Raw genomic sequence first — 71,329 nt, 5'->3', positions numbered from 1 at the left:
TGGGCCTAGCAGGCGTAGTTAAGAAAGGGAAGGGCGTTCTAATTGATGATTCTGAAGATGATAGCGACTACAACATAGACGCTGACATTGGAGGCAATGGATCGGACTCAGAAGACAACCCGGCAGAAGAGGTTTGTGATAAAATATTAGAATTCAAAATATTATTGCAATTTTCTCATAGTTGGTATTCAAAATATTAACATTCTTTATTAACAACCAGGCAGAAGAGGTTCGTGATGGTGTGAAGGGCAAGCAGAAGGCACACATCAAGAAGAAGCTGCCACGATTTCAGGAGTTCAGAGAAGAAATTGATATGTGTCACGTGATACTAAAACTGGGAATGTCATTTCCTAGTTCTCATGTCTTCAAGCAGGCAATCAGGCAACAAGCTATCAAAGAGGGCAAAGACGTCTATTTCAAGAAAAACGAGGCCCAAAGGGTTAGAGCAGCGTGTAAGAACTCACATTGCAAATGGGTGTGTTATGCATCAAGTCTGGGAACAGGTGGTGCATTCCTTATCAAGACGTATGAACCAAAGCATACATGTCCTAGAGTGAACGTTAACAGATTTGCTACAGCTAGTTGGCTCGCGAAAGAGTATATGCAGAGCTTCAAAACTAACGACTCGTGGTCCGCACCAGAGTTCATGAACCGTGTCCAGAAGGACCATATCCTTAAGTGTAACGTGATGAAGGCATATAGGGCAAAAAGGCATGCAACGAAGGCTATTGAAGGGTCATATAATGAGCAGTACGCTGCATTATGGAGCTACGCCGCCGAAATCAAGCGGTCAAACCCAGGGTCAACTGTGAAGATTGAATCCGAACTCGACAGTGAAGGACAAGCAGTGTTTCAAAGGATTTATATATGTTTGGAAGCATGTAAACTTGGATTTAAACAATGCCGCCCTTTGATTGGTGTTGACGGATGCCATATCAAAGGCCAACATACCGGTCAGTTACTTTCAGCGATAGGAATCGATGCCAACAACTCGATGTTTCCTATCGCGTATGCTGTTGTGGAAGCTGAATGCAAGTCCTCTTGGACTTGGTTTTTTGACCTACTCAGGGACGATTTGAGTCTCAACAACGACCACCATTGGACGTTCATTTCTGATAAACAGAAAGGCCTTCAAGAGGCGTTGAATGATTTGTGGGGCGAGGGCTCAGTGCAAGGTGAACACAGGCACTGTGCACGTCATCTCCAAGGCAATTTTACGAAGGTCAAGTAAATGACATTTATTATTTTCAATATATTCTGTTCTCATGTACTTCATTTGGCACTTTACTGACTTGAATGATAATTGACCAGGTTCATAAGGGAGCATTTTTGAATGCGAAAATGATGGCCGCGGCAATGGCTTATTCTCATGCTCGGTTTGAGGCAGAGATGGACCTAATCAAAGCTGAAGATCAAGACGCGTACGATTGGCTAATTGCAAAGGGTCCTCAATACTGGGCAAGATGCAATTTCAGGTCAGCTCCTAAGTGTGAAATAGTGTTAAATAACCTATGCGAAAGTTTCAACGGAACTAGGGCCATGCTTATGGCAAGGCAAAAACCAATATTGTCACTGTTGGAGCGCATTCGGATGTACCTACTGCAAAGGTTCTCCAAACAGAGAACAGCCGTTGAGAAGTGGCATGGTGAGCTTGGACCTAGAATTTTCAAGATCCTCGAAGCAAACAAAATTCTATCATCTGAGAATATTCCATACTGGGCTGGTGATTCTGATTACCAAGTCTCAAACATGTATGGAACCATGTACGCCATGAATCTGTCTACACACTCGTGCTCATGCAATAGATGGAATTTGTCAGGTATTCCTCTGCTCTTTGCAATGTTCAGTGTAAACACTCTTACTCTTTGCAATGTTAATTAAGTTTGTCTCTAATTCTATGCAGGCATTCCTTGTTCGCATGCAATCAGTTGCATCTGGCACCGACAGGAAGATCCTTTGACATATGTCTCCCATTGGTACAAGAAACCTTGTTACGAGAGCACATATGTTCATCATATTAAGCCAATCAACCCTCTAGAGCAGTGGCCACGTACTGGACAACCACCACTGGCAATGCCTCCAAACAGAGTCAAACCAGGAAGGCCAAAGAAGCTTCGTCGACTTCAACATGACGAAGTAGTCCCTAGGCATGGAACAAAGATGACGAGGAAATATGTTCAGCCAAAGTGCACTGAATGTGGTCAACCGGGACACAATGTGAAAACCTGTTATAGAAGACAGAAAGAAAATGAGGTAACGTAATTGAAGGTTTCTTGTTATATCTCTTGTTATAATCCGACATTTTTGGTTTTTTCAGCGACATCGAAATGGACAGCGAGGACGCCCATCACGTCAAGGACGAAGGTCACAACCACCCAGTCAATCCAACCGGCTACCTATGGCTTCTCAACCATCCCAACCGCCCAGTCAATCAAACCAGCCACCTATGGCTTCTCAACCATCTCAACCATCCCAACCATCCAGTCAATCCAACCAGCCACCTATGGCTTCTCAACCATCCCAAGCAACTCGAGGATCACAACCAATCCAGCCAACAAGGGTATGTTTATAATTTGAAACGTAGTTGTGATGTTTGAGATAAGGACTGACATGGCTCATTTTGAATGTAAACAAAGAAGTCCGCGGTTCAGGAGTCAGAACACAAAGACCAACGTCATGCAACCGCGGGGTTTATTCAGAGCCGAGTAGATGCTGTTTTTAGGACTTAGATTAAGCCTGTCTGAAGTCCTTATTTTGAACAATTTTTTTGGTTTAATGCTTTGATTATAATCAAGCATGTATATGTTGTAAAAAAGGCTAAAAACTTGTGGCAACCTAGAAGTACATGACATAACTTATCTCATTTTGGAACTTTAAAACAGATGTATGACTATCATGATTTGTCTCATATTATATGATGATGCAGAGTAAATATGAGATTTTAATAGAAAATCTTAATCTTTTATTTTTTAAATATATTGTAATCAGAATTAGTTTTATTAGTAGTAGTTAAGTATTAGTATTCTCTATATAGAAATAGATACTATAGTTATATAGCATATTCTCTACGTGATAATATATATCATTAATATATCATAGTATTAGTTATATCCTATATATAGTATTACATACGTAAGTTTTAATATCCTTTCTATATATAATTTAGAAATAATATATAATATTAGTTATAATATATATGTATTCGAATTCTTACATTCTATATATATATATATATATATATATATATATATATATATATAATTAAATAGGTTTATTTAGTATCATATACGTATTAAAGTATTGAATATTTTATTTTATTTAGTTTTTGAATTCAGGATCGTAGTAGAGATTAAGGTTTTATTATAAATAGGCTTTTAGACCTCATTGTAATGCAGTTTTAGAATGAACGAAAAATCGATCTTTTGATCAAGAGTGTTTTTCCGTCTTTCCTATAATCCGAGTCTACATCAGTTGGTATCAGAGCCATTCGATCTTGCGCGATGACGCTGAAGAGACGAACCGTTCATGATGCTTCCCGAGACGACGTGCATAGATGTGACGAAAACGCTGGATTGCGCGCTCAGGTGGAGATGCTGACCCGACAGGTGGCTGCGCTGTTGCAGAACCAGCCGGCACAACGACACCAAGACGAATCCAACACCGAAGACGGCCACGACAACTTTTTCACCTGTAATTTTGGTAGACACGTCCACGCGATGCGCTCGCGCGACGAAGCTCTGGAAAATTGGCATGAGGAGTCGGCATTCAAGGTGGTTATCCCGGAGTACGACGAAACGGAACACGGTGAGCCCGTGTACGACGAGTCGGAGTACGGAGAGACGGAGTACGACGAGCGCATGTACGACGAAGCGGAGTACGGCGAGGCCGTGTACAACGAGTCGGAGTACGGCGAGGCAGATTACGACGAGACTGTGTACGATGAGGCGGGTTACGACGAGGTCGTGTACGACGAGTCGGACTACGGTGTGGTGGCGTATGACGACGTCATGGACAACGAGCTCGTGCTCGACAACGTTGTGTATGAAGAAGAAGATGAAGAAGACCTTCCCAAAGCTCTTAATCCGGAGATCGATCACACTTATGAATTCCCAAAGGATTTCGTGATTGTGTGTATTTTATTACATGTTGAGTTTCGATGCCATGAATTCACTGAGAAGATTATCATCCATCCACACCATTTGAAGATGCTTCGAATTCGAGGACGAATTCTTTCAAAGACGGGGAGAATGATGCAGAGTAAATATGAGATTTTAATAGAAAATCTTAATCTTTTATTTTTTAAATATATTGTAATCAGAATTAGTTTTATTAGTAGTAGTTAAGTATTAGTATTCTCTATATAGAAATAGATACTATAGTTATATAGCATATTCTCTACGTGATAATATATATCACTAATATATCATAGTATTAGTTATATCCTATATATAGTATTACATACGTAAGTTTTAATATCCTTTCTATATATAATTTAGAAATAATATATAATATTAGTTATAATATATATGTATTCGAATTCTTACATTCTATATATATATATATATATATATATATAATTAAATAGGTTTATTTAGTATCATATACGTATTAAAGTATTGAATATTTTATTTTATTTAGTTTTTGAATTCAGGATCGTAGTAGAGATTAAGGTTTTATTATAAATAGGCTTTTAGACCTCATTGTAATGCAGTTTTAGAATGAACGAAAAATCGATCTTTTGATCAAGAGTGTTTTTCCGTCTTTCCTATAATCCGAGTCTACATCATATGACATAACTTACTATATATTGAATGTTACAATTTTGTCACACATAGTTGAATCAATACATTGGAAGAATTTACATTGTTCATCAACTGCTCAACGTACAAAATAAGACTTTCTCATAGATAAGTTACATAACCAAAATAAGTTACAACATAAGACCTGCTCAAAGATAAGTTACATAACCAAAGATTTACCATTGATAAGTTGCATAACCAAGCTAAGTTACCACAGTCACTTCATCAACAACACAAACACAATCAATAAAATCAACAGAATCATTCGCTTCAGGAGTTTCAGTTCATTCTTTTCTTCGATTGATAGTAAATGTTCTTGAATTGCTCCTAATTGTGCTTCTATTGCTCTTAATTGTTCTTCCACTGCTCCTACTTGATCTTCTTGTAGTACATCGGCAACCTCCGGGAAGCTATTTTCTTGCGAATTTATCCTCTTCAAAAGCCCGGGAATAATCATTTTTGATCTAGCACAAATAGGAGGGTCGACCCACTCAATAAATCCACATCCATTTTTCTCCTGGTATAAAGTTCACCAATTCAAACATTGAAAAATCTCAAACTCGAAACAAAATCCAGAATAAATCCATACCTTATAATAAGGACACCCATAAAACTTTCGCCCAGGATTTTCCGATGTCCATGAAGTATACTCGACTCCGATATGACCGCATTTACACGCCGGAACTCGTCCACGACGCTCACTTGTCACCTTGCCGGCGTTGTTGCCTTGCTTGCGCAAATTCCTCCACGACGATGAACTTTGACTCGACTCCATCGATCTTCCACGCTTGCCAATTCCTCCGATCCGCTGAGTCACGAATCGCACTTCTCTCTCGAATGGTTTTCTAGGTCGGGACTTTCGATTTGGGGTTATTTGATTTGGGGTTATTTTCTTGTTCTATTAATTTAGAATTCATTAATTTATATATTCATTTAGTATACCATTTTACTCTATTCTTTTTCATATACAAACAAGGGCAAAACGATAATTACCCTCCTTGTATCGCAGGCGTGACTTGCACGTGACCATTATCCGGCAATTTGGACAGAAAAATTAACAGAAGTACCAAATATGAAAATTGTCTGGTCATAATGGGCCAAGACTGCAGACTTTTTTCATCAGGGACCAAGGTGTTAAAGAGGTCAAAGACGATCGGCCAAAAATGTCATTAATTCTAAAAAAAAAATGATAAAATGACCACTCCCAGTGCGAAAGTGACTAATATATATATACTCAATAAAGTTTCTATTTATTTGTTTACTTATTGATTATTTTTGGGTTTAACTAATCAAGTAGATTGTGATTCGACTTGATGGATGAATCAAAATACCCCTTTTATTGGCCAAGACAAGTGGTCCTCTAAAGACACACTGACCAGCTTGGATAACACAACAAAAAAGGAAATTCAATAAATAGAGGACAAGGTGTGAAGAAGAATAAATATATTTATTACGCAGGGTTAAGTGTAAATACTCAACCGACCCTTTTGTTACTTTTTTTAAAAATAATAATATTAATAAGAATATTAAAAAATCTGTAGAGAAAGGACATACATGAATAACAACGTGAGTAAGATCATGAAGTGTTATGCCTTAAAAAGTAGTTGTTTCTTCAACCACCATTGAACCCCATCCTAATTCCTCTTCTCCAATCATAAAATTTAATAAAGTGGATCTGAATTTTTATTCCTCATGATTCCCCCCCAAAAAAAAAAATTTTTAATATATATATATATATATATATATATATATATATATATGTATATAAAAAAGGAACCAATAAATATGCCTGCCTTGAGGTTGAGGCTTGAGATATTTTACCCAGCTACTCTATGTATATTCCTCTGCTAATGAAAATGAGATCTAATCAATCAAAAATGGTGTGATCTTCTCTTCTTTTTCAGTGAGAAAAGAACTAACCCACCTTCCTAAACAAGCCCCATGAAGCATCTTTTTGTCTGATTAACACACATTTTAGTTAGTGCATGTGATAAAAAAAAATGTACCAAAAAAGGTTGGTCTTTTCTGTTAGACTATTGTCGAGAATATTATGAAGAAAAAAAAAATTGTATATAATGATATAATATGGTTGTGGACTAACAGCGTAATTGGGCATGTAACTTCAAAAGGAAACTTCCCTCCCAACCTTTTTAGAGGATCACTTTTTTTTTCAGAATTTCCTTGTAAAGCAATTTTGGTGGTCCTTGATTCTAATGGAGATAACACTTGAATAGTGGAAAAATAGTCCTTCCTTACTTAGTTTATCACCATCTCAATAGTAACAAACAAAAAGAACCCAAGTAAAAGGTCGTGGTTTTTCTTTTTTATTATTCAATGAATTCATTTAAAACCAAAAACGTTTAATTCCATACATGAATTGATTTTTTTTTTTTTTTTTTTAACAAAGTTTTTGTAAGCACATTCTTGGAGAGGAGCAAAAGAACTAATCTATACATTCCCTAAAAAAAACATAAAAAAAAAAAAATAAAATAAAAATTGATCACAATGAAGAACTTTGTCCTTATTACCATTCCATGTAACCAACATTCCCATCTTCTCCTTCTTCCTCCTCAGCCGGAGCCGGGAGATTGAGATCGAAAAGCACTGCGATCTCGGGCTCTGGCTCGGGCCCGGTATCGTGGGTCGGTTCGCACCGGATCATAGCCGCGCTGCTCGCCTCACGACCCCCGACGAAATGAGACCTCTTGTGACCCCCCAAAGCTTGGCCAGACTTGAACATCCTAAAGCATATCGGACACTCGTGTCCCTTCTTCGTCGGGCCCGGGCCCGTTTCCCTCGTGGGCCCCGCGGCGGGCTCGTCGGTCTCGATGCTGTTCTCCCCGAGAGAGCCCGCCGAGCCGCCGCGATTATTGGCCGCCGCGGCGGCGTTGGTCTTGGCGTGGCTCGCTCTGTGTCCCCCGAGAGCCGTGTGGGACGAGAACGTCTTTTTGCAGGTCGAGCACTCGTACTTGGTCCTCTTCTGGGCCTCGGGCCCGTCCGAGGTTCTTTTTCGGGACCTCTTTCGCAGCTCGTACTTCGCGTCGCCGACCAAACTCTTCCCCAACAACTCGGATCGAGATTCCACTTCGAGAAGGGCGTCGGACGATTCGCCCTTCTTCGGGCCGTTCCTGAAGTACCCGGAATCGGAATTCTCCGAACCGCCTTCGTCTCCTCCGACGATGATCTTGGGATCGGATTTCGCTTCCAAGACGACGGACCCGTTGTTGCTCGAAGACTCGACCACCGAGTCGTGGCTCGGAGCTCCTTTTTGAAACCCGCCACCGGAGTCCCTAGAGAGCAACATCAAGCTTATAGCGACCTCTTGTTGCTCTCTCTCGGCGCCGAAGAAACTCCCGACCTTTCGCTCCGATCCCCTTCTTCTCCGCCGCTTCTTCTTCTTCTTCTTCGGGCCCGAGCTCTCGGTGTCGGAGGCTTTCTCTTCCTTGGAACGGCTTCGAAGCCGGTCCTTCTCGGAGTGACAAGCCATGTGGCCACACAGAGCCTTCAGGGACTGAAACCCTTTCCCACATTCTTTGCAAACATTATTATTATTATTATTATTATCATTCAGCTCCTTATTACGATCAGACGAGCCCATAACCACAAACCTCTTGCTCTTCTTTGGGTTCTCTCTCAGCAAGTAATTCACGCCATGTTCTTCGGATTCCGAATCCCTCTCTCTCACCGTGTTAATCTCATCACCATCATCATCAGCGAAAGTTCGAAACTTTAGTACCTTGACTTGTTGCTGAGCTCTGGGTTTCTCTTCTTCGTCTTCTACTTCTTCTTCTTCTTTCTCGTCCGAGTGGGTTCTGATAAACGCCCAAAAAGAGTAAACAGCGAAATATGTCATCTTTACATTCCTATTTTATTGTTATTAATTTATTTATTTATTATTGATTGATCGCCCATTCCCAAAAAAAAAAAAAAAAAAAAAAAAAAAAGTCAAAACGGCTTACCTTAAAATTCCCGAAGAGATAATGCCGTATTCCATGATCGTGTTTGGGAGGCAGAGGAGAATTCAGAGAGCGGGTCTGGATCGAGACGAGAGAGAGATCATAAAGCTCTGACCTTTTTTTTCTTTTCTCTGTTCTTTGTTCTTGTTCTAGAGAGAGAGAGATGGGTGATAGTAAAATCTGATCAGAATCCAAGTGCGGTTTGTTTGGGATGTGACAGTTTTAGAGAAGTACGAGATCCGACCCTCAAAAGGGACCCTCTAAATTCCATTTACTCCTCTCTTTTATCTTCTTCAGAACAAGAAAAATACGAAAATTGGTTCCTTTTTTTTTATCTCTTCTTGTTTTTGTTTTGGAGGATATAAAAAATGAACGAGAATTCGAAGCTATCTTTTGGAGAGTTCGATAATGTTTGAAGGCCGTGAAATGGACAATATGACCATTAAGCTAAAAGAGATGGGAGAGAGAGACAGAGAGAGCCAAGGATTGAGAGAAAGCAAAAACAACCGAAGCTCAACCGTGACTCATTCTTCTCTCTCTCTCTCTCTCTCTCTCTCTCTCTATTGTTTGTGTTGTTGTAGTTGGAGGAGAATTCCATGCATGGAAGCAAAAAAAAAAAGCATTAAAAAAAAGGGGTTAGAAAAGATAGGCACCACGTGGAATCAATAGAGGACCTTTCGGCTGATCAAATCGACGGTCGCGATTTAGTCTTATGTTGTTTTTGTATTTGTTCATTATTATTATTTTTTTTTTTTTTGGCTTCGTTTGAGATCCCAATGTGCGAACAAGTACTTGTTTCTTGAGATATTGTAGCCTATTATTTATAAGATATATTATTATTCTTATTATTATTATTATTTACCATATGACAAGGCCAAGCAACAAACTCTCAAATCGCAATATACTAAAACCGTTAACAAATCTCAAGTTTTTTTTTTGGATTATTGATCATTCTTATCATTCGATAGACTAAAACCACGAGAAAAGTGATAATTAGTGTTTTTTTTTTCTTCACTTTAAAATGGCCGATAAATAGGTGTTTTTAATGCGGCTTTGAAAATTTAAGTAAAGAGTTATTGAATACCTAACAAATTTGAGAGTGGTACAACTAAAGAATATGTCTTGATTATAAAAATAAAAAAAGAAAAAGAAAAACTAAAGAATATGTGCAATCCAGCTTTGGAAATCATCAACCTCACAACACAACATCACTATATTTATTTGGCTCATCTAATTTTTCTTTACTTTTCCTTTTATGTATATTATTATAGTTTGTTTATTTATTTCTTTAATATATGCCCGTGATCGTGAACTAACTAAGTAGTCAATTTTTATCCAAGAAAATGTTACATACTTGTGGCTCTAAATTTCAACATCCTTTGCTGAGAAAGATTTCTAGAAATTCATTCAGCTTTATTTATTTTTTGGCAATTAGAAACAGATCGGACTCATTTTGCTTAGTAAAGACCAGCAAAAGTATGCTCTGATTTAGTCATATCACTCATCACAAACCCCACAATTGTAGTGATCTGATTGTCATTACTCAATGTTTTGCTGACGTGTCGCTCTAATATTTTTCTCACTTGGCTTCTTCTATTCTCCCACGGTGCGTAACCTTCTTTTGTGGGGTGCTACAAATAATATTTTTTATTTATTTATTTTTATTTACTCGTGAAAAAAGTTTAGATCTCATCTAGAATTGGTCGAGCTTTAACAAAACATGGAAATTCTACATTAAAATTTATGCCACTTGTCTTCTATATCGTCTACTTGAGATGAAACTGAACCGCAAAAAGGTTCTCTGCTCTTTACTTTTTTTTTTAATATATTTTTCATTTGTGACCAACAAAAATACCAAGACTTTATCTTCTTCTTCTTCTTTTTTTTTTCTTTTTTTTTTTTGGCTCGGCTATTATTTGCTTTTACCCAACTAAGCATTTAATATTTTTTATCATCTATTCTTATTTGTTGATGGTTTGATGATCAATAAACTTCTTGCTTGACCAAAACGAGCCAAACCGAATGAAGCACAATTTTGTACAAGATTGACTTGGAAACCAAAGTGAGAGTCATGCGTGTATCATTGTGACAAGAGAATAATAAAACCTTCCCAACTATACCCGTTTTGAGTCTCTGAACTTTGGAAAAAACGTCAAACATTTCTTGGTTAACATCGGAATTTGAACAAGCATAACTTGAGAGATTTATCTACATAAAGCATGACAAGTCAAACTTAGAGACATCATGTTTTAGGAGAGCGAAAGAAAAATAAAGAAAGAGATAAACTTTGCACAAAGGAACGACTAGCTTTGAGTTCATGTGACTAAGTCTAAAAATAAGTTCAACAAATTGAAAATTAATCAAACATTTGGTTTATTTGATTTTACATAGATTTTAGTGGTAGAAGAATAGTCTCAAGTCTAAGTGTTACACTTACTCAAGCAGAAAGGAGAGATTAAGGGAATGAATGATCTCTTAAGTCTTAACCCATAAGTTACTCCAAAGTCTTTTGCTCTACTAATTCATGGCTCACTTTTTCCTATGATTTTAAATTTATTTGCTCACACAAATAGCTTGAAATTGGGATTTTGTCAACTTGCCCATGAATGTACTAGGAAATGCCAAAATTAAGGTCTTGTTACTTCAATAAGACTTTGGACTCGGAATTCAAATCTTTGACACACTCACATTCCAGATTTTCTTTGATTTGATCGTATCACACAAGCAAAATTAGAGCACTAACTATTCCAAAAACGAAAACAATAATATTAATACACTTAAAATCTAAAAAAAAAGATAGAAAAAAAAAATTCATTTTCTTCCATTCATTCTTTTGAACCGAGACAGAGAACAAATACAGGACTGTAAACTGTGGGCAAAAAATTATTTACTTTTATTAGAGTGAGAGAATATACAAAATGAAAAATCTAATAAAAAAATTCTCCAGTATGCTCGAGAGTTTGAGATGTTCCCTCTTCGCATAGAAAACCTTTTTTTTTAATGTACATATGTTTTTCTTCTCGCCCACAAAACTGAAAACTCGAGATTATTGAGATTTGGTGTTTTCTTAATTGTCCTTGGTTTTTCCATCATCTTTGCCATCACCAAAAATGTCTTCGATCATATCCCACGGCAAAAGATCGAAACTTTTTTCAGGCCGCGACACGTTGAACCTCGAATCCCAAACTTTCGAATCCAGTGAATCTGATAGATACAACTGGTCAACCAAGCCCGGTTTGGTGTCCGAGCTTTTCTCATCATTCTCGGTCCTGATTCCGCTCAGTCTTTTCAACTGACCACAAGAATCAGCCATGTTGACCTGACACTCGAAGGACGTACACGAGTCATCTTGGAAGACACAGTCCTCCTGAAAATGACCCGAAATCCCATCGAAACGGTCGAACTCACGTCCCTTGATTGTTGATTTCGATGCTTGATGTACTGCGCCGTAGTTTTTCACTGCTCCGCCGTCGTCCCCATCATCGCTACCATCTGAATCTTCGCTGTCTTCTCTTTCATCTCTTCCACCCGAACCCTCATCGCGGGGAAGTTGGTCGTCGAGGGACTCGATCGCGGAGTCATCCTCGTCATCCGAATCTCGAATCGCGAGAGAATTTCCTCTGCTGATTCCGTGCCACTCGTCGTCGTCGCTGTCGATATCCAACGACCAGGATCGGTTCTGAGAGGCACGCTTCCGAAGCATGAAGACGTTAAAGTAATAGCTGACGATATCCTTCTTGCTCCGACCGGGAAAGAACGCGGACAGTCGGCTCCAGAAATCCCTGCCCAGCGACGCGGGGTTGGAATACACGACCTCGTGAAAGTCGAGCTCTTCTTCTTCGCTCCAATCACGGGAAACCTCCTCCTCGCCCATCTGGTCGAAGCCCAACTTCACGAAGATTTTGTCTCCAATGGATTCTTTCAAACGCTCCTGTTGCTCTCTGACGTGCTGTCGCACACACCTGATCGAACCCGCATCCATACAGAAACACTCTTCTCTGCCTCTCCCGACCCCATCATCCTCGGGGACCGGGAGCTCCGGATCGAGCATCGGTAAAATACACGTCCCCATTAGCCTTTTCTCCTCAGCACTAATTTCGACCGCTTTGGATTCAAGTGTTTCAGTCCGTTCTATCTTCTTCTCACTCGTGTTTCCCTTCCAAATTGGGATGCTCGCTTGGTGATCTTGACCGACCGGAATGTGCCGTCTAGGAGAACAATTCAACGACGAAGAATAAGGGTCCTGTAGAGGAGGAACAAATGGCCTCCTTGGGAAACCAGATTCAGAAGTACATCCCGAAGAACGCTGTGCATTTGCAACTCCTTCAAAGAGACCAAAGTTGGTATCTTCTTCGCCGGTAGTTTCATTCACCGGAGACGAACAGCTCAGGGTGACAAAGTCCTTTTCTTGCGCTTCAGCCCGTTGAAACTTACACGACCCACCCTCATCCTTGCCTATGAGTTTTCATAACAAAAGCCAGATGATAAGAGAACCGAAAGAAAAAGGCGTGTAGTATCAGTGCTCAAATATATCCCATGTTCTCGTGTATTGTATACCTATGGTGAAATGATCTTGGGGTGCACTGTAACAAGAAACGAGCTCTGCCAACGGGGCTGGCTTGTTTGTGTATTCTAGTTGTCTCGGGTGCTTGAAACGTAGCCCGTCGAACTCCAACTCCTCAAAAGGCCTCTTGCATCCCATAATGACCTAAAAGGGTAATTAAATTGATTTAGCTCATTACAAATGCAAATAAAGAGAACAAAACACAGCAACCAAAACACATGAACAAATAACTCCAACAATTTTAGTCATGGTAAGTATAAGCACATATGGCATAGGAGCCAATCTATTAGTTACTTCTAACCACAAGACTATTTAAAAGAATCTCTACACTCGACTCTAATTCTCATCCTTCCTCTCAGTGACTTTCCTTACTGGTATTGATTAGGCTTATTAGACACATAGCAAGTAAACAAAGAGATTATAACCCACCCTCACAAAAGTATCTACAACACCGCAAATAATGTGTACATCATAACCAGTATATTTTTATATTATTATTACTAAAAGGAACAAATTTATTAATTATTAAAAAGAGAACGGTTAAAGAAAGTGATCACAGATCAAATTGAGCATCCAAATCGTATAAACGGGTGCTGAATTTCATCCCTATACCTTTTAATTAGCGTTAGATCGTGTATCCCCAACTCAATTAGACATTAACTAAAAGCCCCAAATTTGAAAGAAGACCTAACCCTAGGTTTACGATTCAATGCATAAATCGATAAATTACGCCAAAATAACGCATGATATTGCCGAATACATACCAAATAAACAAAAGCCCTACAGAAATTTCAGTAAATAACAAGCCCTAGCAGATCGAAAAAATCAAAACCCTAGAAATTCAAGAATCTCAAAATTTCACAAAATTTAGGACAATATCTCATGGGGTAACAACAGATCGGAGGCCAAACAAGCATAAAGAACAATTGATTCAAAGATTAAGTACCTAAAAGGGTCGATTTGAAACCGAAACCCTAGATACGTCCGATGTCAACGTCCGGGTATAAAATTGGGGTTAATCTTCAAAGAAAAACACAGATCTGAGCACAGAGTGGTCCGATCTAATGATTATGTAAACAAATTTCAGAAAATTTCAAGAAATCGAAGGTCGATCGAAAAGAGGGATATTTTTAGGTTAAACGATGAAAGTCTACGGTTCGTGATTTTCGGTACGAAAAGACGGTTCGAAAAAAGAAAATATAAACAATAAAGAAAAGGGTTAATCTTGTGATACGGGATCGTTTGGCGTTGGACTAGGACTTATATCATGTGCGATTTAAAACAAAACGATTCGTTTTGGTTATTGGTTTAATTACATACGTCTCTGACTTGTGCTAGCTAAATTACAAATATAACCCCTTCTCACTTGTATGTATAGACGAGTGCTGACAAACCTTTACAAATATCCTATATAAAATATATTTTTAACAATCCTTTAGGGCTTGTTTGTTTCTCAACTTGAAAACTGTTTTTGACTTTTCTAACTTGAACAGTTTTATAAAAAAACTGAATTCACTGTTTATTTGATGATTCTCAGAACACAACTCAAAAAAATTTCAAACTGTTTTCTGTTTTAATGAAGAAAATCAAAAAACAATTTTTAGGTGTTTTCCAATTTTTTCACTCAACTTTTTTAACTTTTTTTTTTCTTTTTTTTTAATATCTCATCTTGACATCTCCTTCTCTCCTATCAACATCATTTCATTTTTCTCACTTTTGATTATCGAATTTATTTTCGTTCCCTGAAAAACTTAAGTTTTACAATTATGACAAACTTTAAACAATCGAAACTTCATTTTACAAACTGTTAATTGGCCGTGATCCTCTCGTCGAGTACATAAGTTTTCATTATTTTTAGTCAACATTAGGTATCAAAATTTGATATTTGTTGTATTGACTATAAAGACAAACGGTGTTTTCCGATGAACTTGTGAACAATCATTATAACTAAAGGTACGACCATTATATTCACACCAAACACTTTCAATTAGTATATATCTCGACGCTTAATTCTTATGTGAATTATTACACTACAATTACAAAAAACTGAATAAAAAAAAACTGAAATCTTTACCAAACAGTTATTTGAAAACAACTGTAAATTTTTTTTACAGTACAACTATATGAAAACAAAAACAGTTTGAGTGAACAACCAAACATGCCCTTAATGTTTTAAAGAATTCGTTGCAATTAATCAATTTAGATATGCTAGTTTTATTTTATTAAAAATAAAACTCACCAAGTCGAAGTAAATTAATTAATTGTTTAAATTAATTTGATTTACTTCGACTTAGTGAACTATTTTTCTAAGTAAATTAAATTAACTTAATTAGTTAATTAATTTATTTCGACTTGTTAGTCTATTTTTTTAATATAATGAAACTTTAACTATTTTTTAAAAGCAGAATGGGCTATTAGGCCACTAATTTAAATCTCTTACATTAAATTAAACTAAACATTAGATTGTTCTCTCAGTCTATCTAGTGTTTACATGAAAAAACATTAAATGACAAAAATAAAAATTAATTATGCAAAATCATTAAATAATACAATATATATGAAAACAAAATAATATCAATCTAAACTCATCAATTGAACCAAAGTTTGAGATACCGTTTACCGTTACCGTGCCAAACTTGGAATATATGAGTATATCCCTTACCGCAAGGGTTTACATTGAGTTTTCAGGGAATGAAACCGGTAGATTTTCCATAGTAAATAAATATAAAATAAGTTTTCACAATATTTTTTATTTAAATTTATTTTGTTTAAAATTGCGGTAAACCTCGGTTTTCTTGCGGTAAACTCCGAATTTTATGAAGTTTTTATATGAATCAGACTGATTTTTTTGCATTAAGGGATTCTCTATCGGCACCGGCGCGGTAAACCCCGATTTTACGTGTATTTCACGGTTTTGTATGCTTCGTTACCGGGATCTGGCGGTAAGCGATATGCTGCGTGGTAACCCACCGGTTACCCCGGTAACTCAAACCTTGAATTACACTACTAATAATGATATTGTTTGGCATTGTTTATTAGAAATTTGTAAGTAACTAAGTCATCTTAATCTTAACGTTTGGGATTTAACCAATGTTTAGAAAGTTATGGGAAAATAGCCATATATATGAGGTAGCAGTTGAGGTAATGGGTTAAAATTCCAAATTTGTCCTTAAATCAATTTAGCCTTTTTTTTCTGTGTGAGATTTTTTTTTTTTTTTGCGTGTTTTTTATTCTTTCGCGTGTGTTAATTAGATACATACCTTTCATGTCACGTTTTCATCGTAGTTAGTTAGCATTTCAATTTTTAAGCGTGTTTTTCTTGTTTTAATTAGCATATTTTTCAGATTAGGCCACGTCGCGCGTTTATTTTTTCTTTTAATCAGCCTATTTTTCAGAATGACCACGTTATTCTACTGGTTTTTAGTTGGTAGTTATCGTTTTTTGAATTGGTTTGACTTAGATTTCAAAGCGCTAAATATATTCTCACGATTTTAGAACGTTTAAGTTTAAAACAAACGCTAAAAAGTTCCGAATGGACCTTATCTGTTGCTACGCTCAAGTTTCAAATGGCTGGATCGTCTTGGTCATTGGTTGAATCAGGTACGTTTAGATTTTTTTTAACGTTGATATAGTTATCTGACATCTTGTGTTTTCGTTAGCAGTGAGGATTTCTGAACGGCAGTATTTTGAAAAAGGTAGTTCTTTGCTATCGGATAATGAAGAAGTTATCATTCTTGAAGGTGAATTTGTTTTGTTTGATGATACGCAATTGAAAAACTGCACGATGAATGTGGATGTTAATGTGAATAACATTTTTTTGCATAAAGATATAATGATTTCTGCGTTGACTATGATTGCGTTAAGAAAAAAATTTGAATTCCGGGTGAAAAGGTCTGGCAAGAGTCGATATTGTATTGTCTGTTTGAATACTGATTGCTCGTGGAAGTTGAATGCTAGTGTATGTTCTCAATCCAAGTTTTGGGTGATTAGGTCTTTAAATAAATATCATAATTGCTTTGAAAAGAACCTTATACATCGTCATAAACAAGTGACATCTTCATTAATTAGCACAGTTAAGTTAACAAAGACTTTCGAAGCTCAATGGCTGACAAGTATACACCAAGAGCTGTAGCAGAGATCATGCGTACACGTTTTAAAGTTGAGATCAGCTATTACAAGGCGTGGATGGCTCGTTCCAAGGCTTTACTCAATATTCGCAGTGATTTCGACAAATCATATTCTCATCTCCCCATTGTATGCGATATGATAAAAGAAAAGAATCCAGGTATTTTTTTTTATTATTGTAATTATTGTGGTTTTTTTGGTTTTGATTATATGGCCAATAACATTTTTTTTAGAATTGTTGTTTTGACATTCATGATATATATTTACAGTTATTAACATTTATTTACATATGAGTACCTTTAACTGGTTTGATTTAAGCTGTAATAATTTACGGTTATTAACACTTATTTATCTTTTTCATGGGCACTTACACTGTAACAGAAAATGATGCTCAAGAAAATTTCCAATATTTTTTTTTCTGACAATGGGGGCTTCTGTGCATTGGCGGAAGTTTTGTCAACCTTTCATTTCGGTCGACGGGACTTTTCTCAAAGGTAAATCACACAAGACATTACTATTGCCCATGGCTCAAGATGGTGATGATAATCTCTTTCCCTTGGCTTTAAGTATCGTTGATTCAGAAAACGATAAATCTTGGCATTGGTTCATGACTCATCTGAGAGTGGTTTATGGTGTTAGAGATGGTTTGGTTATTGTGTCCGATCGAAATACATCAATTCCAAAAGCTATTCATAAAGTATTTCCCGAGGCTAACTATGCACTGTGTATGCAACATCTTTGGGTGAATATGAAGGCAAAGTTTGGAAAATCTTATTATGGACCACTTTTTTACAATTGTGCAAAGGCATATACTCAAAAAGATTTTGACTGTTGGCTTGAAAAGATGACTGAGTCTAAGCCTAACATGAAACAATATTTGCTAGATGCGAAACCTGAATTATGGTCGCGGAGTCAATTTGTGAGCAAGAGGTATACTGTCATGACTACAAACATTTCTGAATGCTTAAATTTTGTGATGAACGAAGCGCGTGGCTGGCCAGTTGCTTGTTTGGTTTTAGTTTTCGGAGTTTATTACAAAGGTGGTTTAATGAAAGAGAGATCTTATTCCAGGAATGCTATTTGGTTTTACTGAGCATGCTTTTGATATTCTTTTTAACTCTGAAGATGATGCTCGGACGATGAAGATATTTTTTTAATGATGTACAGTACTGGAAATTTATGTCAATTATCGGAAATTGATACATTGCTTTATTATTTTTCTTTTTTAGGTGAATATCATCAATGACCACCAGTTTGAGGTTATTGATGGTGCCATTCATAGAATTGTCGAAATTTCTAATAAGACATGTACATGTGGCGTTTGGAAATTAGATGATTTTCCTTGCTCTCATGCGGCTGCGGCGTTATATCGTAGAAAGCTAAAACCATTTGATTTTGTGACTTCATATTACACTAGACAAAATGATGTTGTCATTTATGCTCAAGATATTGTTCGTATTGAAAAGAAAGGTGATTGGGAATCACCTGAAGATGCTTATGGCATTCATCCACCAGTTTACAAAAGAAAAGCTGGGAGGCCAAAAATGCAGAGGTATCGTTCCAAGTCTGAGTTATTTCACCCATACCATCAACGATGCAGCAATTGTGGAAAGGAGGGCCACAACAAGAGGAGATTCAAGTTTCGGACAAATGATTAATGATTTTTTTTAGTTTCAGAATGTTCTGTTTTTTGTAGACATTTTTTCATGTTTCTCAGTTTGATTAAATTTGTTTTCATGTTAGTACTTTGATTCCTTATTTTTTTTGCGATATCTTTAACTTTTGAACTCCTTATTATTTTCAAATTTTAAGATCATTTACACTTTTTATCTTTGTTTTTAAGGGACTAATTGCCGATTATTATCAAACATTATTAATACATATTTAATGTTTTGAAGTGAAAATTCCAACACAACTAGTTAAAGGTTAAGTGTTAATAACCTTAAATTATTACACCATAAATCAAAACAGTTAAAGGTAGTGACGAATAAATAATTGCTCGTGGTAGTTGAATGCTAGGATTTTCAATAAAGATCATAATTGTTTTGGAAAGAAATTGAGTTTGTTAAACAGGAAATTAAAAAACCATGCTATAGTACAAAAAAAAATGAAAACAAGTATAAAAAAACCATGCTATAGTATCAAACAAACATAGAAAGATGGAAGGTATTATATCTCGTGTAATTAGCTGTGACACAGCAGCTCAAATCTGGAAAACAGTGGAAGTGTATTACGTTCAATTATGCTCAACAAATTCGAGCCAAAATTTCTCAATTCAAGTCTCAATTGGCGAGAACTTGAAGATCAGGAATCTGGTGGATCTGTACCTCTTGTTGGAAGCAAATTTGAAGTCAAAGAGCATGTTGAAGCAATCTGCAAAGGTTTGCCTGATGAGTACGAAACGTTTATTCTAGCAACTATAGCACGAAATGAAGTGTTCACGGAAGAAGAAATTGAAGCTCTACTATACATAAATAATAAGGGGTCGTGCAAACTATGCTATAGTACCAATTAATTGTTGCATAAAGTACCAAAAACCTCAATTACTAGTACAAAAAAACAAGGGATATAGTTTTGAATTTTTTGCATATTCTATATGCCTAAATCGAAGATGGGCTGGCTATTGGGTTGGCTTTTCGACGGACTGGTGTTTTTGTAGCAGCTGACCTCTTGATTTTCCTTCGAGGACGTTCATTTACTGTTGGTCCCGCAGTAGTTGTTTTTACGGTTCGTTCACGTTTCTTCCTGGCCAAAGGCTATTGGGCTTCACCTTCTTGAACCACCTGTGTATGTTGATCATCAATAAGATCGCTATCATCAAAGTCTTCGATGTTTTCTATCAAAAACGCGACATCATCATTGAGTCTCGTTATTTGGGTCGGACTATATTATGAGTTCTTTAGGCTTGCTAATATCGGGGACAATTCCTGTTAATATTCATAATTACAAAAATCATGTACGTATTTACAATTATTAACAGTAATTGATGTGACGAATAAATACAAAGTTTTTTTACATATCTTTTCTTTGACTATTCAGTTGATGTTTCTAGCTCTCACAACCGGTATGTTTTTGGATCCTACATCACCTGTGGTGTTGGCAATCATCTGTTTTTGAACTTTTGTTGCGTCGCCTTGGCGAGTAGCCGGTATGGAGGCTACATCTTGTGTAATCTTAGCGATTGGCTAGGCAGGAGGCTATACATGTGAACAAACGATTATTTACACATAATCACACTTATTTACAGTAAGTTTACAATTATTTACAGTAAAATTTTTAACTTACCACTTCTTTGACTAATCTGTTGATGCTTCTAGTACGACCAGCTGCTATTTTTTTTGTTCCTACATCACCAGTAGTGTTGGCAATTGGCTGGTCTGAAGCCTACACATATAATTTCCAATAAATTACGTCAGTCCTTGTTTGAAAATTGTAAACAAATTTAGACCTTAAAATTTTATTTTAATACCTGTTCTGGAACTTTGGTTGCGTTGCTTTGGTGTTTAACCGGTATGTAGACTATATTATCAATAATGTTGGCTATTGGTTGGGCTTGATGTACACATGTGAACAAAAGTTTAGTACAACACAAACTTATTGACTTTTTCAAAATTATTTAAGTGTTAAGTACCTGTTTTGGTTCTTTGGTTGCATTGCCAGTAGTTGAGGATTTGAACATTGATGTTGTAGGTTGTATTTCCTGAAATTAAAAATTAACAAATAAAACCATTATAATTATTTACATATATTGTTAATAACTTTTAAACTTATTGAATTTTCATCATGGTTTGTGTTTGACAATTTATCTACAATGCATCTCATCTACAAATTTAAAAATTTAAAAGTTAATTATTGTTTTTCTAAATTTTAATGACTGCAAGATTTTTACCATGGCTGATAATGTCATTTGCGCTGGCATCTTTTTTGCTTGTGCCCTACGCACCTCCTGTTATAACATTTGTGTATTATTTTCACTTATTAACAGTAATTTATATACATACCACAAACCATGATAATACCTTTAAGGTTTCGATAGTTGTATCTGGAGGTGCCCCAATTGGTGTTTCTATAACAACCTGTGTCATTGTTAAAAAAATGTTTTAAGTAACATAAATTAGTGATTTGTAGTGTTACCTGTTACGATGATTTATTTGCACTTGATTCCCTTGTGCGCCTTTCATTTTGATCATCATGTTACAAGTATGATTAAATTATGCTATTACAATAACAATTTGGAACAATGAAAAAATATTAAGCGCTCGTTATGAAGGTTATCATCATTGAAGGGTCTGTCTCGCGTATGGGCGTTGTATAATTCGTATTTGGACGTTCCTCGCTTCTTACATTGTTGGTTTCTTTAATATTCTTTGTAACAAATTGTTCAAGCGACTCAAGTTTGCAGCTCACCATGCTAAGCTCAGATTCTAGAGCTTCAATTCTAGAGTTTGCGACTCCTAGATCTGAAATTAGATCCTGAATTTGAGATTCCAATTTCGCTTTTTCAAAGTTGGGTGATCTAGAGCTGCTAGCGACATCTTTCCCTTATTTTGCAAACAAATTAACACATAAATACATATGTAAAGTAGTGAAATATATTAATTATGGATAATAATAGTAAATTACATACAAGCGTACCTTTGTTCTTGGGCACTTTTTTTGTAGTTTCAGTCTCTTGATATTCTGGGATGCCCAGATTTGTTGTATTCAACAAGTAGCCTGCTGCTATCTCCTCTTCAGTCGGTGTTATTGTTAGGATATCAATCTAAAATAATTAATACACAATCCGTTAATAACATCAAACACGTGTATGTTAGTTAATATTGTCATGAGTACATCTTCATTTTTGAAAACTAGCCTCTCTAGTATATCATATCCGGGGTTTTTGTGATAGGTCCACTTCAACATCCTCGGTATGACCCCCGAATAAGATCATGATGTGAATCCATGTACAGCAAACTGTGGAACAACTTCATATGCCCATGCAAGAAGATGGTGGAGGAAGCCTTCAAGATTGTAACCTTTCATGTATTTTGGCACAAAAATTCCAGATTTCTTCATTGATGCACATAGTTCTTCAAAACTCACTCTTCCCCAAGGATATTCATTAAAAATCCGGGGTTCATTTGCTATCAAAATATGCTCGTCCTTTATGTTGGTATTATCATGTTTTGGTAACACCATTGTTGATAAAATTTCCAAGTTGACAAATGCGACGCGATCTTCATCGGACGCACCCAATGTAGAAATAGCTAGCAGCGCCAATATATGATTAGGTCTCTTGGTTGCATCGCCCATGAAATAAGAGGATTCCAATCTGTTCTCGATTGGTCCGCATTTGAGTCCTGTAATTTTCATTTTTTCCACTTATTAACATATAATTGATATTAAAAATAATTACATAATCAAATATACCTTTAACCACATACCTTACATGATTGCAAAGTTATTTAACGTGAACACCAACTTGTTGCCTCCAAAGCTGAACCACAACCCATGGGAGTTTTTGATCTCAACCTGATGAAGAACGAGCAAGTGCATCAATTTCTTAGGGAACCTCAATTTCTTCAAAATAACCAAATGGTCCACTATTAAATAGCATTTCTTGTCTCTCATTAGTCAACCCTGCTATTATTTTATCATATATGTTAAAATTTATGTGCTTAACAATCAGTTGACCCTTATTCCAATTAATTTCTCTGACTACCTAATCTCCTTGCTGCACTGTTGCGATTTTTACGCGCGCAAGTGCACGTGTCGCTCAAGTAATATAGTGAAATAAGTACGAGTGTCGATCCCACGAGGAACAAGCTTAATTAACAAACAAATCAACTAGCACGAATTGAACTAAAATGAAAGATGGAGAGATGTCACAAATTATTGACAAGTTTTAAAACAATTAAATAACAAAATAATCAAATAAAAGTTGCAAGCAGAAAGAGAGGCTAAGGACCAAGGCTTCACGGGTTTATTCAACGGTTTGGATACACAAATTTGACGCACAATCAATAATCAACTCACTACTCTTTGCTAACCATACTCACAGAATAATATTGCTAAATCTCTCTCGAGCATCTAACAACCTATGTCAACGCTAGGAAAATCTTCTTTCGATCTCAATCCCTAACAAAAACATGCATTCATATCAAGAGCATTCACACGATTCTATGGCAACCTAACTATCTCTAGCCTAGGCATGCATCATAGTAATTCAAACCAAAACACTAACAACCTAATCTTTCTCAAGCATCAAGTTGAAGTATTAAATCATGAACAAGGTAGCTAATCTCGATCAAGCATTAAAAACGGATTTGAATTAAGCAAAGTAGTAGAGAATGGAAATTGAATTTCAATATATTAAATCATATCCATAACCGCATCCTAAACCCGCTACGCCATAGTCCTTAATGGAATTAGTTCATGGCGTAGCGAGAAAACAAAAATAAAATAAAAGAAAAAGAAGTAGCAGAAACCATAATTGAAAACTAAATTGAAAATTAAAATACAAGTGTTCAAGAGTAAAAGTGAAGAAGAAAACTGTAATTGGCGCGAATTGATGAAGAACGGCTCTCCTCTTTCTCTCTATCTCTCCCAAACACTAAGAAAAACAATGAAAAAGTGTCAAAAGTGCTAAACAAGAGATTGAGAGGTGTATTTATAGACCTAGGTCAAAATCCTTGGGTTTCTCTTAATTTTCGGAGCAGATTGGGTAATTAAAAGTGATCCAACGGCTCAGATCGACTCCAAATCAGCGTTTCCTCTTTTTTTGTCTCAGCGGACCTCGCGGCGAGCAGTTTGATGGTCGCGCCGCGAGGTTGACATCCCGGAAGACCTCGCGTTCCGCGCTTCATGCTCGGAGATCGATTTCGGCGATTTTCAGAACCTCGTGGTGCGACCCCCTAGGGTCGCGCCGCGCACTTTTTTTTCCCTGCGCGCACCGATTTTGTAACGGCCATAACTCCTAGCTCCGATGTCCGATTCTTGCAAATAAATATGCGTTGGAAAGCTAAGAGAGAGCTCTATCCAATCATGGAATTGGATCATCCAAAATATTTACTTCAAACTCTCAGAATTGTTCACAAGAGGACGCTGTATTTCTTCTTTGCTCTAACTTGGCGAAAAGTCTTCGAATCTTCTCAAAATGGCTCCGTTGCTTCACGTGATGCTCTACTAACCTCATTAATATCATTGGCCTCTAAAACCTACAATCTCTCAAAAACATACAAAAAAACATCACAAATACTCGAGACAAGCTTGGATTTAGTCGGGAAAATAGGAGTTTTCCGCGTGATTAACGCACCTATCATGCACAAATTGGAAATAAATGTTACTTAATGATAATGATTTTTTTTCGATGCTTTGAAGCTTAAATTTACCTCTGGAATAATCATAGTTACTTTTGAAGCAGAAGCTTTGCTTTTTTTTTTTTATCTTTTTTCTTCACCTTCTTTAACTTATTATGGGATCTAAAATCGGTAAACAATGATGATTAATATACATTATTAATATTTACTTCAAGATCATAAAAATTTCCAAACATTTCAAATACAAACACATAAATCATGAATCCTTAAAATAGAATATAAAAACATAAAATCTAAAAACCATAAATCTTTTTTCTAATACAACAGGTACCCATATGTTTTTCACCGACGTTGATTTAAACAGTTAATTTCGGAAATCATCAACCCATCATCGGTACCCAATATTTATCATCAGCCTATCATACTTACAGGTAACCATTGTGAGAGTGGATATCGTCACCATCCACCAGGCAGGATGGACCTAATGGGCCCATAGTCAGTCCGGCCCAAGATCCAGTTCGTCCAAGTAATCCAAGACTCAGACGAGATCGGCCTAAGACAATAGCAAGGAATACTTCCTAACTCGACCCGGGCCCATAAATGTTCCTAGACGGTCCCGCCAATTAATCCGAATGGGTGGTCTCCTAAGAAACGGTCAAATCGCCTAAAGATGGGGATGTATGCGAGATTGGAGGATCGAAGACCGGCTCTGCACGTACACGTGTATCGATCTGAAGAGGCAGGAGAATCGGCGAGCTAGCTATAAAAGCTCGTTCCATCTTCATTTTACGGGTACTGAATATTTTTGAAAGATTGCCATATATTTTCTGAATTCATTTTAAAGTTTTCCTACTCATTCTCGTTCGGATTTTCTATTCTTGTAAGGTTTACATTCAATAATAAATAAAGGGAATTTCCTTTCGCTCTTTCTATATCCAAATTGGTGTTATCCATTAACTTCTTTAGGATTTCGGTTTAATCTTCATAATCGGATTCTGAGACCCTTCTTTCGTATAAATAAATATATGAGACAACTCAAATAAATCTGGTATAGATTGTTGGGACGAGAAATCGGCTCAACAACCATCATCGGAAATTTTTGTAAATATTTAAAACATTTTTTATTTCCGAAATCATTGTTTGGGTTTATGAAAATAAATTTTGCTTTTCGAAAATCATCCTTACATATATGAGCTGTATGAGTAATAAATTTTGCTTTTTAAAAATCATCCCTAAATTTTTCTCTACGAATCCCTAATTTATTTCACTGACATTGAACAAAAATGATAATCATTGTAAATAAGTAATAAAACTTACAATCATTGCTTCTCCGAGTTCTATGAGCTCCAAATCTCGCAGATTTCTCCTCGTCTTCTTCCTCTGCATGTACAGTGATCTCTGTTTGAGCTTCGACTGAGATAAAAATATGTTTTTGAACGGCAACCCCAAACATCGCGTGTTAGGTTGGATAATCAGTTCTAGAAAATCACGAACCATTACACTTATCATTAATGGCTCTATTTTTTCAATTTTTTTACGTTTTATTTCCATCAATCTCGCGTGTTATGGGAAGTGAAATGTTTTCTTCATTAATAAATGGTAAGGATAAATCAGGCATTATTATTAGGCTATTATTGCCGTTTGGTTATTTTGCTAAAGTTTTGCAAACGTAGGCTAGTTCCCCAAAATTACGTTTGCTTTTGGTCATATATCTACACTGCCCTGTTTATTACGCCTGTTTTTAGATTTTTTTTGAAAAACTAAACTGTATTTAGTGTTTGCTAAACTCACTTCTTTTTAAAGTTGATAAGTGATTTTCAATATTTTAATAAAAATATAAAAAACTATATTTTGAAGTATTTTGTATTGTTTTTTACCTATACTTTCTTTTTCATAACTTTTTTGTTCTCCTACTTTAACTTTTAATCATAATTATCTTCATATTCTTCTATAAACTAGTTTTTTTATGTCACCAATATTCATAACTTATTTTTTACAATGCATAGTCTATAGTTTCCCACTTTAACATATTTTTTATACAACTAAGAATATCTTATTATTATTAACTATATTTTATATTTAATTATAAATATTAATAGAGATATATATATATATATATATATATATATATATATATATATTACCAAATACTAAATCTATTTTTGCTAACAGTTACAACAATTTTACAATAGTTTATCAAACACCTATTTGCTTTTGAAAACAACAGCATAAAACAACAGCATTTTCTTACAACATAATCTAAAACACTTTTTTTAAAAGTACATCAACGCCAAACGAAGCCACTGTCATCTCTAAACTCATTAAAACATTTATTCATGGTTTTTGGAACATTTTTACGCAAAACTACACAATTTCTCATCTTCAACTTAAGACTCTATTTTTAACACTAAAAATATTCATTTCTCGTTTTTCTATTAGTTTAATAGTTTATTATACTATAGTCCACATATATTAACCTTGTTTCTCTTATATCTAATCATATTACGTAAAAAAAAATTACATATTAAAACGATTTTGTAACTCTCAAATATATAATAACTAATATATTTTAAAAATAAACGGAATATTGGTGTTTTAGCTATATAACCAATTGAAACGCTTAATAGAAAATATTTGTCTAAAACTAATTAAATAACTAAATTTACAAAAATGTGCAAGAACTAGGTGTAGATAAATTTTACAGTTGAAATTTTCTTTGATATTGCACATTTTTTGGTTTGTTATATTTGATGTTGCTATACTAATATTGCATAAGTGATTATGGCATTATATTTGATGTTACTATAGTAATATTGCAAAAGGGATTATAGCATGTTTAGGATCCTGGTGAGTTTGATGGTGAAAGCTATGGAAGTACGCCATAGCTACAAGCATTATGCTCTTACTATTGTATGTCTCTGTCGGAGCGCCTTGGGAGTCCAATATGTAAATCCAAGGCGTCCTCTCGCTCGTACACCTTTCGAATAATAAACATTTAATGTTTGTGTTGTTTTTAGGCTTGAGATGAGGCAGGTAAGTGAGTGATGTACAAGACGTTTTGACCCTCACCAAGACATATATAATAGCCGACATGACTGAATTGTGAGAAGTTCTTCAAAAATAGAAAAAAAGAATATTTTTAACATAATTTGAAAAGAACAACAAGGAGTCTAAAAAGAGTTGTGGTTACACTATTGATGTGATCGTCCTTGAAGCGATTAGTGGCTTCTAACTTTTAAAAACGACACCTCGAACGATAATTTTACAAAGACTTAAGTCGATTTTAAATGAATTTAAGAAGAAATTTTTGGGCTTTTAAAAGCGAAAAACAATCCAAATGCAAATTTTTTGTGGTGTGCTTATGTAGACCAGAAAACTACACATGTCGTAATCCTGGTGAGATATTAAACAACTAAATGGTACAATAAAAGGCAAAGAGACTTTACATTTTGTTGTTTTGCTCTGATGGAGCCGAAGACCGAAAAAAAAAATTGAGCATGTGTGTTCTTTTTAAGCCTCTTCTCCATCTCAAAAACACGATCACCATCACAACCATCTTGTTCATTCTCATAATGTTAGAATATTTTACATCGATTATGGATATATCTTTTGTGCTCCTTGTGAAGGTCAAGGGTTTATATTCTCATTACCAATTAGTTTTAAAATGGAACCTCATGATACTTTAAGATGGTATTAGAGCCAGACCCACGTATCGATGTTGGTCAACGTGTGGATGTTCATTCCCACAAACTTCACGCTCTAGATGTCCATCCTAGGGCGTGAGATGGTGTATAGTTAGAATATCCCACGTCGACTAGTTATGTATCATATGTGCTCCTTACTAAGGTCATGAGTTACTTCTCTCACATAATGCGATTGTGGCTCTCTAACCATGGGACTTAAAGAATTGAGTACTTTTAACATTTAAACTAGTTTTAGAACCGCGCTCGAGAGATAGGGGGGGGGGGGGGGACAACAAAAGAGAGAGGTAAAAAAATAAGAAAAAAAAAAAAACTCAAAGTCATCACGTGTTGCTGTCTGGCGAAGCCATGTTGCGGCTTCTAGATCAAAATTGAATGAGCTTGGATCCTTATTACTTAGGTAATGGATATTTCGTCGCACTCTTATATGCCTCCCCACCTAAAAATTATTTAAATCATATACAAGGTATTGATATATTAAGCTCTTCATAAATCAATATCTCAAACACCGCTCTATATCCGACAATGTTGACATAGTCAGATTTTAGATCGTAGTCCTTTCATAATTAAACATTCATATTTTGAGATAAAAATGTTACCCATTATCTATTATTCACTTCGTTACCCAATTTAAACAGGCTGGATAGTAGTACTCGTTATTTTTTAATAAACATCTAGGACCCGTTAAGATTTTAGCGAGTCCGAGTCCGGGTAACTAAATAAGTGGACTCAATCTATCCAGTACCGATTCGTAAACACTAAAAATTCTTTTATTAAGAATTGATCTATGATGCATTAGGTTGTTTCAAGCGTTAGTTACCACTTGACTAGCATTTTAATGTTGATTTATTATTTTTATATTAAAAATTAATTAAAATGGGTAAATGGGTGACGAGTCCGCTTCAAAAATGGGTAACGATTCCTAGCTCTGTTCTTGCATATTACCCCGCCCGCTTCAAAATTTCGGTAAATAGGTCCGAGAGCATGCCGCAACAAATGGAAGGGAAATGAGATCCATCCAATGCATTCTTTTCAATCTTTGTATCTATTACCATTCCTATGCACATTTCACTTAAAAATGCATTATATATAATCATCCAGACCAACTTCAAGTGAAATAGACGTGAATATTAAATGATTTTTTTAAATCAAAATGTAGAAAATATTATTATTTTTCTTTCAAAACTAATACTTCTATGGCGAAATTTACCATAAAACGCAATATTTTGTCGTCATATATACAATCTTAGTTCCCCTATTGATTTTTGTGGCCATGAAGAACTTATTTTTCATGTCCATTTCTCTCATTTGAAACAATTATGATTAAGCTTTGAAATAATTATAGTGCTTTTTTTTTAAAAAAAAATTGAGCGTTAATTTAAGACAACATAAACAGAGAAAATAAGAGGGGGAAAAAATCACCACAATTTAACAAGACATTTGTTTCTTTCTTTCTTTCTTTCTTTCTTTGTCAAGAATTGTAATTCTAAGCAGAAGTCAAGAAATTCTTGAACCACTGAACAGAGTTCTTAGGGTATCTCTTGAGCTTGTCCTTGTAATCAACAAAATAGAGACCAAATCTGGATGTATACCCAGCTGCCCATTCCCAATTATCCAACAGAGACCACACAAAATACCCTTTCACATTGCACCCATCTTCCCTGAAATTCCAACAACAACAACAAAAAAACATATCAATAAAAAAAATCAAATTAAATTTTGCACAAACAATTAAAAAAAAAAAAAAAAAAGCTATTTTGGCTTACTTGATTGAAGCCAACAAGTTTGTTAAGTAGTCATTGTGGTATTTGATTCTTTTGTCATCCTTCAGAGCCTTCTTGAGTGAATTCAGTATGTTATTTGAATCATCCATTCCTGTCAAGTTCCACAAAGAGAAGAAAAAAAAATGGTTAAAATTAGTTTTCATGAAAACAATTTTTTTTTTTTAAATAATTTTTTATACCATTTTCGGTGATGAGGACCGTTGGATTGCCGTACTTAATCTTGATGTAGTTCATAAGTTTTCTCATGCCACCAGGTACAATGTACAACCATATAGAAGCAGCCTGAAATAAATAAATAAAAAGAGCCGTTAACTTTTTAGACTTGTGTTGCAAGTCATCATTAGACCTACACACTCGCATACCTTGTCGCCGATCGGCTTCAAGCCCTTAAGCGCTGAAAAGGAAAAGAACAAGAACAAAACATAAAAATAAGCATAATATCTAAATAAATAAATAAATAATTCAATAGTTACATTATATTTAAATTTTCTCCTAAATAAACCGTTGAAAACATACGTGACGTAGAAGAAGCCGAGTCTGAGAAGGTGTCGTTGAGGAAACCCAAATTCGCATTGTTTGATGCGTAGTAAGTTGTGTAGTGATTGATTCCAACGAAATCCAGAGACCTTTTGAGCAAATAAGACTCAGATCCTGTGAAAGTCGGAAGCCGATTTCCTACTCTCTGTCTCATCGAAGCCGGATAATCGCCAAAAATCAACGGGTCGAGAAACCTATGACACTTAAAAGCTTTAGTTTTTACGCTTAGAAAGAGAAAAAAAATCTAAATTTTCATTTAAAAGCAATTAGTACCATCCAAGTTGAAAATCTTGAGCTCTTTGTGTGGCGTCGATGTCGGCTTTGGAATTCGACGCGGGTTCAAACCACATGACATCAAGAGACAACCCAATTGAGCCTTTCTGCTGCCTCTGCACAACCGAAAATGTCACATATTACATACAATATTATATATGTTCAGTTGATACCAAACCTGAGTACATTCTAAACCCTTCTTCTTTCTTATAAAAAAAACACATGAAAAAAATAATATATAATTTTATTTTAGTTTTTACGGTTAAGGGAAAGTTAACCGAAAAATTTGGTTGACAAGTTTATTATAACAAATTAAAAATCTGTTTTCCCTTGTTGAATTTGCATCTTCAACTGCTTAGGTTTTGGGTATGGGCTTGACTCTCTTGAGCTATTAACAATTCCAACTAAATATATATATTTTAACTTAATAAATTAAGGATGCATTAGCTATATAGCTTTATTTACAATTTTAATTGCCATTTAGTCAATCTTTTGTAAATTTTTGGTAAATAGCCATGACCAATTATTTACACGCTTAAATTGGCTGAAATACCCTACCATAATTTTAACAAAAAATTAAGAAAATAGCCAACTTAAATGTTTGAAATTGCTAAATAGCCAACGTTTGATAAATCTCAAGTAAATAGCCATTTTCAGACATAAACCTTAAGTAAATAACCAGCATTTGGTATATAAAAGTGGCTATTTACTTAAGATTTACATTTGAAAGTGACTATTTACCTAAAATTTACCAAACATTGGCTATTTAGCAATATCAAACATTTAAATTGATTATTTTCCTAATGGACCCTAATTCTAATCGAATTTTGAATAAAAGGGCAACTAAGGAAAACAGAAAAATCCCACACAATGCCACATCATGTATGTGGCTATTTACGTAATATTTACTAAAGACTGGCTAAACAACAATTACAAAAATCTAAGTGGGTTAGTTTCCTAATTTTTTGTAAAATTTAGATGTTTATAGTTTTTTTGAATTCTTATTTAACTGAATAAAAAAAACATGATTTATGAATTGAACCCTTTGCTTTATTTGAACCAAAAATGTCATTAAAGCAAGGAATTGTCACTTCATCTAGCTATTCAATTTTCTTCTATATTTTGCAAAAACATTTTTCAACTATTACTAAAATCTATTTTTACCAAACACTTTAAAACAGTAGGGCTTTTAGAAAAAAAAAAAAAAAAAAAAAAAAACTAAAAGCATGCTTAATAAGCTAAGCTAAACACAGCCAGTAACTTAAATACCTTGTACTTTATCCTGTATATATTGGATGCCGCGGCGTGAGACAAGAGCACATTGTGTCCGACAATGTAAGGCTCGGTGCCAGAATTTCCTTCCTTGCAAAGAAGCCCGAGGATGACTGAGCACCGTCCCGGGGCTTGTAACCCGGCATCATAGCCTTGGATCGCAAACGTGTGTGGCTCGTTGAACGTGATCCAATTCTTCACTCGATCCCCGAAGTGCTTGAAGCACGTGTCAGCGTAGACCGTGAAGTCGTTTCTGCGATTAGGTCACTTCATTTAGTAGAAGAAAATAAATTATGTAGCAAGTGAATTTCTGACAATTGTTGTAGCATTTTTGTGCGTCACTTCTAGTAAAGTATAGTACAAATATTTGATTTAATTTAATTTATTACATGATTCGCCGGTCTAACCATCCCTTGTACTTGTCATCCAAAGCTTGAGGAAGATCCCAATGGTATAGTGTCACATATGGCTCAATACCTGTGTTTGATTTTTTTGGTTAGTAAGTTACTATAGATTTGAGATTTTTATTTATTTACCGATTTTATTTGGTGAGAGAGAATTAATTACCTTGGGCTAATAAGGCATCAATGAGTTTATTATAATGATCGATTCCTGCCTGGTTGATCTGTCCACTTCCATCTGGTACAAACAAAATCTTGAATTATTATCTGAAAATCGTGTTCTTAGTATTTATTATGATATTAATTCATTTTATTTGGCTAGTATTAAGAATAAATAAATAAATAAGGAAAAACGAGATTATAGTTACTTGGAAAAATCCGAGACCAGCTTATGGAAAACCTGTAAGCGTCCATTCCCATGTTCTTCATGAGTAGTACGTCTTCCTGTTGTAAACACATTTAAAAAATATATTATTATTTGACTATTAAAACTTGGAAAATAATGAGGAAAATGAAATCAAACAAGTATAGAGAGAAGTGTATAAATATCATACTTTATAACGGTGGTATTGATCAACTGCAACATCGGCGTTACTGAAATCTATGATTTTCCCTGTTATTTCGGCCAAAAATAAGTAAATAGATATATGTCAAGAAAAAATGATAAATGAATGATATTACTAAGAAAAAGTTGATTAATCTTAGTATGCCTAAAAAATAAATTTATTACAAAATGATGAATATGATTTTTTCTAATAAAATTATGAATATGCTAAATGTTGTTAGTTAGGAATAAATCTGGTCATTCGGAGCAGAACAGAAATATTATGTTCATTTCCATATCGAATTTTGTGGAACTAGCTAGAATATTTATCTGGAATATAAATTTCATTCCGTTTTGTTTCAAAAAGAAAAAAAAAATATAAAATCAAAGTCCTTGGCATACATTAGAATTTTCTTTTATAAAGGTGTATACGAAAAAAGAAATATCCGTTCGTGATTCTGGCTATTTGTCGAACAGAAAATTCCGTACCAGAATTCTAATAAGCATAATTACCATAAACTGTATATAAAATTACCATAAACTGTATATAAAATTACCAAATTTGTGAGAAAATGTGTCCCAAATAGAAGGCCCTCTTCCATCTTCTTTCACCGCTCCCTCGTACTGAGAGAGATTACAGAGAATTAAAAACTAATTAGAGTTGCAAAGCAATTCACAGCAAAAAAATAAACTAACATAATTTTGAAAATAATCAACTCCATAATAACAATGCCTTCTAATAAAATTATAACGTGTATTCTGTGCAAATATAATTTCTGTTGATTATGATGTGGAAAGTATGTTCTACAACAAGCAATTAATGAATCATACTACACTCATCTTTCATGACTTTTAATGAAAAATAACAGACTAAAAGCGAACTAGCATGTGACGTATTTCCAACTATTTTTGTTGTTGTTAAATAAATAAAAGGATCCTAAATAAAAATCCATTGTCCGTAACTCCACTTATCAAGCTAAACCTATCTTCTTTCATAATCATTCCTCAAAACCCAAGTAAATGTTATTATCATATTAGATTAAAAAAAGACATTTTAGGATATTATCCGTTAATTTACATTTTATATGAGGGTGTAAATTTTGATACAAAAGTCTGTAGGCAATACCATAAGCATTCACTGTTTCAAAAGAGAAATAAACATAAATATTCACTATATATTGTTATTATTATTTTCTTTCTTGCCATGGATATAAATATAATATAATAAATATGAATTAATAAAACAATTAATGTCTTTATTAATAAAGACATAATTATGAGCCTGGATCATATGAAAAAACAGAAACTCCGGATTAATTATAGGAATTCACAAAGACCACGTCCCTAATCCGGATCATCTAATAACTTCTATAATCAAACCGCACACCATAATTTATTAAAAATTCATCAAAATATTTATATATCTAATAATGGTTTTTTATCTTATCTCTTTCAGTGTAAAACAACCTGAATTACAAATAAATGCTATTTTCTCCGGACGAATTAACAACGCTCAATACTCACAGTAACTGTATTCTATAGGCAGAATATAATAATGCGAGTTTAACTATAAATTTTCATGTTCATGTCGTTTCCGTAGTGTCATGTCGTTTTGACTATTCAACACTTTATCGTCTGGAAATCAGATCTAAACGTACGTTCATTACAGGCCATACGCTTCCAACTTTCCTGTACTCTTGACTAGATCAACAGATTATTCTGAGCCAATATATATACATATATATGTATATACACAAACGACATGGTCTCGGAAATCAATCGTTTTTCATTTTTACAGAACAATCCAAAACCCTTAATTACCATGCACACACACAAGAATCTATATCTATGGATAATTATACTTTATTATTATTAATATGGGAAGAACTTACCTGAAAAGCAGAAGAAGCCGTACCAAAAACAAAGCCTTTAGGAAAGCTTGCTCTGCTGATATTCTGAGAGAAACAGGTTTTGAGTGACAAAGCAAACACAAAGATAACTAATAATGTGAACACCGAGTCTTTGCCTTTTCTTCTACCCATAGTTTTGAGTTTTCTTTTTCTTCAATATTATGCTTGGAATTTCGAACTGAAAGAAATAGAGAGGGTTTTTTGGAGGATGTATAAGGTTTAAAAATGAATGAGATAAGAGCGATACAAAGCTTTGATTATCAACTCTATTTATAGAGGAAATTTGAACTATTTAGGCAGAGGAATCAGTAAAGGACTAACAATGTGAAATGTGGTGGTTGAGAAATAGGAAAATCAAAGGGAGGCCAATAATGGGGATTCCAAGTGGGACATGTATGGCATATATATTATATTGCATTTATATAGGTGTTGGTTCCACAAAAATATTGAAAATTAGGGTTAAGGGAATGTTATAGGGGAAATTTTATGTCAATAAGTTCACACACGTTTCCACATTTTATTTTTTTATATGATCTTTTGTCTTGCATTTTCTTTCATTTCATCTTTTACTTTTCTTGTTGATTTAAAAGTACTAGGTAATACAAGATTTCTTGTTATATATTATTTATTGGTTTCTTTTAATCTATTTAGCCCGACCAACAACTTCATAGTGATTAAATGTCTATGAAATCATATCCCATGGTGGAAAAAGTGCCAAATATTTTGAATTTCTGATCCAAAAACACATTTCCAAAACCTTGTGGAAAAGTATTAGCTAGGTGTACTAATTTTATATGGCAATTGCGTCGAAAAGCACTTTGGAGTTGGACCATAAGTCTCTCTTCTAGTTGCGTGATTGCGTTTTGAAGTTTGAATGAGTAAATGATGTTGAATTAAATTGATAGACAAAGACGAAGGCAATTGACTCAAAGCTAGAAATCAGCTTATTTGTGTGAGCGAAAGATGGCAAATATACTAAGTCGTGAATTAGTTGATCATGACTATATAATTAAGCGTATCATATCCTTAAAAAGAAGTGCTTTGAGACACAAATATCACTTTTCATTGGCGACTCTTCCAAGGAATTTGTTCACGCGATAAATCTTTTTTTTTTTTCTGATATCTTTTTGGAACCCATACCTTCTTGTTTGCTTGTCGTTAGGGCACGGTTTTATTCTGTTGAGTTTGAGCTGGCTCAATATTTTTATATCCCTTTCTTTTTTGTGTCATTTTAATTTTGTTTTCTAACAGTTGAAACTTTTTCAAAATATGTGTATTTCGCTATCCATCTCTTATACCTATTTTTTTTAAACTCTTTGTTAGATTCTCTTCTTCTAATTTTACTTTTACCTTCGTTAGTGGTTTTATAATTTATTCATGCTTTCTAAAACTCTATTACCAACGAGTATATCGTTATGAATAGAAATACCGACACATATATTTTGAGAAAAAAAATACTGAAATAAACACACAAGGTTTCGTACATATATTTATATATAAAGTGAAAATTTGTAAAATTTAAATAAATAATGTCAAATTTATTACATTAATATAAATGATAAATGTAAACGCCAATAATAAACTATGGTAATTGCAAGATGAACAAAATGTAAAAAAAAAATACTTATTTTAGTGTTTGACAACAATCATGTCACAAAATAGAAAATACTTATAAATTTGTAACAATAATAATAACAGATATACCGGGATGGCAAAAACATATTGACGACATACTAGAATATTTCAATCCGTAATCGAAACACACCCTTACAAAGATTTAGTAAGTTTTCCACCACAACAACTAGCAGGACACTACTTACTGCGTCCTTTGGAATATTTTGTGCCCTTGACCTACGTAATAACTATTAACTTACAGAGAGTCTACAAACAAAAACAAAAACTTTCACATAGTCTCCGAACCTATGGATGAATTATCATGCTTATTTTGGTTACACTCGAACAGAAAATTGACTAGTTAGTACTTTTTTGTATCAAGTCTTGACAATATTAATCAACTCTTTTTTTAAATATTAATCAACTCTCTCTCTCTCTCTCTCTCTCTCTCTCTCTCTCTCTCTCTCTCTCTCTCTTTTGTATCGTCTTAACAGTATTAATCAACTCTTTTTTTTTAATATTAATCAACTCTCTCTCTCTCTCTCTCTTTTTGTATCAAGTCTTAACAGTATTAATTATAGGATTTAGGCTAGTGTTTTATGAGGGAATACTCGATGATTATTCTCATTCATTAACAGTACTTAAATACACGAATTAGAAGAGTAAAAATAGCTGAACTAACAACAACCTTATCAGCTATAAACGAGGAACCAATGACAACTTATTTCCTAAGCTAACTCTGCTAACAACCCCTAAATACAAGGAAGCTTGACCAACACGTCAACTCCTAATACCCGGAATTCAAGCCAGCTCGCTCCAGCTCGCTCAACTCCTCAGCGAGCTTTGCTCCAGCTCGCTAAACTCCTCAGCTCGCTCCAGCTCCAGCTCGCTCGGCTCGCTAGTCTTTTCCCGGAATTCTACACTCCCCCTCAAGCTCGCTGGTGGATGTCAAACAAGGCGAGCTTGGAACAATTGTTGGTGAAGAGTTGACGTGGCAATGGCTTGGTAAATATGTCAGCAGCTTGATCTGCAGAACTCACATATAACAGGGAGATCACCTTTTTTCAATCTTCTCACTCAGATAATGGCGATCAATTTCGACATGTTTTGTTTTGTCATGCTGAACAGGGTCTTTAGCCATACTTATTGCTGACTTGTTGTCGCACAATATCTTCACTGGGCCATCTATCTTGATCTTCAAGTCCTCGAGCAGCTTCTTTAGCCACATTCCTTCACACACTCCATGAGCTAAAGATCTCAGCTCTGACTCAGCACTACTTGTGGCTACAACTGACTGCTTCTTGCTCCTCCAAGTAACCAGGTTTCCCCAGACAAATGAGCACATGCCTGAGGTTGATCTGGAGTCAGTCTTTGAGCCTGCCCAGTCTGCATCGCTGAAGACTTGAATCTCACGGCTTGATTGTTTCTTGAACATCAATCCCATTCCTAGTGTGGACTTGAGGTATCTGAGGATTCTCATTACAGCTTCCATGTGAATCTCTGAGGGGTCATTCATGAAGCGGCTTACCAGGCTTACCGAGAAACTTATATCTGGTCTTGTGTGAGCCAGTTAGATAAGCTTCCTAACAAGTCTTTGGTATAGACCCTTATCCACTCTCTTCTCAGTGCTGCTCTTCAGTAGCTTCACAGTTGAATCCATTGGAGTCTCAGCAGGTTCGCACCCCAGCATACCTGTGTCTTTGAGCAGATCCAGTGTGTACTTCCTCTGAGACACTGAGATTCCAATCTTGGACCTTGCTACTTCCATGCTGAGGAAATACCTCAACTCTCCAAGATCTTTGACTTCAAACTCAGTAGCCAGAACACGTTTGACCTTCATGATCTCTTCTTCATCATCACCTGTGAGGATTATATCATCCACATAAACACTGAGGATGGTACATTTTCCCTGAGCTGAATGCTTGGTGAACAAGGTGTGATCTGCATGGCTTTGGCTGAACTGGCAGCTCTTGAGGACTCTTGTGAAGCGCCCAAACCAGGCTCGTGGACTCTGTTTGAGTCCATAGATGGACTTGTGGAGGTGACAGACCTTGCTTTCATGATCACCTTCAAATCCCGGGGGCAAGTCCATGAACACTTCTTCCTCAAGTGTGCCATTAAGGAAGGCATTTTTGACATCTAACTGGTACAATGGCCAATCCAAGTTTGATGCAATGGACATAATGACCCTGATTGTATTTAGTTTAGCCACATGTGCAAATGTCTCTTGGTAGTCAATTCCATAGGACTGAGTATATCCCTTGGCTACAAGTCGAGCTTTGTACCTTTCAATTGAGCCATCTGACTTGTATTTGACCGTGAACAGCCATCGGCACCCCACTGTTCTCTTTCCTCTTGGCAGTTCCTCAATGCTCCAGGTCTTGTTTTTCTCTAGGGCTTCTATCTCCTCCATTGCAGCTTTTCTCCATTCAGGGATTGACATTGCTTCCTGAATTGTATCTGGTGTGGTGACTTGATCCAGTTGAGTCAGGAAGGCTTGATACTTGCTGGAGAGATTCCCATAGTAGATGAAGTCTTCGATCTGGTATGGACCACATGCTCGTGATGGCTTTCTCAAGGAAATGGGAAGATCAAGACCTGCTTCACTGTCAATTGTACTATTTGCTAGTATTTCAGGACTAATGTTACCTTGATTTGATTCATCTGTGATGTTGATTAAGGATCGATCAGGTGATGTCTCATAGGAGTGCTGAAGTGTGTGTGTCTCTTGTGGCATCTGATCTTGGTGAGATTCATCTGTGAGGTGAGGCTCTTGTTGTGGATCTGGTATGGTGTCTATGATGTTTATGGTAGTAGGCATGGATTGAGTGTGGTGGATTGGTGTGCTTGAGGTTTCTATGAGTCCTTCAGAGGAGTCATAGTATGGTGTGGTCTCATGGAAGGTAACATCATAGGAAATATAGGTTTTCTTGTTTTGAGGTGAGTAGCACTTGTATCCCTTTTGAGTGGAAGAATAACCAATGAAGATACATTTGATGGACCTAGGATCCAATTTGCTGTGATCATATGTGTGTACAAAGACAGAGCATCCAAAGACTTTAGGTGAGATGGTGGATATGAGCCTAGTTGTTGGAAAGGATTCTCTCAGTTTCTCACATGGAGATTTGAATCCTAGGACTCTTGAGGGCATCCTATTGATGAGGTATGTGGCAGTTAGAATGGCTTCTCCCCATAGGTATTTTGGTACATGTGAGGTAAACATAAGGGATCTAGCTACTTCTAATAGGTGTCTGTTTTTCCTTTCTACAATGCCATTTTGTTGAGGTGTTTGGACACACGAGCTAAGGTGAATGATGCCCTGAGATTGAAAGTAAGTGTTGAGTTGTGCATTGAAATAATCTTTGGCATTATCTGAATGTATAATCTATATGCCTGTGGTGAACTGGTTTTTTATCATTTTGTGAAACTGGATGATGATTGAGCTAGCCTCAGATTTGTCTTTCATAAGGTATACCCAACTTATTCTAGTGTGGTCATCAATGAGGGTTAGGAACCATCTAGCACCATTTAGATTTTTCACTCTTGAGGGACCCCAAATGTCACTATGTAAAACAGAAAAAGGTTTTGATGGGACATATTGCTTAGGGTTATAAGAGCTACGAGTATGCTTTGATAGTTGACACACATCACACTGAAACAAATTTGTATCTTTATTGATGAATAATTTGGGAAACATTTTCTTGAGGTACATGAAATTAGGGTGGCCTAAGCGATAGTGATGCAACATAATATCTCTATCTGCTTGAGAGAAGGCTGACTTATTTTTGAGGATTGAAGCTGAGGCAATTTTGCTGGTCTCGGAGCTTGTCTTGATGAGGTAGAGTCCACCACACATTTCAGCACTGCCAATCGTCATCCCTGATTTCTTTTCCTGAATTTCACAAGACACATCATCAAAGATAGTTAGGCAACATGAGTCCTTATTTACCTTATAAACAGATAGTAAATTGCAGTGTAACTTAGGTACATGTAATACAGAACTCAGTGTGAGTTGATTGGTGATTTTTACTGAACCAATCCCAGCTACCAAGGCCTTTGATCCATCGGCTATTGTGACATACAAATTCTCATTACATGGTGTATAATTGGTGAATAGATGGAAACTGCTTGACATGTGATCTGATGCCCCAGAATCCATGATCCACACAATTGAGAGATTAGTAATCACATGGTATGCTGTTAAGGCTTGAATAGCCTCATGTATTATACCTCTTTGAGCCATCAGTCCAGTTGTAGGCGAGTCACCTTGTTGGCTGGCTTTTCTGATGAGGCATGTGAGCATCTCAAGCTGCTCAAGACTGAAGGGGCTTGAGGATGCTGAATTTGCTTGTGTCTCCTGGTCTCTTGAGTACCTTGAAGGCTTCCAGTTTGCCGGTTTTCTATGAATCTCCCAGCATGTCTCACGTGTATGTCCTGGCTTCTTGCAGTGATCACAGTAGGGTCTTCCTTTCTTGGTCTTGTTGTAGGGTGCCTTAGCAGCCAGGGCATGAGACTCTTCGTGAGCTATCAAGGCAGAGACATCATGAGGACTTGGAGAGGATTGGAGTGCAGTCATCATGAGCTTTCTACGGCTTTCTTCATGTCTGACCATTGAAAATGCTTCACGAAGTGTTGGCAGTGGCTTGATGCTCAAGATTCTCCCTCTGACCTCGTCTAGCTCCTTGTTGAGACCTAATAAGAGCTTGAATACACGCTTGGTTTCCAAGATCTTTGCATAGAGCAGCGAGTCTTCAGGGCAGTTCCACCTGTGTTGATCATATACATTGATTCTTTGCCATAATCTTGTCAGTGTGCTATAATATTGAGTAACAGATGCATCTCCCTGTTTTGAGTCATGAAGAAGGTTTTCTGTCTCAAATAGCTCCGATGTGTTTTCTGAATCTGAAAAGGTGATACGAGCAGCTTCCCAAATTTCAGATGCAGTAGAGTAAAGCAAGAAATTTTCACCTATCTCAGGCCATCATAGAATTAACAAGCCATGACATGACCATGATATTCTCAGCCTTCCAAATTTTGAATTGTGGATCATCTTTCTTCGGGGCTTTGGCTTCTCCGGTGAGGTGATCGTCTTTGCTGCGACCACAGATGAACATTTGGACAGACTGAGACCATTGAAGGTAGTTTTGGCCATTGAGCTTGTGACTGGTGATGGTGTGAGGGTTTTGATCGGCCATGGAGGTGTTTAGGGAAGGGGTTTCGGATGAGAAAGCTAGGGCGTGTGATTGACCATATTTAGTCATTTTCTGGATCGAGGTTAACACTGCTCTGATACCATATAGAATTTAGGCTAGTGTTTTATGAGGGAATACTCGATGATTATTCTCATTCATTAACAGTACTTAAATACACGAATTAGAAGAGTAAAAATAGCTGAACTAACAACAACCTTATCAGCTATAAACGAGGAACCGATAACAACTTATTTCCTAAGCTAACTCTGCTAACAACCCCTAAATACAAGGAAGCTTGACCAACACGTCAACTCCTAACACCCGGAATTCAAGCCAGCTCGCTCCAACTCGCTCAACTCCTCAGCGAGCTTTGCTCCAGCTCGCTCAACTCCTCAGCTCGCTCCAGCTCCAGCTCGCTCAGCTCGCTAGTCTTTTCCCGGAATTCGACATTAATCAACTCTTATTTTTAAATATTAATCAACTCTCTCTCTCTCTCTCTCTCTCTCTCTCTCTCTCTCTCTCTCTCTCTCTCTCTCTCTCTCTCTCTCTCTCTCTCTCTCTCTCTCTCTCTCTCTCTCTCTCTCTCTCTCTCTCTCTCTCTCTCTCTCTCTCTCTCTCTCTCTCTCTCTCTCTCTCTCTCTCTCTCTCTCTCTCTCTCTCTCCAGACAAAAACAAGTATCTCTCTATCCCCAAAAAATTTGCTTTTAAATGTTAGACAATATAGCTATAATGGATATGTTTTAATATTTTTATTACCAAATATTTGAAATCAAAACAAAATAAAATATTAATGTCATAATTATGATAAGAGAAACAATAACTATTGATTATATATATAATAATTAAAATTGTAATAGATATATAGTTATCATCCATTAATACCATTAATAGTGTAATTAAATTACCGGACAGTAGAATTTTCTCAACATTAATATTTTTGAGTTTTGTTATCATGGAATGCCTTTCATATAAACGACAGTAGAATTTTCTCCACTATAAAAGGGGTGAATCTACTTTTATGTTGCCCACAATGTTACTATTTATACCTTAACTTACTTCGTTTGATACTTTATTCTTGTTATGAAAATGTTACTGCTAGAAAAAATTCTCGTTAGTTGCTGAAATGATATATGTTGTTTCATCTACGTGGTAAAGTGTTCTTTAAAAGAATTAGTTTGAATGATACGTATTATTTTTAATTGTCACAACCTATATAAATACATATATTGTATTCTATGTGACATGATGATTTAAATTGTGGGTGTGTGAATCTTTAATGATACCATATGAAAATTGTTAATTTGTATTTTGATGGTTTTTTTTTAGTTATTACAATGAGTCCGAGTTTTTTTTTTCCAATTCATTATAGAAGCGGAAAAACAACAAGAAGAGAATTCCATGATGGTAGTCTGAATGCATCAGAAGAAGAAACATTATTACATATATAGGCATCACATGCGACGAAATGTCGCACCTAATGCCAAAATGTCGCACCTGAAAGTTCTTCGGGTGCGAATTTAGGTGCGACAATGTCGCACCCAAAAATCCGTCGCTAAAAGCTTCGGGTGCGACATGTCACACCTAAAAGTGTCAGATATTAGGTGCGATACTTTTTGGTGCGACATGTCGCACCCAAAGTCGTACTTCATAAAATCTCAAAAGCGAGGGCTAAGTTCCGGCGAGGGAGGAGGCCTTGTGATGGCTTCGCAAGTGCTCGGCCAGACTTCAAAAGACGGGATGGCGAGCTCCGTGTCCGGCGGAGTACACTAAGGAGGGGACAGCGCAAGCTCCATGTTCGGAGGAGTACACGGATGAGGGGACAGCAAGCTCCGGCGCGGAGGAGGGGCGGCGAGCAGAGGGACGAGAGAGAGAGAGAGAGAGAGAGAGAGAGAGAGAGAGAGGCGAGTGTGAAGAATAAGAAAATGAGAGAGAGGTTGTGGTCGGCGAGAGCGAAGGCTGAGTTACGGCGACGAGGAAGGGATGAGGTAGGGCAGAGGTCCGACAGAGAGAGAAATAGAGTGAGATATAGAGAAAGAGAGTGCGAGTGAGCTTACGTTGAAGCTCGGCGACGAGGAGGAGGGGCGGCGAAATCCGGCAAGGCACGCAGAGGGACGAGAGAGAGAGAGAGAGAGAGAGAGAGAGAGAGAGAGAGAGAGTTGAGATTCAAGTGTGAAGAAGAAGAAGAAGAAAGTCGGTTATAGACATGACCTAAAATCCGGTGCAACATGTCGCACGTGTTGCTCGTATTGGGTGCAACATGACACACTTGTTGCCCGTATTAGGTGCGACATGTCGCACCGGATAGTATTCGGTGCGACATATCGTACCCGATACCACTTAAAATGAGCAAGAGGGACGAGAGAGGGAGAGGGACGAGAGAGAGAGAGTTGAGAGGCGAGTGTGAAGAAGAAGAAGGAAGTCGGTTATAGACATGACCTAAAATCCGGTGCAACATGTCGCACCTGTTGCCCATATTGGGTGCGACATGACACACTTGTTGCCCGTATTAGGTGCGACATGTCGCACCGGATAGTATTCGGTGCGACATGTCGCACCCAATACCACTTAAAATGAGCGAATTTTTGGTTTTATGGAATGGTATCTGGTGCGACATGTCGCACTCTTGTTCTTATTCGGTGTGACAAGTTGCACCTTAATCAGTATTAGGTGCGACATGTCGCACCAGATAGTAGAAAAAATTCAATTAAGGATAGTGAAAATAAGAGGAGAGATTTTAAGTTCGCTTAAAATTTTTAAAACTTTTAGGTGCGACATGTCGCACCGGATAGGATTAGGTGCGACATGTCGCACCGGATACCACTTAAAATGAGCGAAATTTTTGGTTTTCTGGAAGGGTATCTAGTGTGACATGTCGCACCCAATGCTCATTTAAGTGCGACATGTCGCACCAGATATCTTTTCGCACCAGAAAATGAAATCTGTAGTAGTGAAAATGGAAGTAATGATAATGAAGAGTCGTCAACAGAGCAATGTAATGATCAGATTATTCAGGTAAAAAAATTGTATTCAAATGAATTTATTCCATGCAGCACTACTCACCAGTAGAGCAAAATCTAGTGGTCAGTATAGCATAATTATGCTCGCCTAAACTGCTTGGTAGACTACTCTACTAACCGGTAGAGTAAATAATATCAATAAAACTTGTAACTATAACTTGTTTGCTACTATTTTTACCTTTTGTGGATCAAAGATTTAGAAGCATTGAAACCAATGGAACTTATATGTAACCGCCTTTGCAAAACGATGCCAATCTTACTTGTTAATTTTGTGTTTGTTTATTTTTATTTATTTTTAACGTTTGCTCTGTTAATAGGGGATCGGACTGTGGAATTTATGCAATCAAATATAGCGAGTTTGATTCAGATGGAGTTGGCTTTGAAGACATGAACGATGTTCACGTTCCACTCTTTAAGAAAAAAGATGGATGTTGGTATTTTTGAAGAAGATTGTGACCCTTGACATATATTTATGTATATGTACTAGTTTAGTGTGTTGTGTTTCTTAATATTTATTATTAGCAACTAACGTGATGAACAATTATTTCAACTTTGTGTTTTATGTAAAGCTACTGATTAGAAAGACAAATAATCCGTGGTTGTATTGAGCGTCAGAAATGATCTACTAATCAGTAGATAAACATCACTAGCAGTTCTACTTAGCAAGAGATTTGATCTACTGACCAGCTGATCAATACTACTCGTTCGATCTATTGGTAGAAGAGTTGATCTACCGGTAGCTCAATAATTCACGTCGATATAAATATTATTTGAATTAGTGAGTTTCATCTATAAAAACAAACTCACGTGTGAACAAATTAATTAGAATTAGTTCGTTGATATCTATAATAACAATGTCAAATGAACAATTGACTATAGTTTCATATATAATAACAAAATCATAACAAAATAATTAGAAATATTGAGTTTCATCTATAATAATAATGTCAATTGAACAATTTAATTACAATCAGTAACTTTAATCTATAATAACAAAGTAATATGGACAATTTAATTATAATTAGTGAGTTTCATCTGTAATAACAAAGTCATATGGACACTTTAATTAGAATTAGTGAGTTTCATCTATAATAACAAAGTCATATAAAGAATTTAATTAGAATGAGTAGTTTCATATATAATAACAAAGTCATATGAACAATTAATTAGAACTAGTGAGTTTCATCTATAATAACAGTGTCAATTAAACAATTTAACTAAAATTAGTAATTTTCATCTATAATAACAAAGTCATATGGACAATTTAATTAGAATTAGTGAGTTTCATCTATAATAACAAAGTCATAGGCATAATTTAATTAAACTGAGTGAGTTTCATCTATAATAACAAAACCATATGAACAATTTAATTAGAACTAGTGAGTTTCATCTATAATAAAAATGTCAATTGAACAATTTATTTAGAATTAGTGAGTTTCATCTATAATAATAAAGTCATATGAACAATTTAATTAGAGTTAGTTTCAACAATAATAACAAAGTCATATGAACAAATTAATTAAAATTCAAGAGTTTCATTTATAATAACAATGTCAATTGAATAATTTATTTAGAATTAGTGAGTTTCATCTATAATAACAATGTCAATTGAACAATTTAATTAGAATTAGTGAGTTTCATCTATAATAACAAAGTCATAAACAATTTAATTGAAATTAGTGAGTTTCATCTTCTTATCATTCATCTTAATTTATAAATAAGTAATCTTGGATTTTGACTTATTATATGTTTATGCTTATTTTCATATTATATGTTTATACATAATGATTATCATGTTAGATTTTCAAGTTGTAATAAGATTAAGTGTCTCTACCATTATAGTATTTATAGTCTAGTGACTGATAAAGCTTAGTAATACAAAGATCTATCTTGCATTAGAGAAACTCTACTAGAAAGTAGATTTGATCTACTGGCCATTGAAGCTTAGTATAAATTACTCTATCGATCATTAGATTTTTTCTACGCATCATTAGAGTTACATAGTAATTTTTGTTACATATTTTTCTTCTTCTTTAAAGTACAACTTAACATATTAAGATGGTGATGTCAGTAGTAAAGTTGACGTGTTTAACTCTTTTCGTGAGAGATTTGATCTTCTTGTCACTTTGGTGGTTTCATTTTCAATCTCTCATTTTCGCTAACTCAATTGATGTGATCCTTCATTTTCCTTGCACTTTCCATCGTAATAAACAATTATTGTAGTATCCATAATAATCTACAATACAATAATTAAAAATAAGTATACTAATGATAAACTTTATATAGTGATTTAGTTTATATTTCATATCTACTAGTCTCTACTCTATAGCTCTACTGCGTTATATTGCTCTACTGATTCTATTGATTTAACTTTATCGCTCTACAATGTAAATCAACTTTATTGCTCTATTGATCTACTGACAGATACCTAGTATCAGCAGAGTTTAACGTCATCTTCAACATCCGAAAATAAATTCAAATCAAGAATTCATTAAATAAGATACATATATTCTTTTGGTTCAAATCTAACACAAATACAATAAAAAGTATCAAATCTTAAAATCGAAGAGTCAATATCTAATTTCATTGATGAATTGTTTACCTAAAACATAAAACAAAAAGCTCTAGTTGATTTACTTTTTGGGTTTCTCTGTCGTTAATCTCTGGCCGTCGTATTCTGGTCAGCTCTGGTCATAGTCATCGAAAATGCCGGTCGATCGTCGAAATGGTGAATAGCTGAAAATGGGCACGATGACTAGAGTTTTTGTGTTTTTGGGGTTTTTTTTTTTTTAACAAAAGGATATATTTGTGAATGAAAACTTAAAATGTTTGGTAATCAACTCAAAAAGTGTTTTTGAGTTAAAAAAAAATAGGAAACAAAAAGTGAAAATTATGTTTGGTAAAATTTTGGAAAATTTTTTTAAAAAATTTTGAAGTTATTTTGTAAAAGAGTAAAGAAAACTGAAAACAAATAAAATGTGTTTTTGGAAAAAAAAATTTCTCTTCTGTCCTCTTTCTCCTCATCTTCTCTTTACATTTTTTAAAAAACAAAAATGAAAACTGTACCAAACATTTTTGTCAGTTTTTTATATTTCTCAAAAACAAAAATGAAAACTGTACCAAACAGCATTTTGAAAACAACTGCAAAATAATTTGTCAGTACAACTACAAAAATTAGAAAATATAAATTTTTTTTAGTTTACTACCAAACAATAAACTTTTCAAAGGTACGGAGCAAAGTCTCAACTTTTAAGCGTAGAAACCAAAATCACCCGCCTACAGCGATATCACAGAGAGAAAATGGAGGACGATGAAGAAACCCCACCGCTCGCTGTTCAAATCGACCAGTCCGTACATTCAGTTTCCAACGACAACGACGACGTCTCAGTCGGAGTCACCGTCATCACCGGCTATCTCGGCGCCGGAAAGTCCACAGTAAGTTTTCCCTTCTACATAAACCGATATATGCATATCGACTTTGCTCGCGTGTTGATTACTTCTTCAATCGGCGGTCAGCTAGTGAATCACGTGCTGAATTCGCAGCACGGGAAGAGGATCGCGGTGATACTGAACGAGTTCGGAGAGGAGATCGGCGTGGAGAGAGCGATGATCAACGACGGAGATGGCGGGTCTCTCGTGGAGGAGTGGGTCGAGCTCGCGAACGGTTGTATTTGCTGCACCGTCAAGCACAGCCTGGTTCAAGCTCTGGAACAGCTTGTTCAGAGAAAGGAAAGGTAATCAGCGAATTGCTGTTTCACACATTCTGGGTTTTAGGGCGTGATCACAAGACTAGTGATAGACATTTACTTTATATTTCTGTTTTGGATTTGGATAAGCCGTAAAAGGTGGTTAAGATTGTCTTTAGGTCATCCCCGAGAAGAAGAACTCGAAGCTCTTTTTGTCTAATGGTTTTTGATTGATTTTTAACTGTTTAACATTTGCCCCAATTCGTCCATCCTGAAAATGTGAATCGAAAATGAATGCTTTTTCACAGATTCTTGGATTTGTTGTGTGTTTTTGTTTTCTAGTTTTAGGGTGTGATTCTAATCAGACGGGAGATAGAAAATGGATGAATAGCTCGGATTGATTAACAGGGATTCATAGCAGACTGTGGTTTTACGTTTGATAGATCTTACCTTAACAATTGTATTTTGGATGTTGGTTACATAGTAAAAGGGGATTAAGAAACAACCATATCCACTATTCAAATATCACTGAGAAGAAGAACGCGGAGCTGTTTTTTTATATTGGTTTCTGGTCGGTTTTTGTACCAGTTCAAGTTAAACCAGCCTATTTTAGACTTGTTGCTCGCTTTTTCTGGCTCGAATGTTTTAACATTTGCTCCAATTTGTCGGTCCTGCACCTGAAATCGCGAATAGATTATGGGCTTTGTTTTTACTAGTTTTAGGGTGTGCGTTTAAATAGACCGGAGATAGAAAATGGATGTATGGCTCGGACTGATTAACAGGGTTCGTAGCAGACTGGTTCTACGATTGATAGATCTTACTTTAATAGTTGTAATTTGGATGCTGGTTACATGATCACAGCGGACCAAGAAACAACCATCCCACTATTCAAATATCTAAGCTTGTTTGATCTCTGTTTTTTTTTTTTTCTCAAATGTTTAACATGTCGGTTAATTATCGGGGTGTTAATCGGATTCATTCCAATACTCTATCTCTGTAAAACATATTTCGAAATGTGTATTGTTAAATTGGTGTTTGATTCGATGGTAATGATGTGTTTGGCTTGAAACTATCTTGTAGGCTTGATCATATATTATTGGAGACGACTGGCTTGGCAAACCCGGCTCCTCTGGCATCTATTTTGTGGTTGGACGACCAACTCGAATCATCTGTCAAGCTCGATTCAATCATCACCGTGAGTTCTCGAGTTTAAATATACATATATATATATATATATATTTTTTTTTTATATATATATATATATTTTATATATATATACGATGCCATATGTGAATAGTCATTAGATTATGTGTTGCATTGCTAAGTGACCCAAGTCCATGGTATTTCATGAAACTCGGGACGATCAACTGGGACACTGAAACTTTCTTGCCATTGGATAGGTTGTCGATGCAAAAAACCTCAAGTTTCAGCTTAGCGAGCCGCGTGAATCTTCGTCATTCCCCGAAGCATATCTTCAAATCGCATTTGCGGTAATAATAACCCTATCTTCTTATGCTTTCGCTCATCAGTAACGTTGATCTCGTAAATGACCAATGGTTTGAAACCAACTGTAGAGTTCGTTCTAAGGCTTTTCTGTTCTGTGTAGGATGTTGTAATCCTTAACAAAGTTGATTTGGTTTCTCCAGAAATCTCTGGGGTTTCTTTGGATGAATTAGAGAAGGAGATACACAATATCAATTCGCTCGCCACCATTATTCCCACAGTCCGTTGTCAGGTTGATCTATCCAAGATATTGGACTGTCAGGCCTATGAAGCTTCGGTTAGTTAGTTAGTCTTCGTTCCCGACTTCCAAGCTGTTGGGGCTTCCCAATTTGTTTATATAAGCCTCAATCAAGTACTGTTGCTTGATTTTCTTCTCAGCACAATGCTCGGTTAGAAGCGCTGTTGGAGGAAACTCGTGCTCTATCGACCCAAGATCTTCACAATAGTGGTGTACGAACGCTGTGCATTTCTCAGAACGGGCAAATCGATCTTGATAAGGTATACTTTCAGGATTGTTATCTAATTATCACGCATGTTTTCCTTTTGAAAAAAAAAACCCTTAGCAAGATAATGACATTCTATATCGACCCGACGGCTAATATTTTTGCACTATGAAAAGGTTCGTCTGTGGATCGAGGAGATTCTTTGGGAGAAGAAGTACGGGATGGACGTGTATCGATGCAAAGGGGTTTTGAGTGTCCAAAACTCAAATCAACTACACACTTTGCAAGTAATCTGATTCATCCGAAACGCCTTCTTGTCCAAATGAATGAAACATTTGTGTGCTATGTTTGAGTGAGAAATCATTGGTCTTCGCAGGCTGTGAAGGAGATATATGAAATAGTTCCAGCTCGTGACTGGAAAACCGAAGAAATTCGATCAAACAAGATAGTGTTCATTGGTAAATAAAAAAAATCTCAGTTTCACGCCAAGTATATTTACATGATTTTTATTACGGTTCTTACCTTGTTTTTTTTTTTTTTATTCGTCTTTTTTATTTTTTTTCTTCTGTATGCAGGTCATAACTTGAATGAAGACAATCTTGCTGATTCTTTCAGAGAGTGTGTCACTCTTTAAATTTTCAGCTGTGCTATTTGATTTTAGCTATTATTTTTTTAGTTGAAAGATTTCACTATTTAGAAGGCGATTTTGTGGTATATTGCTGACATGAATTTTGGACAAATTCTAATTGTGAACTATAGTAATTTTTTTTTTTTTTTGGGGTGTAATATCGTCAACGACACACAAAATAAGAAAAATGAGTTACGGTCGTCCTTTAATTTGATGTGATTAAAAAAAACGACGTCGTCTCTATTTAGAATCCGATTTTAGGGCTTCTCTTTCAGTCTCTCTCAATTTTCAAAGGCCGTTATTCTCATCATCGTCAATCAGAGTAAAACCCTAGAAATCATTCCCGGCGAAATCCATGGCTCTGGTGGTGATCTGCGGCCACCCCTGCAGCGGGAAATCGGAAGCCGCACGAAAACTCGCAGAGGCGATCAAACAATCAACCTCCGATTCCGAATCTCAAACACCAATAGTGAAGATCATCGACGAAACTTCCTTCCACCTCGATCGGAACCAGAGCTACGCCACAGTCCCGTCCGAGAAGAACCTCCGCGGCGTCCTCCGATCCGAAGTCGACCGATCTCTCACCGGCGACTCCTCCGTCGTCATCGTCGACTCGCTCAACAGCATCAAAGGCTACCGCTACGAGCTTTGGTGCCTCGCGCGCGCCGCCGGAGTCCGATACTGCGTCGTCCACTGCGACTCCGACGCCGGAATCTGCCGCGACTGGAACGACGCTCGCCGGTGCGCCGGCGAGGCCTCCTACGACGATGGCGTCTTCGAGGACCTCGCGTCGCGGTTCGAGCGGCCGGATCGGCGCAACCGCTGGGACTCGCCGCTGTTCGAGATCGTCTCCGGAGGAGGATCGGCGATCTCGGAGGCGGCGGAGTATCTGACGAAGAAGACGGACTCGAACGCTAGGGTTTTGAAGCCGACGATCGCGACTCAGGGAGCGAGGCCGTCGGAGGCGAACTCTCTGTACGAGCTTGACCGCGCGACTCAGGAAGTTGCGGCGGCGATTGTAGAGGCTCAGGCTAGGGTTTCCACCGGAGGAACGGTGGAGGTTGGGGCGGGAATTCCGGCGGTGGTGGTGACGAGGTTCGTGGGGATGCCGGAGCTCCGGCGGCTCCGTCGAACTTTCATAAAGTTGACCGGACAGACTAGTCTGAGCGGTCCTCCACCGCCGTCGGACTCCGTGAGTGCGAAGAGGATGTTCGTGGACTACTTGAACAGAGAGCTCCGTAATTGATCTTAATTCTCATTACTTGGTTGTGTAATTTGAGTTAACTTTTTAAGTTATAAGCCGTGACAACATATATGATATATCTTACAATTAAGATTATAGATAATCACTGGTTCACTTTTTTTGTTGTGTTGTTTTGACCTCATGTGTTGTACATGCACAGAGTAAGCTTATGTTATGTGATATCATATCAGATCGGTGTTTGGTTCGTTTGGTGCATACGTACAAATGAACTTTTAGACCAAATAGTAGATATATGCATTTTACTCGGCAATTCTTTAAACTCAAGGGCGATTTTCAATTCGATTCCAATTGGACGTAATTATTGGGATTATAAGGGTTGTCTTAAAGTTGGAGCCTCTTGGATTTAGATGGGTTCAACCCGAACTCCAAAATTTGAAATTTCGGCAAATTCGTACTGGAATTTTTTGGTTCAACTCGATTCGATTCTCACTAGACTCGACAATTGAGACCATAAGGGTTGACGCTCAACCGCGGCTTCGAATTTAAATGGTTTCAAGTCGCCATAGTTGTACTTAAAAATAAAAAAAAATTAGTTAGTGAGTCTTAGTCCATAGTTATATTATATAGAAATACTAACGGTAAATTGAAATGCCGACTAAAATCATAATTGAGACAGAATTCTAATTATGCTGATTTTGAAATTTTGAAACTATCGAAAAATTTCTTTAACTAAAGCATGTATATTCATTATTCTCCAAAGATTCGAATTTTGGCAGCTTCTTACCAGATTTTTATTTTTATTTTTATTTATTTTAGCAGAAGAAGACTTTTCATATGCTCGTTTAATCCCTGACTTTTGGAGCATAACACATCCATTCTGTCTTAATCGGAAAGCTACCCTAAAATGGAACGAAATTTTTTGCTTACGGCTTATTTGGGCGAAATTATAAAAAAAAATATTCAAAGCCATTTTTATGTAAAATTTATTTTTTTAGGAACAAAATTCCGTTTATGTCTTGACCGGGGAATCAACCCATAAACAGGCCGTTCCATCCGAGCTTAATCTGAAAGTCTTATGCTGTTTTCCTGAATATAGAATTCAAAATATTTGTGCCGTAGATAAGACACATCACTTGTTTTTTTTGTACCATAAATGAGAGCACGGCTTTTGGTAGAATTATCTCCAGCGAGCTGCGAGTGACAAATTAAATTATATTTGTTTGTACCACTTCAGTGTCTTCACTCGTGTAATTGGTTAATGCTCTTTTTTTCTTACGATTTTGTGTAAAACAAGTCCCATTATGTAAATTACCGACAGTGCTGTACTTTCTTTCTTCTATAAGCCAAATTGTCCAGACCAATCCAGCTCATACAAGATCAGTCACTCACAATGATTCTATTTGACAGTGGCTTTGCATTGTAATCAACAGTGGTTTTTAGTACACAGCTAATATTCCTTGTGTGACACTCTGGAATAATATATAGCAATTAAAAAATATTATTGTTTAAATTAAAATAATAATTATATTTATGGCAGTAATAATAAAACCCCCTACATTTCGCAATTTCAGTAAGTGTTATTTATTGCAGATTTACTCTAAACTCCGAAGTAGGACACCCACTGGACCTCCTCTATTTAATATTTGAATTATTATTATTATTATTATCATCATCATTATTATTATTTTGAATAATTTATTTCTTATTTCTTCATCTCCTCGTGTCGACTAATGCTGTGGGACCCAGCTACGATTTATAAATTTATAGAGTTCAATTGGTGACTTAAATCGATAATATATATATATATATATATATATATATATATATATATATATATATATATATATTATGATGAAAGCTTTGACGTAATTCCTACTTTTATTTATGATTTTAAATTGAGTTTTGTTTGGTACAATTGGTCATCCATCCGAACTGTTCCATTATAAGCGTTACATTTAAACTGGCCATTTAAATCGCCGTTCGAAAAGTAACGTAAAAAAACAAATAAAATGGAAAAAAAATAACTAAATTAGAATTCGGTTATCACCATCCAAACATTATATGATGTAAGTGTTGTAAAAATTAAAACTCATATTATTGAAAAAATTACTCGTAATAAACCGCTTAAAATTTACAAATTACAAAAGGGTGATTTGGCTAAATAACCGATTTAAAATTAAGGATTTTCAAAATAGCAGAGATTTTTCTAAGATTAAAATAATAGCCAAAATGTGCAGTAATCAGGTTTCAAAAACAAAATTAATCTTGGAATTAATATTTTTAAAAGTGATAAATTGCTTATAATGACTGTAAAAAAAATTTAATCTTGGTGTCGAAAAATATTTGACAACATAACTTCAGCTATTTTGTTAATCAATTAGATTCAAATAGCTATTTTGTACAATTTATTGATTACAAAATACCAAACTATTCCTAATTGTTTTTATTTTATCCATATTTATTCACGTATATTTCCTAATCAATTATTTATTCTGATTATATCATCCATGTTTTAAGTATAAATTAAAAGAAATAAATAAAATTAAACAAAGTTGTATCAATTAACTTAAATAAATTAGGTACAATGTCAAATAAAAAGCGCAAAAAAATGTACTAATGACGTTTATTACAATTTGTTTTTATTCCATTTATATAAGGCAATGTGTGAAAATGTGTATTCGTACATTTTATGTAGCTAATGTTATATAATAGGTATTTTTCCAAATCTTTCAAAAAGGTCAAGTACAAAGTATTTTGATTATTTAGCTACACTAACTTATTATTAATTGAAATGAATTAGAATTGTTATAATTAAAAATATAAAAATCATTTAATTGATATATCTTATTTTATTATATTAGTTAAAAAATCACTAAATACATTTTAATAATATTATTAAAAATTTGAAAGTATCGTCAAACGTTGACTAATTTGAAATTAAGTAGTTTGATTTAACTTATTATATGTGATTTATAGATAAACATTTACAACGTTTTATTCATTTTTAATATACTGAATCATTTATAAAATGATCAAATATCATATAAAATACATAATTATTACTTTATATTATTGATAATATATTTCTTATTATTATGACAATTTATAGTATTTTGTTCAATAAAATAAATAAAAAAATCAATCATCAATTATAATGATAACAATATAACTTAATTTAAGCTTTAGTACATTTATTTTTTATTAATATTATTAAATACATAATCAAATATTATATTTGAAAAAATTTAATACATAAAATATCAACAGTATTCCCTGTATTTAATCGAAATATGCCACTTATCTGTTCCTTTTACAGAAAATATCAGACGTCTTTACTTAGTTGAATATGAATGACATATACATCCTCTAAAAATATGTTATATTGCAAATAACAATCTTTTTCTTTATTTTTTACCAAAAAAAATGTTTGAACTCCTCAAAATGCCCTTAATGAAATAAATATTTATTTTTTTATTTTATATATTAAAAAAATTATATCAAAATCTTTCTTTACAGAAAGTTAATTTTTTTTTTTATTTTATAAAGAGAGGTTTTGATTTCTTTTAATAATATAGTAAATAAATATTTATTTTATTAAAGGCATTTTGGTGATTTTTTTTTGTACAAAATAAACGAAAAAATGATATTTGCGATATAACATATTTTTTAGAGGAAGTATGTGGCATTTATATTTAAATTTAGGGGAGATGTATGATATTTCTGGAAACTTATGAGATAAATCGCGTATTTCGATTAAACACGGATGGTTATGTTGATATTTTCTCTAACTAATATATCTTAAATGGTGGAATGAGTTTATTTCAAATTGTCATTTAAATATCATTCAAATTAGTTGAACGTTTTCTGATTTTTTGTTTATAAAATATATTAAATCATTTAATCATTTAAATATTGTATCAAAGTGAGTGATTGCCATTTTAAGGGTCATTTTTGATAATACTGTTACCGAAAACGGCATTATGATAAAAGAGTACCACAAACAAAATTTGTGGTATCAAATAGTACAAAGTTTGTTATAAAATTAAGGAAAAAAAAGCTGTTTCTCCAAAAACTACCCTATATAATACAAACAACCAAAATTAAATAATTGTAGTTGAAGTTTTTTTTTACCATTTTATTTATGGTAAGTGGTTACACAGGTGTGTCCGTGTGAATAGTTTATTCTTTCGCTTATTTATTTGGTATTGAACAACTATTAAAAAAGTGTTTGTCCCACTATAAAGATGGACCAATTGCGAAAATAATCACAGAAAGAGTAAAGCAAAAGAAACGCTCCAAATTTCATGATAATGACAAGCATTACACAATATAAAGTGGAACTCACTGGTGGCTTCTATTATTTATTTATTTTTAATTTTATGTTTACAATTAACACTCCATTAGCCTTACACATATATTTAATTTTAAACTGCTCTTCATTTCATCATTATGTAAAAAAAAAAATAACTATCTACGATTTTATATTTGTAAAGTATATAAATATTTGACTGTCTGTCACGGTTAAGAATGTGAACTATAACACTCTAGCAATGTTAATGGCCGTGATAGAGCTTAGGTTATCATTATCATCCGCATGTTAGGCATATAGGCTAAAACTCCAGTTTTAAATTCAAAAAGGTAAAAGAAGAAGAAGAAGAAGAAGCACAGAACCTTATGAATATTAAATACCACTTATTTATGCTCATAAAATTATTGTAAACTATAAATAAAGAATGTATAAATACTTTATAAAATAAAATATACACGACAAAGCCGTTTGTTTTTATCTCAAACAGAGAGCTCATGGATCTGATTTTATTTTTGCTCAGAAATTAAATAATACTTCTTTAAGTAAATATAAAATAATAAATAAATAAAAAAAGAAAAACCCAACTCAGAGTCTCAGACAAACAAATCGCAAACCAGAATCCGATAAATTCGGATTCAACTTCTTCTCTCTCTCTCTCTCTCTCCCTCTGTGTGTTTCAGTGCCTTGAATATCACTCTTCTCAAACGCACGAATGTGGTTTGATTCTTCAAAACCCTAGAGCTTTCTTTTCCATTTCGTGTAAGTTCGTTGCCATGTCTGAACTCTGAATCGAGTTTGCATTTCACAGTTTTCTTCTTATCGAGTTCGTTTCCTTACTTATTGGATCTGCGTCGAATATTTCTTTTCGCCTCTCTCTCTCTCTATGAGATCTGCTATATTTTTTTTTGTTTTGTGTGATAATTGAAAGACGATTGCATTGTGAAGTTTGAGATCGTTTTAGTGATTTGTGGATTTTGTGTATTTTTTTTCCCTATGTTTTGCAGATTGATCATAATTTGTCAGAGAGGTTCTGGTTTTGATTTTGATATTGGAACTTTTCGCGGAGAAACGGTCGTAGGAATTGCGCGGTTTTTTCAATCTATCTGGCAAGTCATTTTCGTATTTGGAGGTTTCTGATCCGCCATTGGCATTAAAAATCGTGTGCTAGTTGTGATTGTCGTTATGTGAATGAATGCAATCTGGCTTCTGAGATCTACTTATGTAATTTGGAGGTGAACAAAATTCGATTGAATTGTGGTTTCGATGCTGGTAGAGTTTGTCCTGGTTCATGGTAAAATGTGTAGAAGTCTGTGTGTTCTGATCGGCTGAGGTTATCTAGAGGGCTGGTTAAATCTTTGAATGTGATTATCGAACACGAGGTTCGAACTATGAGAAGCTCGTGGTTCAACAAAAAACTATCCTCCGTTTTCGGTCCTAGACCGCCACTCAGTTGCATACTCTTATGCCTCATTTGTGTTCTGGTGATGATCGCGATTTTGGGGTCATCTTCTTCCGGTGCCTTTGATCTGGAAACATCGAGCCATATTCCCGAAGTTTATACAAGCTACCGGAGGCTCAAAGAGCAGGCGGCGGTGGATTATCTTGAGCTGAGGACTCTGTTCTCCTCGCCTCCTAGGCAAAGAGAGATCGATCTTTGCGGCAAAGAGAGGGAGAATTACGTTCCCTGTTTCAATGTTTCGGCAAATGTTTTAGGGGGGTTCAAAGACGGAGAGGAATTTGATCGGCATTGTGAGCTTTCAAAAGATGATGAGCGGTGTCTGATTCGCCCTCCAAAGGAGTATAAGATTCCCTTGAGGTGGCCGGCAGGTAGGGATGTGATATGGAGCGGGAACGTGAAGATAACAAAAGACCAGTTTCTTTCATCTGGAAGCATGACTAAAAGGTAACAAATTAAATAATCTTTTCTAGTTAATAGATTACTTTTAGTGTCATGGATTTATTGATTTGACTCGTACAGGTTTGGAGTGTATATTGTGTCATGGAGGAAAATGCATACTTATTTAGCTTACTTATTAAACTGTCCAGGTTGATGTTGCTTGAAGAAAATCAAATCGCATTCCACTCTGAGGATGGTCTGATTTTTGATGGCGTCAAGGATTATTCTCGTCAGATTGCCGAGATGATTGGTTTAGGCAGCGACTCTGAGTTTCTTCAAGCTGGTGTAAGTCTTTTTGGTGTCCTCTTTTTTTCTTATTTTTCCTTGAAAACTTAGAATGGGATGATATATCATATAGTATGCCAATATTGCATTAACGTTGAAAGAAAAAAAGAGAATGTAGGTGGACACAAAGATAGCTTATAGACATCTATTATTATATATTTATTCATGGACGTCTATTTTATGTAAAAAGCAAAAGCAGTATGAAGTGCATTTATTCGAGCTTTGTAAAGTAATTAAGTAATTAAGGAGCAAAAGACCTTAATTCAAACTTGTTTCAACGTTGCAGGTACGCTCTGTACTTGATATCGGTTGTGGTTTCGGTAGCTTTGGAGCTCATCTAGTATCGCTGGAGGTGATGACTGTTTGTATTGCGGCGTATGAGGCAACTGGAGGCCAAGTTCAATTGGCCCTTGAGAGAGGTCTCCCGGCAATGCTTGGAAATTTCATCGCTAGACAGCTTCCATACCCATCGCTGTCATTTGACATGGTTCACTGTGCTCAGTGTGGCATTCTTTGGGACCAAAAAGGTACTTCTAACATGGTTCACATGCCTTACCAGATTGCTCAACAAGCTTCTGGGTGTGATTTTGTTCGTTTTCTTTCAACAATGGGATATTGTTTTTTAATTCTTTTAATGATATGCATTATCTGATAGTGACTGATCCTTAAAATAGATGGGATGTTACTTCTCGAAGTTGACCGGTTACTCAAGCCTGGGGGTTACTTTGTATTAACTTCACCTGATGCAAAGCCGCATGGAAGTTCATCAAGTTCGAAGAAGAGGAACATGTTAAGTGCACTTCAAGATTTGACCCACGATATCTGTTGGAGCCTTCTAGCACAGCAAGATGAAACTTTTATCTGGCAGAAAACATCGGATTCTGATTGCTATACATCTCGGTTAGTATACAAATAATAATTAATCTTCCTTCTACATAACTTACATTTATATGTTGAGATCCTTCTTATTCAGCTACTATTCATTTTCTGTTCGTTTCTTGCGATACGGTTCTCTTTTGGGGCACTCTAAATAGAAACTAAGTAGTTGTCTTTTTCTTTTTGTTTGCACGTGTAGCAAGCAGGGCTTGATACCACTTTGTAAAGAAGGCTCTGAGACTCGATCATATTATCGACCCCTTGTTCCATGTATAAGTGTGCCTACCATCAAGCGCTGGATTCCAATTCAAAACAGGTCTTCTAGTTCACACTTGAGCTCACCTCAACTCGAAGTGCATGGTAAATATTGTCCAACACCCGTTTTTTCCTTCTCTATCCATCTTCTTTGATTATATGATTGAACTTTGTGGCTGTAAGAAATTTTACTGCTCCTTATTGTGTTGTTACCACCATTGAGCTTTCCTGAATACTATCAGATAATGATTGGGCATTCCTTTTTTTACCACTATGCGAAATATTGACGCAAAAAAAAAAAAAAAAAAAAAAAAAAAGAAAAGAAGGAAGGAAGTGAAATCATTAATTTGGTCGAGAATTATGTTTGACACTTGTTTTTTTTTTTTTTTTTTCCTACAGGAGTTGAGCCTGAAGATTTCTACGAGGACTTGCGAATTTGGAGAACAGCTCTGAAAAATTACTGGTCTCTTCTTACCCCTCTAATCTTCTCAGATCACCCAAAGAGGCCAGGTGATGAAGACCCACTACCTCCATACAACATGATACGCAATGTAATGGACATGAATGCCCATTATGGAGGTTTAAATTCTGCATTCATGGGAGAAAGGAAATCAGCATGGGTGATGAATGTTGTGCCTGTCACAGCTCGAAACACTCTTCCCCTAATTCTGGATCAGGGTTTTGCTGGTGTCTTACATGACTGGTATATGCACTTCATTCACATAGCTTGCTCATTTTTTTTTATTCTTCTTTCAGAAATTATAAATTTTTCTAGAAATTTTATGCATTCGTTTTATAACAAAATTCGACAAATAGCTTGATATTAATTGTGATACGATGTGGACAGGTGCAAACCATTCCCGACATACCCGCGGACATATGACATGCTTCATGCAAACGGACTGCTCTCACATCTGGCTTCGGAGAAGTGCAGCATGAGCGACGTATTTTTGGAAATGGACCGGATATTGCGTCCCGAGGTATACTATTTAATTCCGCTATGGAATCTGTTATGAATCTCCAAAATCTTACTGATTGGAATTAGAATAAAGGGAGCCCGATTTTCAAAAGGTCATTGTTCTCTCCCAACGGATTTTTTTTTTCCCTCACAATTATGTCTTTATATTATTAATAATTCACATAGTTTATATTGCAAACCTCCTTTCCTACCATTATTCATTAATTGAACAATAAGAATTTCCAGTTCACGTCCATTCTAATTTTACGGACTGAGATATTATTACGTAGTGGAACACCGTTCCTTGACCAATTAATTGTTGCAATTACTCTTATCAATTTATTCATACTTGGGTAGTCTCAAATGATGTTTTGACAACGAAATTTATTGATGGGATTTTCCAGGGATGGGTTGTTCTATCAGACAAACTGGGTTCAATAGAGATGGCTCGCACACTCGCGACCCAAGTTCGCTGGGAAGCAAGAGTGATTGACGTTCAGAACGGGAGCGACCAGCGTTTGCTTGTTTGCCAGAAACCATTTCTCAAGAAATGAAATCGACACAGAGCTCGAGACGATGTATAATTCTTTTTCCCCTGCTTGGTAAAACATTCTTAATATAAATCGCCAAACTGGGACATATCGAAGAAAACACACAGAAGAAGGGAGAACAATTTTCCTTCAAACTAACTGTGGTGACATTCTTGATACCACAAACAAGAACACACGAAGGCGATTAAAAGAAACGGCTTTATCCTTTTCAACTAATGCTCATACTCATATCAAAGAATTAAGGGTGATTCCAGTGGTGGGGTTCAAGGGTATGTCTGAAAGTTCTAGATTACAAGTTTTTTTTGGTCAAAAAGCGTTTGTAGTGCGATTTACTTGCTTGTTCTTTTACATATAATATTTTTGGGGGAAAATTTCTTTGCTCCGCTTGATTCTTGATTGTATCTGATAAATTGAATTCCACGGAATATAGTATATTTTTTAATTCTGCACATACAGTAGTATCTATCTACTCGTTCTCTTTCATTACAAACTTGAAAATAATCTTCTTAGCTGTCTTTCCTCCTATCAATCCGTCTAAGCCTGGTAGTCATTTTCCGTCCGTACCTCTGAAAGATATCGGCCAAGTCGACCATCCCGGCCTCCCTGAGCTTCTCCCCGATCTCCTCGAACATGACGGCCCCGTCCTCGTTCGAATGGTAATACAAGAACTTGTTGTAGTCGAAGTCGGGGACGTGGACGTCTTTCTCCATCGCCCTCTCCACGAACTTGGTGGCCTCGAGATGCTTCCCGGCCTTGACGAGCCCGCCCACGAACACCGTGTCGAACAACTCGCCCGACGCCACGTCACCCGGTCCCTTCCGGCCCCGCCGCCCCATGTGTCCCCTCAGCAGCATGATGTACGTGTGCATGGTGGGCTCGCAGCCCCGCCGTATCATCTCCCGAAAGACCTCCGTGGCTTCCCCGACCCGCCTCTGCTTCAGAAACCCCCTCATCATCCCGTGGAACACCCCCGCGTCGGGAGACTCGATCCGCCCCAAGACCCCGCGAGCCTCGCTCACCCGATTCTTGGTGACGAGGCCGCACAGTAGCGCCGCGAGCGTGGGGTTGTCCGCGGAGAATCCCCGCCCGAGCATCTCGTCCAGCACCGAGCGCGCCTCGTCCACCTCGTCCCTCTTGCACATCCACTCGATCACGATCTTGTAAGTCGAGGGCCTCAGGTCCCGGGCCCGCCTCGCCCTCATCATCTCGAAGACTCTCATCCCTTCCTGGAATCGATTCTGCTTGAAGAAGGTCGTGATCATGGCCTCGACGGCCTCGACCCCCGGCTCGAGCCCGAGCGTCACCGTGTGGTTCCACGCCTTGGAGGCCTCGACCATGTCGCCGGAGTCGCAGAAGCCCTTGACCAGAAGCCCGTAGGTCTTGGAATCGGGCTCGATGTAGCCCTTTAGCTTCTTGACCACGAAGCTGGCCTCGCCCACGAGCTTGAGCCGGCACAGCCGAAAGACGCTGCGGTTGAGATTCTCGACGCTGTACGGGACGCCGTAGCGGTTCATGACGTGGAAGAACCGGACGCACTTTGTGAGCTCTCTGGCGGCGGCGAGGGTCGGGACGGCGATGCGGAACGTGGCGTCGCCGGCGAAGCCTCGCCGGGCGATGTCGTGGACGAGGCGGCAGAGGAGGTCGATGTTGAGGGATTTGGCGACGGAGTCGGCGAGTCGGTGGAGGGTCTCGGAGGTGTGTTCGAAGTCGGGAATGGTCAGAGAGTATGTGTAGAGGCCGTACAGGGGTCGCCATGAGCGAGGGAATTGGTTGCAGACGCGGAGGAACAAGTGGTGGGTCAGTCTGAACTCCGCCGCCGACAGGGATTCGTGGACCCGCTGCTCCGGCAGGTTCTTCTGCTGGAAGAGGATCGAGCACACGCGGTGGAGGACGGCCGGGTCGGTGGGGATCGGGGCCGCGGCGGCGAGTTTGGAGCGAGTTGACTCAGTGGTGGCGTAGCGGAGGAGAGAGGGTTTAAGGAGGGTTTTCACTTTGGCTGTCTTCATTTTGGATTTTGTCGGATCGGATGAGCAACGTTTTAGCGTGCTTTATTTGGCCTTTGTCTTTTTGTCTGAAAATAAATAAATGAAAATTTAAACGTGCCGTATGGGTGAAACTGGATCGGTTCGGTTCGGTTTTTGACATTTTTAGTATCCGAATCCGAATTTTCGGTTTTTAAAAACTCGGTCCAGTATCCGGTCCAATTTAGTCTAAAACCGAAATTCGGTTATCCGAATATTCAGTTATCCGGTTTCTTAAATCCAGTATCCAGTCCAGTATCCAGTTTTTAAAATTCGATTATCCAGTTTGTAAAATTTCAGATCCAATTTAATATCCAATTTTATAAAATGGATATCAATTTTCTAAAATCCAAATCCAGTTTGTAAAAATTCAAAAAACGAGTACAAACGACTCTTATAAAGCTCCAAAATGACAATACATAATCTAAAACTGAGTAAAAAAAAATAAAATTCAAAAGGACACTCGTCTCCAACTACATGCACATGTAAATATCTTAATATAAAATTAAAATTACAACCCTAATGATCATAATAAACCATACAACAATTGAATTTGTATGTTACTTCTATATATCACATCATCAAGTTGTACTAGCAGTAGGAGTTGATATATGAGAAGTTTGTTCTTTTATGACAACTTGACCATCATCTGTTAATAATAATGACATAAATTAAAATAAATTTGTTTTAATAAACAAACAACAAATGAATATGTCAAATAAAATATCAAATTAATTATCTTACCCAAAATAACTTGCTTAGAATCATTTAGTGCTTCCACTTCAGCAAAATCTGATTTGGGAAAAAAATAAAAACGCTAGGTCTCTCTCAAAATTAGGTCAAGTCTTTTTTTTTTAATATATATTTATTTTTAATTAAAAAAATCAGTTAAATAACCGATATCCAGATTTTCCCAAAATCAAATCCGATATCCGGTTCATTTTTGTAAACCGGATCGGTTATCCGAATCCGAATTTCGGTTAGCTGACGTGACTCCAAATTTTGGTTTCGGTTCGGTTTGGATATCGGTTTTATCCGATTTTCGGTTCGGTTTTGTACAGCCCAGCCGTACTACCGTATAATATATTTTTAATTATTTATTTTATATGTTGGCAATCATTTTTTGTTTCATATTCTAACATTATAAATAAATAAAAAAGTTATTGACGGTTAAAATACTTAATATTTTCGATTAGTTGCATTTTAATACTCATTTTTTAAAAGTTGAGACAAAAATACTCAATATTACGAAATCATACCTCCGTCACAATTTGGTCGTCACTAGTTTTAGCGCTTTCGTACTATGCGTTTATCTATAAACGTATAATTCAAACTTTTTTTTTCAGTCAAAACTACTAACACTACGAATCACAAACAAACTAAATAACATTCACGAGAATTCAAACAACTGACCTTGTAACTAAATCGAATCTTCTTACTACAAAACAAAAAACACAAAAAACGAAGTCGTAAATCAGTCTCCAGTCTCGAATATCAAAATTTTATCTCCAATACGCTAACATCTCAGAGGAAACCATAGAAACCATACCTTTCCGGATCGGGAGGAGCTAAACTTCCATGGATGGGAGAGAATAGGTTTAGGGCTCGTTTGAGAGACTTGCAGCTCAGCTTCTTCAGCGACTGTGGCTCCACGGGCTCCATCACCTCGGCGGCCCCGGGCATTTTCCTTCTTCTTCTTCTTCGGATGAGAAGTTAGAGTTTTGGCTCTCTGAGTTTCTTTTTTCATTTTCATCCTGGCTATTGGAAGGAAATGGAAATTCCATTTCCAATAAGCCACATTCCATTGTTTATTGGAAATGACATTTCCATTAGGCATTTTGGTGCCTTCCATTGCTTATTGGAAATGGAATTTACGTTAATCTTAATAGAAATATGGATTCCCGTTAACTTCCAGTAAGTAATTTAAAAAATAAAAAAAATCAAATTTAAATAGCAAATGAAAGATACTAAACTGTTAAAATTTTAAAAGAAGGTACTAATATGTAAACTGAATTTCATCTTTATTAATAATTTTTTTTAAAAAATAAATTTAAAGCATTACAACAATATTATGAATAAAACATTACAACAAGGCTATATTTCATTAATAGTCATGTTTTGAAAGTTAATATCAAAGTTATCAACAAGATCAATGTTCACAAATGTTTCTTGAGAACGTTGTTCGTGTTGACACCAATCTTTGTATATGGTGAGAGCCTCGACCATTTCGGGTTTTGAACTCTGTCTTCGATCGTCAATGATGATTACCGAGCTACTAAATACGGACTCGAACGACACCGTTAAGACCGGGATCAAATGATCATCTCGGGTCATCTTCGACAAGATCGGAAACATATTCTCGTGTTGACGCCACCATGCTAGCAAGTTGAGGCCGTCTTAGTTCATGGAGGCAAATTGTTGAGAGGTGTATTTCGCGATGTCGTCGTTGGAAGCCGTATCTTCAGTGGGTTGGAGATGCAGTGACGATCTAGGAGATGAAGTTCCACCTCGAGCAAATCGAGCTATGTCTCGGAACATTAATTTTCTTGTCGATGAGTGTCGAGGTGGATTCGGCTCGGGACACGCACGAGCTTGGTGTTGGTAGAACCTGAAAAAGGAGTAAAACTCTTCCACGACCCTAGCATGATCATGTGTAACGTAATATTTTCCAGTATGACGTTTTAAATATTGTAAAAATGTCAAATAACCCCCAAGTTTCATTCGAGGGTCTAGAATACAGGTAAAACCATATAAGCAAGGAATTTTTGTAGTTCCCCGATATTTTGAAAATTTTGCTCTCATAGATTCTACGCATGGTTGAAAAATTTTGAAATGGTTGCAATCATGAAGTTCGGCAATTTTTGTAACACTATATATGGCTGAATTAGATGTGGGTGTATAAACAGCAGACAATGCACATGTTTCATCGTAAAAAAAAACGTGAAGAAAATGAGTAAAGACCTTAGCCCTTGCGATGTCTGTTTTGGTTATGTTAAGGCCTCCGTTTCTATTCACGAATTCTTGTGTAATCTCTACATGTCTTTCGGACAAGAAAGAATGCAACATTAAAAATGTTGAGTTCCACCTAATCCTGTTATCGGTGTAGAATTGCCTCTCCTCAAGACTGTTGATTAAAAAACGCCTCTTAGCGTCTCTAATCTTACGGATACACTCGTCAAAATGCCTAAACCCGGCTTTCACTATGAGGTTTATGATGTGGGTTGCACACCTTTGGTGTAAAAGACAATCTTGATTGGGGATCTCAAGATGTACGGCTCTCATCATGGCATCATTGTTTATGGCGTTATCTAGGGTTATTGAAATTATTCTATCCTGAAAATTTCACTCTTCTATAACGTCTAGAAGGATTGCTAGTATGGCATCAGCGGTATGACTACCATCTATTCTCTTAAAGGCTACGATCCACTTGTTGAGATTTCAAGCCTCGTCTATGTTATGAACTACAACAGACATGTAGTCCATTTTGGCATTTCCAGACCATATGTCAGAAGTGAGGGCCATATTAAACCTAGCAGACATGAAGCATGCTCTAAGTGTGTCTTTATCTTCCAAAAAATTTCTCATAATATCACTTCGAAGAGTTTTTCTTGAAATAATGTTTATACCAGGAACTAAGTAATGCACAAATCTACCAAAGCCTTCGCTTTCTACGTGAGAAAATGATTGGTCGGTAGAAACTATGTACTTAACTAGTTCTTTTCTAAATTCTACGGGATCGTGGGTACTTACCATGGATGTAGACCTTCAAGACGCAGACCCTGTAGTGGTAACGCAACGAAGAAGTACCATGAGAGATAGAGTCGGCTTTGATGTGCTTCCCGCATTTGTTGCATATCCCCTTCTTTCCTTCGTCGTCGTTGAGCTCGATGAAGTATTTCCACATTTCAGAACGGGATTTTCCTTTCTTCTTCTCTTGTGGAGGTTGTTGTGCTTCGGGAGCTTCGTCTTGAGGTGGTGGAGGAGGTGACTCGTGTTGAGGTGGTGGAGGTTGTGACGACCCGACTTTTCGGACCGTCTTACTTATCTTACTTTTTAAACTTTATATAAAATTCTTTAGAAAACTAGGAGGATTTTTTTTTTAAACACATCGAATCAAGGTGAACTAAAATTTTAAAGATCTTAAAAATAAACAAAAGCATTTAAGAAAAATATGAAGATTGCATATTGAACACTTCATGAGAAGTACTTAACCAAAATTGAAAATACGAATTTAAAACCAAACATAGCAGCAAAAGTACTAAAACATAATCCATAATCTAAATCTCAACCAAAATATAAAACTCTTTGAAACTTCGACGTAAATGAAAATAAAAACCTTTAAAAAATTATTTATTAAAGACTAGTAGCGGAAGACTTATTTCTTAATAACGAAAACAAAATTTTAAACTTTATTTCTTAATAACTCGTAGCGGAAGACTTAATTCATGAATGGAATCCATGACCCAACCCTCTCCCTATCGACGCTGTTAGTCCGTCCTGCTCAATTCCTTGTAAGATGTTTACCTACAACACATACGTATATTTTTTTTTCGAAGATATGAGCTTAAGCCCAGCGAGAATAATATAAAGCTCACAAAATAAAAAGAGTTTATGCAATGCATGAACCGGTTATTAGTATTTTAAAACTAATTGATGACTTGATCTTTATTTTCTTGATTCTATCAACTTTTAGTTCGGGGTGCCCCTAGGGTAGTCGTACCAATTTAAGTGTACACTTTAGATACGAAGATGTGGGGGTTATAAAGTCCCACACTTCGCTCTATCTTTTAAACTTATTAGGGCCTCGACCCGAGAAATTTCCCCATTAGAGCCTCGGCCCGGAAAACTTCTCCTTAATACCTCTCGAGACGATACGACTCCCTTGCTTATCTTTATCTTTTCACTTTTAAAATAACATTTCATACAGATATGACATGTACATAAAAAATTTCAAACATATGCTCATACAATACACGACTAAAAATATAAAACATGTACATTCTCAAATTTACTTTAACTTAACACTGCATAGTTGACCAAGCATAAATCCAACTACTACAATCAATCACGCAATCAAATAAAGAAAAACCTACTCCAACATATAAAGCATTAAACAAACTATAACATGAATTATAAATCATCATATTTAATTTTGAACTAATATGTGTTGTAGTGAGATTATTCTCACCTGGATATCGAAGGTTACGATCGTAGATCGTCGAAGAAAAATGACGTTCAACACGACTTGGAACCTAATCGGGATAAAAGACTACCCGGATCAGCTTAGAAATGGATTTCAAGACAACTATCTTTTAAACTTATTAGGGCCTCGACCCGAGAAATTTCCCCATTAGAGCCTCGGCCCGGAAAACTTCTCCTTAATCCCTCTTGAGACGAACGACTCCCTTGCTTATCTTTATCTTTTCACTTTTAAAATAACATTTCATACAGATATGACATGTACATAAAAACTTTCAAACATATGCTCATACAATACACGACTAAAAATATAAAGCATGTACATTCTCAAATCTACTTTAACTTAACACAGCATAGTTGACCAAGCATAAATCCAACTACTACAATCAATCACACAATCAAATAAAGAAAAACCTACTCCAACATATAAAGCATTAAACAAACTATAACATGAATTATAAATCATCATATTTAATTTTGAACTAATATGTGTTGTAGTGAGATTATTCTCACCTGGATATCGAAGGTTACGATCGTAGATCGTCGAAGGAAAATGACGTTACACGACTTGGAACCTAATCGGGGTAAAAGACTACGTGGATCAGCTTAGAAATGGATTTCAAGACATACTTTAGATTCTGAAAATTTTCAGAAAAACGACATTCAACGTGAAATTACGAAAATACCCTTGGTTATTAGGGTTTCGGTGAAAAACTAAAACTCTGAGAAAACTTCTGTAAAAATTCCAGTACGTATAAAACATAATTTTGATCACTTTTTGTAAAGGAACCACGGCCAAAATAAATTTTTTTTTAACTATTTATTAAAAATAAAAGAAGTACAAAAATCTAACTTTAAAATTTTTGCCAAAAACTGTGTGCGCACCGTTTTTAAGATAATCAGAAAATATTCTTTATTTTATAAAAATATTTTTCGATTAAAGATTTAGATAGAAGACACTTAAACCTAACTTTTCCAAAAAGAATCAACGCAAAACCATACTTTTTGAAACCAAGACAAGCGTTTCAAGAAACCGTTTTCAAGGAATCCGAACCAGATAGAAAAGAAAGCATACCTATTTAGAGCTACAAATTTCCAAACAAAGAGAGGAATGGGGGAGGAAGAGCAGAGAAGAAGCGTGAAAAGAAAATGATGAGATGTTTATATATGGCTTAATTAAACCCTAAAAACCCAAACCCTGAAAGCCCAAACCCTAATCCTACTTTTAATATTAATATATTAATTATTATTATTATTAAAATGGATACACACTGATATATATATATATATATAAGTAACTTTTATATATATATATATATATAACGATATATAACGTATAATAACCTATATTATATTATCATATATAAAATAATGTAATATGTATATATAAACATTAACTTTATATAATAATAATATAGCTATAATATATATATAAATATGTTAACTTTATAAATATACGTTAACTTATTATATAACTTTATAATATATATATATATTATAATATATACGTTAACTTATATATATTATGTAAACGTTAATAACTTATTATATTAACTTAAATATATATATATATATATATTAACGTTAATATATAACGTATAATAACGTTAACTTTATAAATATATATATATATATATTATAATAATATATGTAAAGTATGTATATACATAACTTATTTATAATATATAACTTATATATATTATATTCATATTTTGGTAATCTAAAGAGTATATTAAATAAAAAAAATACCCTAAAGCATACATACCACATAAACAAATCATTCACTACTATTTTATTAAAAAAAAAAATACTAACGTCACTCGAACACAAATATTTTAGCTTTTTAATTAAGCTTAAAATTCGGGATTTCACAGAGGTGGTGGCTCGTGTTGAGGGGTGGAGGTGCCTCTTGTTGTTATTCTTCAGATCTATGGAGTTGTTCTCGGTACACCGTGTAAGGGTCTTCATGTGGATTTTGATGCGAGGTAGAAAGTTGGTCGTGAGGAGGATGTTGTGTATGATATTGTTCGTGAATTGGACGGGGAGGAGGTGGAGGTTGTTGTGAAAGAAATTGTGGTAGATATTCAAGTTGATAAGGGGAGATCGGGGCGAATCGGGCTAGTTGGTGGATACCATTGTGGTCGTTGGAATTCGATGTAATTGGGATTTTCAGAAAGGTTTAACGAATTTTGTGGAAATTGGTGAGGTGGAGAGGGTTGTTGAACTTCGTCGTGTTGCTCATCTTGTTGTTGTGATTGCGACAGCGTGAGAGTGCGATTAGAACTTCGGCGCGATTCACGTGAACCTCGGCGAGAACCTCGGTGAGATGATGACTCTCCAGACATTATAAACTTTTTATAAACTATGATTAAAACGTAACTATATAAAATTTTTTTAAAAAAAACCTAAGTATATGATATAAAAATTATATAAACGTAACTATTTAAAAAAAATATTTAGAACACTGACTTAAGTATATAATAAATATTTTATAAACTTAATTATCATAAAAAAATTTATAATA

At 35.8% G+C, this 71,329-nt stretch overlaps 8 protein-coding genes across 8 annotated transcripts; 4 read left to right on the top strand and 4 right to left on the bottom strand.

Annotated features, from left to right (window-relative positions):
* Positions 1-7,098: 7,098 nt before the first annotated feature.
* On the bottom strand, positions 7,099-9,328 carry LOC149402860 (uncharacterized). Its single transcript, XM_089610188.1, has 2 exons — positions 8,759-9,328; positions 7,099-8,611 (listed from the first exon to the last, which is right to left on the bottom strand). The coding sequence occupies exons 1-2, from the start codon at positions 8,791-8,793 to the stop codon at positions 7,324-7,326; spliced, it is 1,323 nt and encodes a 440-aa protein (XP_089466314.1). The 5' UTR covers positions 8,794-9,328; the 3' UTR covers positions 7,099-7,323.
* A 2,237-nt stretch (positions 9,329-11,565) lies between these two features.
* LOC149402859 (ELM2 domain protein) lies at positions 11,566-14,550 on the bottom strand. The gene is made up of 3 exons (XM_089609854.1): positions 14,266-14,550; positions 13,313-13,463; positions 11,566-13,210 (listed from the first exon to the last, which is right to left on the bottom strand). The coding sequence occupies exons 2-3, from the start codon at positions 13,455-13,457 to the stop codon at positions 11,823-11,825; spliced, it is 1,533 nt and encodes a 510-aa protein (XP_089465980.1). The 5' UTR covers positions 13,458-13,463; positions 14,266-14,550; the 3' UTR covers positions 11,566-11,822.
* A 3,318-nt stretch (positions 14,551-17,868) lies between these two features.
* LOC149402858 (uncharacterized) lies at positions 17,869-19,102 on the top strand. The gene is made up of 3 exons (XM_089608545.1): positions 17,869-18,374; positions 18,485-18,527; positions 18,674-19,102. The coding sequence occupies exons 1-3, from the start codon at positions 17,869-17,871 to the stop codon at positions 19,100-19,102; spliced, it is 978 nt and encodes a 325-aa protein (XP_089464671.1).
* Positions 19,103-29,885: 10,783 nt separating this feature from the next.
* BGLU40 (beta glucosidase 40) lies at positions 29,886-35,474 on the bottom strand. The gene is made up of 13 exons (XM_089609173.1): positions 35,150-35,474; positions 33,815-33,881; positions 33,268-33,326; positions 33,082-33,157; positions 32,880-32,951; positions 32,702-32,789; positions 32,310-32,565; positions 31,041-31,156; positions 30,747-30,961; positions 30,593-30,624; positions 30,410-30,512; positions 30,213-30,321; positions 29,886-30,107 (listed from the first exon to the last, which is right to left on the bottom strand). The coding sequence occupies exons 1-13, from the start codon at positions 35,297-35,299 to the stop codon at positions 29,933-29,935; spliced, it is 1,518 nt and encodes a 505-aa protein (XP_089465299.1). The 5' UTR covers positions 35,300-35,474; the 3' UTR covers positions 29,886-29,932.
* A 12,743-nt stretch (positions 35,475-48,217) lies between these two features.
* Positions 48,218-51,393, top strand: LOC149402856 (Cobalamin biosynthesis CobW-like protein). The gene is made up of 9 exons (XM_089609442.1): positions 48,218-48,425; positions 48,507-48,724; positions 49,757-49,871; positions 50,077-50,166; positions 50,283-50,456; positions 50,558-50,677; positions 50,799-50,909; positions 50,999-51,080; positions 51,198-51,393. The coding sequence occupies exons 1-9, from the start codon at positions 48,291-48,293 to the stop codon at positions 51,254-51,256; spliced, it is 1,104 nt and encodes a 367-aa protein (XP_089465568.1). The 5' UTR covers positions 48,218-48,290; the 3' UTR covers positions 51,257-51,393.
* Positions 51,394-51,429: 36 nt separating this feature from the next.
* On the top strand, positions 51,430-52,611 carry LOC149402855 (KTI12-like, chromatin associated protein). The gene has a single exon (XM_089609443.1). The coding sequence runs from the start codon at positions 51,606-51,608 to the stop codon at positions 52,494-52,496; it is 891 nt and encodes a 296-aa protein (XP_089465569.1). The 5' UTR covers positions 51,430-51,605; the 3' UTR covers positions 52,497-52,611.
* Positions 52,612-57,305: 4,694 nt separating this feature from the next.
* LOC149402854 (putative methyltransferase PMT5) lies at positions 57,306-62,034 on the top strand. The gene is made up of 9 exons (XM_089608936.1): positions 57,306-57,522; positions 57,768-58,666; positions 58,810-58,945; positions 59,232-59,472; positions 59,620-59,845; positions 60,021-60,181; positions 60,476-60,779; positions 60,924-61,056; positions 61,439-62,034. Exons 2-9 carry the CDS (start codon positions 58,152-58,154, stop codon positions 61,586-61,588), a joined length of 1,866 nt encoding a protein of 621 aa, XP_089465062.1. The 5' UTR covers positions 57,306-57,522; positions 57,768-58,151; the 3' UTR covers positions 61,589-62,034.
* On the bottom strand, positions 61,964-63,686 carry LOC149402853 (Pentatricopeptide repeat (PPR) superfamily protein). The gene has a single exon (XM_089608937.1). It carries the CDS (start codon positions 63,589-63,591, stop codon positions 62,092-62,094), a length of 1,500 nt encoding a protein of 499 aa, XP_089465063.1. The 5' UTR covers positions 63,592-63,686; the 3' UTR covers positions 61,964-62,091.
* Between the last annotated feature and the right edge of the window lie 7,643 nt (positions 63,687-71,329).

This window comes from Urtica dioica, chromosome 3, assembly GCF_054948205.1.
Source record: "Urtica dioica subsp. dioica isolate 48M chromosome 3, U.dioica_male_clone48M_v1_H2, whole genome shotgun sequence".
Lineage (NCBI taxonomy): Eukaryota > Viridiplantae > Streptophyta > Magnoliopsida > Rosales > Urticaceae > Urtica > Urtica dioica.
This window is presented reverse-complemented; position numbering and strand designations above follow the sequence as displayed.

Coding starts and splice junctions, on each gene's coding strand:
- LOC149402854 (XM_089608936.1), top strand. CDS start 58,152: ATGAGAAGCTCGTGGTTCAACAAAAAACTATCCTCCGTTTTCGGTCCT. Junction 58,667..58,809: donor TCTGGAAGCATGACTAAAAG/GTAACAAATTAA, acceptor TAAACTGTCCAG/GTTGATGTTGCTTGAAGAAA. Junction 60,182..60,475: donor ACCTCAACTCGAAGTGCATG/GTAAATATTGTC, acceptor TTTTTCCTACAG/GAGTTGAGCCTGAAGATTTC.
- LOC149402855 (XM_089609443.1), top strand. CDS start 51,606: ATGGCTCTGGTGGTGATCTGCGGCCACCCCTGCAGCGGGAAATCGGAA.
- LOC149402856 (XM_089609442.1), top strand. CDS start 48,291: ATGGAGGACGATGAAGAAACCCCACCGCTCGCTGTTCAAATCGACCAG. Junction 50,457..50,557: donor GTCAGGCCTATGAAGCTTCG/GTTAGTTAGTTA, acceptor TTTTCTTCTCAG/CACAATGCTCGGTTAGAAGC. Junction 50,678..50,798: donor GGCAAATCGATCTTGATAAG/GTATACTTTCAG, acceptor CACTATGAAAAG/GTTCGTCTGTGGATCGAGGA.
- BGLU40 (XM_089609173.1), bottom strand. CDS start 35,299: ATGGGTAGAAGAAAAGGCAAAGACTCGGTGTTCACATTATTAGTTATC. Junction 31,157..32,309: donor TATACAGGATAAAGTACAAG/GTATTTAAGTTA, acceptor TCGGTTGTGCAG/AGGCAGCAGAAAGGCTCAAT. Junction 30,962..31,040: donor CAAGATTTTCAACTTGGATG/GTACTAATTGCT, acceptor TAAGTGTCATAG/GTTTCTCGACCCGTTGATTT.
- LOC149402859 (XM_089609854.1), bottom strand. CDS start 13,457: ATGGGATGCAAGAGGCCTTTTGAGGAGTTGGAGTTCGACGGGCTACGT. Junction 13,211..13,312: donor CCAAGATCATTTCACCATAG/GTATACAATACA, acceptor GAAAACTCATAG/GCAAGGATGAGGGTGGGTCG.
- LOC149402860 (XM_089610188.1), bottom strand. CDS start 8,793: ATGGAATACGGCATTATCTCTTCGGGAATTTTAAG. Junction 8,612..8,758: donor ATCTCTTCGGGAATTTTAAG/GTAAGCCGTTTT, acceptor GGCGTTTATCAG/AACCCACTCGGACGAGAAAG.
- LOC149402853 (XM_089608937.1), bottom strand. CDS start 63,591: ATGAAGACAGCCAAAGTGAAAACCCTCCTTAAACCCTCTCTCCTCCGC.
- LOC149402858 (XM_089608545.1), top strand. CDS start 17,869: ATGGGGGCTTCTGTGCATTGGCGGAAGTTTTGTCAACCTTTCATTTCG. Junction 18,375..18,484: donor AGTCAATTTGTGAGCAAGAG/GTATACTGTCAT, acceptor TTTATTACAAAG/GTGGTTTAATGAAAGAGAGA. Junction 18,528..18,673: donor TATTCCAGGAATGCTATTTG/GTTTTACTGAGC, acceptor TTTCTTTTTTAG/GTGAATATCATCAATGACCA.